At 34.1% G+C, this 72089-nt stretch overlaps 7 protein-coding genes and 1 pseudogene across 13 annotated transcripts in view; 3 read left to right on the top strand and 5 right to left on the bottom strand.

Moving 5' to 3' along the window:
• The window catches only part of LOC129303945 (probable cinnamyl alcohol dehydrogenase 6), a 2016-nt gene extending 969 nt beyond the window's left edge, over window positions 1-1047 (top strand). Inside the window, exons 3-4 of the mRNA XM_054943539.1 lie at window positions 1-10; window positions 100-1047. The exon at window positions 1-10 is cut by the window's left edge and continues 218 nt beyond it. Coding sequence (XP_054799514.1) covers window positions 1-10; window positions 100-748 — 659 coding nt within the window. The 3' untranslated portion in view covers window positions 749-1047. The remainder of the gene's footprint in view (window positions 11-99) is intronic.
• Window positions 1048-4205: 3158 nt separating this feature from the next.
• On the bottom strand, window positions 4206-6111 carry LOC129301713 (peroxidase 64-like; annotated as a pseudogene).
• A 1570-nt stretch (window positions 6112-7681) lies between these two features.
• Window positions 7682-13450, bottom strand: LOC129303092 (probable 26S proteasome non-ATPase regulatory subunit 3). Of its 5 annotated transcripts, none has more exons than XM_054942128.1 (9): window positions 13294-13450; window positions 13034-13173; window positions 12731-12952; window positions 9771-9908; window positions 9546-9682; window positions 9352-9406; window positions 9172-9282; window positions 8753-8992; window positions 7682-8383 (listed from the first exon to the last, which is right to left on the bottom strand). In XM_054942128.1, exons 2-9 carry the CDS (start codon window positions 13082-13084, stop codon window positions 7871-7873), a joined length of 1467 nt encoding a protein of 488 aa, XP_054798103.1. In that variant the 5' UTR covers window positions 13085-13173; window positions 13294-13450; the 3' UTR covers window positions 7682-7870. The 5 variants fall into 5 exon arrangements, with proteins under 5 accessions (XP_054798103.1, XP_054798105.1, XP_054798104.1 ...); XM_054942130.1 differs by having other exon boundaries at window positions 12731-12921; window positions 13294-13449; XM_054942129.1 differs by having other exon boundaries at window positions 13034-13181; window positions 13295-13366.
• A 14330-nt stretch (window positions 13451-27780) lies between these two features.
• On the top strand, window positions 27781-32846 carry LOC129303936 (calcium-dependent protein kinase 29). Its single transcript, XM_054943529.1, is given in 9 exon segments — window positions 27781-28070; window positions 28073-28504; window positions 30793-30936; window positions 31044-31196; window positions 31400-31515; window positions 31778-31945; window positions 32070-32197; window positions 32305-32404; window positions 32487-32846. Coding segments are annotated over 9 exon segments (1494 nt in total). The 5' UTR covers window positions 27781-27871; the 3' UTR covers window positions 32541-32846.
• Window positions 32847-37457: 4611 nt separating this feature from the next.
• On the bottom strand, window positions 37458-41234 carry LOC129304111 (probable prolyl 4-hydroxylase 3). Of its 3 annotated transcripts, none has more exons than XM_054943755.1 (8): window positions 40848-41234; window positions 40631-40715; window positions 39384-39481; window positions 39151-39248; window positions 38805-38934; window positions 38496-38683; window positions 38314-38403; window positions 37458-37830 (listed from the first exon to the last, which is right to left on the bottom strand). In XM_054943755.1, the coding sequence occupies exons 1-7, from the start codon at window positions 41033-41035 to the stop codon at window positions 38330-38332; spliced, it is 861 nt and encodes a 286-aa protein (XP_054799730.1). In that variant the 5' UTR covers window positions 41036-41234; the 3' UTR covers window positions 37458-37830; window positions 38314-38329. The 3 variants fall into 3 exon arrangements, 2 of the variants coding, with proteins under 2 accessions (XP_054799730.1, XP_054799731.1); XM_054943756.1 differs by having other exon boundaries at window positions 38496-38678; window positions 39155-39248; XR_008591596.1 differs by lacking the exon at window positions 37458-37830 and having other exon boundaries at window positions 39155-39248.
• Window positions 41235-63012: 21778 nt separating this feature from the next.
• Window positions 63013-63982, top strand: LOC129301626 (uncharacterized protein At1g76070). The gene has a single exon (XM_054940187.1). It carries the CDS (start codon window positions 63106-63108, stop codon window positions 63814-63816), a length of 711 nt encoding a protein of 236 aa, XP_054796162.1. The 5' UTR covers window positions 63013-63105; the 3' UTR covers window positions 63817-63982.
• Window positions 63983-64705: 723 nt separating this feature from the next.
• LOC129301625 (thioredoxin-like protein CDSP32, chloroplastic) lies at window positions 64706-65936 on the bottom strand. Its single transcript, XM_054940185.1, has one exon. The coding sequence runs from the start codon at window positions 65713-65715 to the stop codon at window positions 64807-64809; it is 909 nt and encodes a 302-aa protein (XP_054796160.1). The 5' UTR covers window positions 65716-65936; the 3' UTR covers window positions 64706-64806.
• A 1760-nt stretch (window positions 65937-67696) lies between these two features.
• LOC129301624 (24-methylenesterol C-methyltransferase 2) lies at window positions 67697-69208 on the bottom strand. Its single transcript, XM_054940184.1, has one exon. It carries the CDS (start codon window positions 69170-69172, stop codon window positions 67931-67933), a length of 1242 nt encoding a protein of 413 aa, XP_054796159.1. The 5' UTR covers window positions 69173-69208; the 3' UTR covers window positions 67697-67930.
• Between the last annotated feature and the right edge of the window lie 2881 nt (window positions 69209-72089).

Genomic DNA, 72089 nt, shown 5'->3' with positions numbered 1-72089 from the left:
CGGATCACAGGTAAGGCTCCCTCAGTTCCTCTCTAAATCTTGATTTTTGCCAGTTGAAGGAGTGATATCGAGAGAAGTGGTGTTGTTGAAAATGTGAAGATACGTGGTGCACGTACCGGAAAACCTGAGGATGGAAGGAGCGGCTCCGCTGCTGTGCGCGGGGATAACGGTGTTCAGTCCGATGAAAGATCACGGGCTGGTGGAGAGCGGGGGGAAGAGGATAGGGGTGGTGGGGCTGGGAGGACTGGGGCATGTGGCGGTGAAATTCGGGAAGGCATTCGGGCACCACGTGACGGTGATCAGCAGGTCGGCGGGGAAGGAGTGGGAGGCGAAGAACAGGCTGGGAGCCGACGAGTTCTTGGTAAGCAGCGACCAGGAGCAGATGGAGGCGGGGAAGAGGACGCTGGATTTCGTACTGGACACGGTGTCAGGGGAGCATTCTCTGTTACCAATCCTGGAACTGCTCAAGGTCAACGGCACACTGTTCATCGTAGGGGCTCCCAACGAGCCCCTCCAGCTGCCGGCTTTCCCTTTGATCTTCGGGAAAAGGACGGTGAAAGGAGGCATCATCGGAGGCATCAGGGAGACGCAGGAAATGCTGGACCTCTGTGGCAAGCACGACATCACGTGCGACGTGGAGTTGATAAGGCCTCATCAGATCAACCAGGCCTTGGATCGCCTCGCCTCCAACAATGTCCGTTACCGTTTCGTCATCGACATCGCTTCTGCCTCTTCCTCTCCTCTTTAATTCTCCTCTCGGAACCCCCGTCTTCCCACCCCCCCCCCCCGGGTGCCACCTCCAGGCCTCATGAATACAACATTCTCAGCAGTCAATCCGTGTAACTTTTATTACAAGGGTGGAACGGCAAGTTGCAAATAAATTACTAAATTCCTGAAACCACGCCACATGATTTTATATACTGATGATTGATGCGCATGTTCCCGCTACGTTAATTCCCGCCTTCGCACCATGTAAATCTTGAACATTACGTAAAGCAGACCTGTACAACCAGTTGGGCGAATTGCAACTCTGACCGGACACCAATCAACTGGAAAGTTGGGTACCCAAAGAATAGATTTCAACATGCAGGGTCACCTCGCACGGTTCCCATGCTCAACATCACTCGATGAGTAATTTAAACCGTTCAGATTTTTAACCCACACGGTCCAAATTTATTTATTTTTATTTTTATATTTTATTTTATATTTATTAAAATAAAAATTATAAATTTTAATAAATTTATTTTATTATCAAATTAAACAATATAAATTTAATTTAGATAGTTTAATTTAATATTAAAAATTTTTATGATTTTTATAAGTTGAATATCTAAATGTACTTTATACAGTACATATTTAAAATTTTTAAATTGTAACTTTTTCTTAATTTTTTTAAAAATAGTTTGAAGATTATCTTTATCTTTATTTTTTAATATTATATTTACTAAAATAAAAATTATAAAAAAATTTTAATGTTAAATCTAGACTGAACAAAATATATTTGAATAGTTAATTTAAAAAATTTATAAAAAATTTAATATTAAATTAAATTATTCAAATTAAATTTAATAAATTTATTAAATTTTTATAATTTTCTATAATAAATAAAAAATAAAAATCTCATTCTGGGTCTTGATGCTCATCACCGAATCCAAACGCTCAGGTCTCCATATGTATAAAATTGTCATCTGTCAAACACGCCTTTGTCTTTGTTTAATAAATAAGTCTAGATTAAGCGATTTCATTTTAAAATTAAAATTTCAAAGCTCATGCCTCGTCGCGCTAGCCTATTAGACTAGCTAGACCATCGGCCCATGGGATCTCATTTTTGGTCCCCAGTAGGAAAGGTGCACTTCCCGTCTCCGCTCCCATCAGCATTATGGAATTGGACAGTTTAAATTTGGTTTGAACGAATCAAAGCAAAGGTTTTTTACATCTAATTTTTTTGAACGATAGTTTTTGTAAAATGACGACCACAAAATTATCTTTTTTTATTCTTTATTTTTTTAAAATAAAAATTATTTAAATATAATAATTAAATTAAATCTAAACTATCAAGAAACAGACTACGTGGACATGTAGATGGATTTCCTGCATAAATATTCACACATTTTTATTTATCTATATATTTTTCATAGAGAAGAGTGACCTTTTATCACAAGATATAAATCACTTTTTAAAAGTTGTTGGCATGAGCAGACCATGCTGGTCGTTTCCAATAGAGTGAAGATGTTAAATTTAAACTTGTGATATTTCTAGAATATTCAATTGTTAGACAAAGAGATTTAACAAAATTGTCAGCTGGATTCCAAACACTACAGATAGAAGTGTCCATGCGATAAGATGGGATTAGGATACTCTTGTCCCGTGTCTCATTCCGAAAAAAAAAAATTAAAATTAAATTTTGGTCCTGTGTCCCGTTTCATCCTGAAAGTCGTTTCATCCCGTTAGAAGTTAGGATGCGAGATTGAGACATTCCGCCGTTCCAATAAATTGGATAATATTAAAAAAGATTAGGATAATAATGTTCATTAAAAATTTAAATCGTACAATTTATTAAGTTTAAAATCAAAATAACACAAGTATATAAATCACACCAATTTAAAGTCAATTATTGAATTACATTAATTATAACTACACATTATAATAGCAAATACAAGTGATCTTTAAGTTATAAGAGTAGCAATAATAGGTAAATTAAGCACAACATCAAATCATTGTTCTTCTACTTCAGTGGAGATGTACTAAATTAATTACTCTTTTGAAAATAAGTAAGAAATACGTTATAAATAAAAGTTATTAAATAGATAGATGTAAGAATAAATTATATTAATATAATTAATATATTATAAAAAAAGATATCGCTATGTTTACTCAATGTAATTAAAATTATCAATATAAAAAATGTTTGTTTTAAATAAGAATTGCAAGTATTAAAATTATAATTAATATAAGTATAAATTATATTAATATAATTAAAATAAAAAATAATAGATATAATATTCGGGATGAGACGGGATGAGATATCCTGATAGTAATCTCATGTCTCGTCCTAAACCTTTTCTTATTCTATCTCGTAAAGTCATATCTTGATTGTTTTCAGGTCGAGACAAAACCTCAAACTGAACACCCCTAGCTACAGGCTGTGCCTCGCATTTTTGATCCAGAGTGGGTGTGCTACAAGTCTTGTCACACTGTCAAGCCCAGAAAAAGGGAAAATTGGGATTTGAATTTGGCGAGGATTTTATTTTGGGCCAACAATTTGACGAGGCTATTGAAGATTTTTTTTGTGGATATAAACCATTCAATATTTTGAATATTTTATCTGTCCCAAACTAATTTAGACTCTTATAAAAAAATTTTACGGTGATAATAAGATACTGATATGATGACTTTTTTGAGACTGTATTAATTATTGTGCCTATCATCCCTTAAGTTTCAAACCTTCATCATTGTTGGCCATTGAGGATTGAGGAGACAGAAAGATGGGAAATGAGAATGGTTGGGTTTATTTGTGAGAAGAATCTAACAATGTGATGGCTGCCCGAGATCAGTCCTAAAATGCAAGGCTCCTAGGAGCCGCAGTTTCCGCCCAATTTCAAGGGCATGTTAATTTCCACACGGCTTCATTTTTTTTTAGCATTTAATTTCCACGTCACAACTTCATCTCTTCCTTCCTTTAAATCCACCGTCGGACTCATCCCATCTCAAAGCCGACAAGAAAGTCGCAATAAAGTTTTGGTCGCCCACCAAAAAATGAATAAAATCTTCTCCTTTCCTAATTATTAACATCGAAGCATGTGAATGGTTTTCGTGTTGTGCTTTCAAGCCCATGCTTGCTGGTTGCACCCCCTTCTTAGGTTACTTTAATTTTCCAAGTAACACCTTTAACGTTGTTTCATAAAACGTGGAAGATGATATTTGAGCAAATTACGCATTTAATATATAGATACAGCTAACTCCCTGTCTGGGATGGATAAAGAACCAGCTTTATGGGGAGGGCCAACATGCAAAACTATATTATAGTGAGGGGCTAAAATTAATTTTAACGTTTTTCTACAGAGAAAAACCAAGTAAATTTAGCCAATTTTTTGTACCTTGGGTGCTTCCCCCGCTGTGGATCCGTCTCTGCTCCCCGTGATACTTGAATAAATTGCCCGGCAACCATCTCACCGCTGATATTCAGTAACATAGCAATGCTAGAATTATTTAATCGAGGATCCGTTTATATATATAACCCAAACCCATTCAGGATAAATCAGTTGCCTATCAATTATGTGCGTATTTGGTTTTTCGATAGCCAAATATTAGTACGCTCGTCATCTTCTGGCAACGCACCACATAAAACAAAATCCCAATACACGGCGGCCCAATAATGTTAACAGGCACACAAACACCACCCTCGACGCTAATTAGCGTCAACGGGGAAAGCAACTCACAACCCATGTACTGCACCAAAGGCTCGGCTTAGGCCTTGAAACGTCACAACTCACAACTATTTCCTCACTGATGGACCCTCCTTTTTCATCTTCTCGTTGTTCTCCTATTTCCGGAAAATATATGGAATCATCTAATTGACAACTTTACAATCAAGCCTGATCTCTTGGCCGCCAGGGATGCTGCTCATCTTGATCATGGACTTGACGAAGGCGCATTCAAACTCCTTCCGGGAACGAGCGAACTTGGAAACCAGTGCTCTGGATTGGGGATGAGTGAGCAGGGCCTGGTCAGAAGTGAAAATGCTCTTCCCTTGAAGTAGGAGCTTGTAGTATGCGTTGTCAAAGCTGGTGGAGCTCGAATCCAAGAGAGCACCAGCGTTTCTGGTCTTGTCGTGCAGGGGACAGATGCGTCCGAGCCTGGCTGCGAAGAAGGGGCTCATGGAGGGGTCAACGTCTTGTCTGGGGCTGAAGCTGTGGATTCTGTTCTAGAAAGATGAACAGTGAGCGAACCCAAGGGTATGGCCTCCCGAGAGGGCTACAAGATCTTCCAAGGTAAGGCCTCTCTGAGAGAAGCTTCGCTCTAGTTGGAAAATATTGAACACTGGAGCTGGCAGCTGTCTGGTTTCATCTGCTTTTGATATCCTTCCATCTTTTCTTCCTTTCGGCACTCCCCACGCGGGTCCTCCTGACTGATATACCATTCACATTGCAGCAACGAAAACGTAAATTTGGACGAGTTTTTGCGTAACGAGTTTGACAGACCAAAACGATTCATGAGTTTTGACTGACCACAACTACAGGATCCCTGGCAGCTTGTGCCAAAATATCTGCACAAGAGACCACCCCGGGACATACGGCCTCCAGTGATTTCTTGGCATTGTCGATGACGTAGAACGCATGCAAAGAAATGTTGGCCGGCCCATCTTTTTCGGCTTTCTTCTTTCCCTTTGATTGCAGCAGAACCGACGCGTCAGAACCCTTACAAGACACCAAAAATGAGTGCCGGTTAACATCAGATTCATTTTAAGCTACACGTACGTCATTCGAGAATCTGGGAGCAATCATGAAAAGTGGCATCTTCATGTTCATACATACCCTTATGAAGCAATCATGAAAGTGCATCCGAAGCAGAGCAGCTGGGACTGTTTTATCGTTCAGGGTTGCTTTATGTACAGCACCTGCCACATTGTACTCCACCTGAGGGCATGTGCGATCGTAGTAGTCAACACTTAGAGCACTTCGGACGCTAGTCACGGACAACATTGTGAGCATCACTGTTCCGATGGCTGCCTTGTTTCTTACTTCATCGTGAGACCTGCAACAGGGGAACGGTATTTATACGGGTTGGTGTATAGGCATTGGCGACCCAATGGAGTCGTTAGGAGGGCATGGTTGTTAATATAATTGGTGATCAGCCGCCCAGTCAGTGGAGTGGTGTTTTTGAAGCATCTTCTGTCGCAAACTGCATTTGGTACTTTCCTTTTAAAAGCCAACGCCCATTCATTTTGGTACTTTGATCTTAAAAGAAGTACAACAATTACCTCGAGTAGCATCTATAAGTAAGATATGGTTGAGTCAAGACTTGATGCCGACTGGATTGTGATAGAAAAGCTAGATCAGAAGTAAAACGTAACATTGATACAGCAGAAACGACTGGCTGGCCCGAATTCATGTGAGTCTTGTTATAGTCGGAGGCTTCTTTATTGTGAATACATCAGCTTATTGTACTTGTTACTGAATCCACTACAGTTTGGAATCCGATAGAATTGATTGACAGAGACAACAAGACAAAACAACTCTGATTATTTAAACCTAAACCCGTGTTATAAAGTATAAACTAACGGAAAGGTTAGGCATCGGGGCTCAAACAATACAGCACTCCTGGTAACCTTAGTAGCTTCCTCTTTCGGGTTCAAATTTTTCTATGGACAATTGGCAAGTTAAGTTGTGGTAAAAATCAATATGCCGAGCTTCACCGTCGCTGACTCATCATGCTAAGGATGCCTGATGTACATAAAACCAAAACCCTGAAACATTATCACTCTCACGAAAACGCAGTCTTAAATTAGCAGAAAGAAAACGGCAAATTTATAATTAAATTGCTTTTTCAAAAAAAGGGGCAAAATTTTGCTTTCATTTCTCGTCAGATATTGATGTTAAAGTTGCTATGACAGACAAGACCCCAGACTTGTACGAGGGGGTAGCATTTTGGCTTAGCAGCCAATTTCGTGTCTCATGGATACGGATGCAGTGCAGTAGAAATGGTGCAGTTGCTTTTTGATAATTAAATTATAAAAAAATTTAATAAACCTAATTACACGCTTTCCTGATGAGAAGCATTTTCATGCACCTCCCCCCCCCCCCACCCCAAGCAATTAGATAAAATAGACAGTAAGGATTGTTTCACTTCCCAGCCACTACACCATTTCTACTACTCGGGATCCGTATCTCTTCACTTCCACTAGTGTGATTGATGAATTTTTTGCACCTCATGGAATTTTTCTGGTTTTATGAAAATGAAAGATGGGCAAAACTGAATCAAAACAAAAAATCAAATCAAACCAAATCAAATTTTATTTATTTAATTCGATCTATTTAATTTTTCAATTTAATTTAATTTTTTTTAAAAATAATTTCAGTTGATCAATTCAATCTGATCTGAAGATTTTAAAATTAAATAAATTGAATTGATTGAATTATTTATATTTTTCTTTTTATATTTTTAAAAAAATGCAAATAAATTTTTATCTAGACAAGTGAGAAACATATTTTTACTACTTGCAATAGTAGTATTTTTTGTTTTGTTTAATATGATGCTCTAATTATTGCAATAGTAGTGACATGAGGCTGCGCCCGATGCATAGCACCTTGAACTGCTCCATCCCGGAGCGATCTGACATTCGACCTTCCAAAATTTTTCGTTGCTTCGCTTTTGACAAATTTCGTTCTTTCCATAAATACTTGTTTGGTAAACCAGACAACATTTCCAAGAGCGCCTTGAGTACAGTACAAACATTCATGTTTATAAATCAAACAAAAAACAATTCCAAATCTAGGAAGGAAATTGTCAAAAAAAAAAAAGTAATTTCTTTTACCATTTTGATAATTTCCCTTCCACTCCCCACATCCAAACTTACCATCCTAGAGGATAAAGGCATAGCCCCCAAGGTCGAAATTGGATCTGTGTGTGTTTGTTGGGGGGGGGGGGGTGGGATCCGGATACTTCAATTCATTATCATCAATGAAGGAAAGAAATAGTAATGATTTCAATGTCAATAAGTCAAAGCACATCAAGAGATATTCCACGTACAAAATAAATGATTTCACTTTCATGAAACAGCCGTAATTATAAAACTTCTCCAAAAGGAAATCAAGAGCAAAAGTAGTATATAGAGATTCTGCCAGCAACTGAGATGAAAAATAAACATTTTTCAGAAATCATCATCATCTTCCTCTGCTATGTGCTTGGCCAGTTCTTGCTCTTGCTGTTGCCTCTCTCTCCTTTTCTCAGCACTTTCCCTTTCCTTGTGTGTATTCGGTGGGAAACGTAGTGCCTTAATAGCCTCATTGTGCATGTTAAGACAGAAGGCAATGCGAGAATTAAAAGCCAATTGAGGTTCATTTGTGGAGTAAATATCTCCAGTTTCCTTGGATACCATCCACCCATTAGTATGATCTAATGTAGCATCAATTGCCCCATCACGGATGGCCTTGGCTACAATACTCTCAGCATCTGCAACAGGGTTAGCAGAGTTCAACCTCAGTTTTCGAGCTACATCAGCAAGTGAGATGCGAGAATAAGACACGCTGATGTTGCGTAAACCAGTTCGGATAACATTGTGTCGCAGCCGAACAATCAAATTATGAGTTCCATCGGTATTAAAGGTGGTGGCAAACTTTTCTGCAACATTCCTAAACAGCTCCAAATCACCAATGCGCACCGCCTGAAATTCCACAATAATAAAAAAAAAAAAAAACCTACATGACATGATCTAGGAAAAAGAAGAGACGGGTCACTACGGTAAATAAAAAATTGAAATTGTACTCGTAATTGGAAGAAAGTCCTCAAAATCAGTTAGCACATCAAATAAGTTTCTAAAGATTAATGATCATAGATCAGACAAGTGTTATGGATGCATCTGTGCTTGTGAATGATTAAAGCTAGAAACAGAGAAACAGAGAATTGACCAATAAACAACCAACCAAACGCAAAAATGAAAGGAGTCAGTAAAGTAGAACCAATAAAAAGTGACCTAGAGAACCTGAACCAATTATAATATTATAACTAACTGCAGCTAACAATATCTACTCACATTTGTAAGCTCGAAGTAAGGCCTCAAAGCTTTCTCCGCTCCTCTTTGCATAAAGATAGTCCTTTCAGGTATTTCTCCCAACAGCAAGCGCACAATTACTGCCCACTTATTACATTGAATTCGAAAGCCTCGTGCTGCAACTGGAGCTTTTCTGGCAGCCTGCAGGAGTGACTCTTTTGCATCGGTATACTCCAACTGTATGGTCCGAATCTTCCCCAGATAGAAGAGATAACGACAGAACTGGATAAAAATACAATAGAAGATGCCAAGGAAAAGATAAGGAAAAAAACAAATGAATTTTACCAGCTACGGTTTAGATACTAAATAATTGAAGAGGGTACAAAAGGCATATCCAAGTAGCACATTCCATTAGTTATTGACAAGAAAACTCCTTATTTGATGCCCAAAAACTACCACACCTGCTGGTTTGAGTGTGCTTCAAATCGTGGTGCCTTAGACCTTAACTTCTCTGCTTGGTCATATAGGTTGTAGTGGAGGTAATTACGAAGTAACAGATTAAGAAGTGTTTCCTGCATCCAATCACAATGTTAGTGCATGTTCCAAGCATATATATGAAAAATAATTCAGATGAAACAAACCTGACCCAGCTCATCATGGCGGAGAGTGGCAATACGGTGCAATGCAAGGAGGTTGCTGAGGATATTCAATCAGGAATGAGTTAGGTCAAATTCTTCTTGTTTTTTTTTTTTTAACAAATAAGTATCTAACATAAAGCAAGCCATGCACTTCAGAACTTTTATGCATGTATTACATAGATTAGCACCTAACTCACCCCCGAATTTCAGCAAGATCCCCTGTAAGTTCATAGCTATATGAGTAATAGAAGTATAGTCTGGAAGCAATGACATCAACAGTTCTTCTGTTCAGATTCTTCAGTCGACCAATACTTGCCGAGGAACAGGTTTTGGCCTAAAATGAAGAACCAAACCACCTTTAACATATAATCAGCTGTCAATCGCTTGACAGATTGTTGAATTTTAAGCAAGACAGCACCAACCTCATTGTATCTTTTCTGATCAATAAGAAACAGCAGTACAAGCAAGTAGCAGTAGATCTCTAGCTCAGGCAGTAGGTGTTTAGATGGGATTTGAACAGCAGATGTTGCAGTGTCCACTTCCATCTCGTGCTCGTCCTCCTATAGATATACCCAGCAACAACAAAAAGGGCTCAGACAATGGCATCCATTAATAAGTTAGCAGGAAATGGTGCAAATTTTCTTCATATTCTTCATACAGTTCTCTTGTTGACCAAAAAATAAATCAAAGTTATTTAAAGTTTTAGCCACAAGTGACTGAGAAACATATACACATAATGGCTCTTGCTATATTGAAACAGATTACAGATAGCCTCCTGCAGGAAAACTGACTTTTAGAAGGAAATCATTCATATCAATTCAGCTAAATAGTTGAATCAGCTATGAACAAAGTAATGCATATCATTTGAACTTGGAAATGTAAGAAGAATTAAGTAGATAATCAAAATCTTGAGGGAGATATAATGAAGAAAATGCCTCAAATTCAACCTTGAAAATGAGTAAATTAAAAAAAAAAAAAAAACTGACTTGGATCGTCACTTAGATGTAAAAAGAGAAATGCTGCTTGTTTGCACCCAAATTGTGAATTTAGAAGCTCAGGCTCAATCAATTTAATTGACCTTAAAATAATTAAAAAAAATATTTATGAAGCCTTAACCACTGATTCAAAACCATCCACACTCCGCTCATGATGAACAACCACGATGGAAGAAGTGATTCCTAAGTAAAGAAAACTAGCGATCATAGGACTTGGATACCAAGTTAGGATCATCTATAAATAGAGAAGCTCTCTCTTAACAAGGATCATCATTAACATCAACAAACTACTAATCTCAAACTCCGCGTCTACTACTTTATTTTATTTTTCCTTTTATCAGGTAGTCTTAGTCTTTATTTTTCCGTTGTACAGCCGACATAACCCATCATTTCTTTCTTTAATTAATGTATCTCTACTTCCCAACATCTACATTAATTTTTTTCACTTCGCATTCTCAAATCTGGGTGAATTGTGGTAAAAGAACCCAAATTCCCCGCGTTTGATTAGAAGTCAGGTTCTTTCATCCTTTTGAGACCCCGCATCTCTAGCATGCCTCGCGACACCCCCTTTTTATTTTTATCTAACAATTTTTTGCACGCCTGATGGGACCCATATAAATAGAATGCCTAAAACATGTAAAGATCAATATATTGTTAGAAAGAATAGACTTGAATCTTACGACTCAAAGAACGTGACTGCACATGCAAAATGTGAAGTATGAGTTAACGAGAAGCAAAAAGCTCTATTGCAAACTCTGAAGAACGGGCTAAGGAACATCTTCGTTATGCTATCTAGGCTATCGCAGGAGCAAGCTCCAATTGGCTTGCATGTTCAAATAATAGACAAACTCAAGAGGCAGTCTCCCAACATGCCCTTCGACCAGAAGATCAACAATGAAGACCGTCATAACATCCCTCAAAGGATAAACGACGAGTCTAATTTAATAGCAGGCCCGCTTGCCCACAAGTGCCGGAGCCACAAGGGCCATGGTGCAGAGCCACAAGGGCCAATCCCAAAGGAGTTGGAGCTAGAGCCACAAGAGCCAAAACCACAGGGATTGAAGTCAGAGGGGCCATAACCACAAACATCAACACCACAAGGGTTGCAGCCATAGGGGCCAATACCATAAGGGTAGGAGCCACAAGGGCTAAAGTCAAAAGAGTGAGTTTTGCCGGGGTCCTTTACACAAGAGCTCTCTCCCAAAGGGCTCTCCATAGGGGTGAAAGTCACAAAGTCAAACCTCGCAACAACTAGATTTTACAGAACCAATCCTTAAACTCCAAAAACTTGGAAGGGCCAATTCCAAAACCATCCTTTGAGGTTCAAAACTTTGAGAAACTTGATCCTACGCTAGACCACATGGTCCTTAATCTTCAACCACAAGAGTGTCATTTAAGTAAAGGACTAGATCAACCATCAATTAGAATGAGAATGAGCCAGTCCTCCAAGACAGACTACTCACGCAACGCTTGAAAATGGGTCAATGAAAATATCCATATAAAATTGGCTTACAAAGAGTCCGACCAATTTATATGCGGGAGGCATTATTTGCACCCAAATTGTAAATTTGAAAAGCACAAGCTCAAGTCAACTTAATTGACTTTAAAATAATAAGAAGAAAATATTTATGAAGTCTTAGTCATTAAGCCAAGGTCATCCATACCCCACCCAAGATGAATAACCATGATAGAGGAAGTAGTTCCTAAATTTAAGGAAACTAACGATTATGGGGTTTAAGAACTAAATCAAAATCATCTATAAAAAGAAGAGCCCTCTCTCAACAAGGATCATCATTAACATCAACAAATTATCAATTTCAAACTCCGTGTCCGCTACTTTATTTTGCTTTTCCTTTTATCATGTAATTCTAGTCTTTATTTTTCCACTGTACGGCCGACATAGCCTGCCATCTCTTTCTTTAATTAATGTATCTCTACTTCTATGCATCCACATCAATTTTTTTTTCTTTGCATTCTCACATCCAAATAAACTGTGATAAGAGAGCTCAAGTTCCTCACGTTTGATTAAAAGTCAAGTTCTTTCATTCTTTTAAACTCCGCGTCTTTGACATGTCTCGTGACACCCCTCTTTTATTTTTGCCTAACACTGCTAAACAAATAACCATGAGGATGCAGAACTCCCAGCTACAACACAATCCGTTAATAACTTCAAATAATAGAGGTTTTTGACAGAACTGCATTTATATTGAACCAAAAATTATGTACCAACTCATAATGTAGTTCGAGAGGGGGAAAAAAGAATTAAAACATAACATCCTGAACAGCGAGCAAAACATGATTAAATGGAAAGTAAAACCCTTCTTCAACAGGCACAATCACTGGATTTATCAGTAAACTTCAAAACAACCAGAAGATCACAAATTTACCTTGGGAACATAGGCAGACAATCTCGCGTGAGCCTCAGAACCCGGAGTAAGAACGTGATCGAGAAACGATGAGAGCACCGCTGCTGTCAATTTCCGCCTCAAAGCAATTGTAAGGCGAATAGCACGAGCAATTCTACGAACTTCCTTTGAATAGGAACCGGTCTCAATAAGGGATGCTATTTCCTTCAAATCTGCAAGGTCAATTACCAAAAACAGAAAAATCTAAATGATTTATTTTAGAAGTTAAGAAAATATATGCAATATGAAATCGCCGCAGAAGTAAATTCGTGAATCGGTGATTACTCTGCAAAGTAGATGGAACAGCTGAAGAAACAGAATGCGAAGGAGTAGCATGATCTTTCATTTCCACGTCTTGAGTCATTTTGAAGATATTCTACAAAAATCGTCTCTTCCCAGTTTCTAGCCCTAGAGTTTATCGAGCACTAAACCCGAAACAGAGCATCGAACAAAAAAAATTAAAATTTAAAATCAAAAACCAGCAAACTAGCCACTAGGTGAGCGCTGCAAATCAATTTGAGAAGCCAAAGGTTTGGCAAGTACACCTCACGAATGCGGATCGAGTCCGCCTTCAAGACGCTTGTAGGGTTTTCAGCGAACCCAGTGACTTTCTCCTCAAAGTTGAGCTTGCAACCAAAATGACAAAATAATTATTTACGTGTTATTTGTTATCTGATTATCTAAGAGTAGCGTCTTCTAAGTTAATTTTTTTAACAAGATTTATGTATTTAATTTTACATATTTAATATATTTATATCAAATTAAATTATGATGTGTAAATCCTTATATATTAATTTAATTAATATCAAGAAATTGTTATAGAAAAATAGTTTATAAAAAATTTATATATTTTAATTTAATTAAATATAAATACTTTAAATATATAAACGTAGGTATATAAATTTTCTTCCCTTTTTAGCAGCGTCTTTTATTTCTTTTTGTAAGCATCTTTTAATTCAATGAACAGGGCGGAGATGATGTTCGAAAGTTTATTACGCGTCATTGTGGAGCATTGCATTTGAGTTTCATGCTTCCTGGTTCTCATCCTCATTTCCTTTTCCGCTTGCTTTTGGTTTGTTTGACAACATGTTTTAGAAACAGTTTTTTATTTTTTTAAATAAAAATATATTTAATAATAAATTTTTAAAAAATATTTAAAAATAAAATATTATTTTAAAAAAAAAAACAAAAATATTTTTTAAATGTTCTAAAATTATTATTTTAAAAAATAAAAAATAAAAATAATATTCATTTTTATTATTTTAAAATATTTTATAAAGTATCAATCCTCACAGCAATAAAAAAAACAATTTCAAAAAGTCATTTTTAGAGTTTTTTGGTTTTTTTTTTTCATCTGCAAGCTATCACACCATACTACAAGTACACTGCACGCTCTTGGACTTAGATTTGTGACGTATGCACATGTGAGCTAGCTTTTTAAACAAGAGACTCAACTTTTGTCATTCGTGGAGCCACGTAGTCACAATCATCCTATGATGTGGTGCCACTTCAGCGTCACCACCCCAGAATAAAAAAGGAAAAAATTGAAAGAAAAGGCTTTATTGGGAGGGAAATTATTCTTAATGACCAAGATAAATTAAAGGACCAAAGTGTATTAAAATAATTATAAAAAGATGGAGTGAATAGATGAAAATGCCCCTAAGTATTAATTAACAAAATTAAATAATGTATAAAATTCATTTGTTGTAGCTCTAATCATAAGTGCTCTAGCCCCTCTGCTATTAGGCGATAATGCATTGATTGGAGCTCTAACTAGCCAATCGATGAAGAGTCACTAGTAATAAACTAAGTTCATGATATGCACTTAAAAGATCATGCAAAATAATCACCTAAAGGTGTTGTGTTTCATGTTTTTTCATGATATGTTATTAACATTTCTTAAAAAATAACCACTCCAGCAATCAAGACATTTTGTTCAATGTTCTTTCATGATATGATAAAACATATCTTGGAAATGTACACTTGCACATGAAGCCTATTGCTTTGCACACTCACCAAGCCCATCACTCTGCACACCCCCGAAGCCCATTATCTTGCACACTAAGCTCGTTACCTTTCACATTAAATATATCACCTTATTATATCTTGAGCTATCATCTTGCACATTAGGCCTATCATCTTGCACACTCACCGAGTCTATTATTTTGCACACCAAGTTTATCATCTTGTGCATCATGCCCATCACTTTTTACACTAAATCTATCACCTTTTACACTAAGCCCACTACCTTGCACCTTAAATCTATCATCTTGTATACAAAGTCTATCATCTTACATGCTTGCCAAGCCCATTACTTTACACATGTAGTCTATATCACCTTGCATGCCATATCCAGTATCTTGCACATAAAGCCTATTACCTTACATACTCATTAAGCCCATTACCTTGCATGCCATCTCCATCACCTTGCATGCTACACCTATCACCTTACACACTCACTAAGCTTATTGCATTGCACACCAAGCACATTACCTTACACTGCAAGCCTATCATCTTGTATACTGGGCCTATTACCTTACACGCTCACCAAGTCCTTTACGTGATTGCTTTTCAGGATATGTCAATCATATATTATGGAAAAAAGCTTAATTGAAATATTTGTTTTCTACTAGGCAAATAGTTTTTAGGATATTTAAATCATGTATCATGAAAAAACATCAAATATAAAGCTTTGTTGTGCACTAGATGGATAGTTTCTAGGCTATGAAACTCTTGTATCATGAATGAACATGAAGCTTACATATTTTGTTTTCCACCTACTAGTTACTTTTCATGATATGAAAATTGTATATCATGAAAAAAAAAAACTCAAACAATATAGTGATGGTAACTATTGAGCAAACAAGTTTCAATAATTTTTTCTAACATTTCATGTAAAACATATTATATTGATAAACACATTAAAATCATAGTTAATACTAGTCATTTTACATTTACAAACTACCTAGACAACATTGATGACTATAACTTGTCTTCATATAAATGACAAATTAATAAGTTACATCTTCACGAACACCATTGGGTTTGATGAAGGCAATAATGGATAGGCCATTGAAGAAACCAGCTTTATGGGTGCTCATATGAAAGATGAAAAAATAATAATAAAATTTTTCAAATTATATAAATGATAATTTGGTCATTCGAAATATCATAATATCAATGAAATCCTTAAAAACCTCTTTGTCAATGACTTTTTTTTAAAAAAAGATTATTTTATCTTTATTGAAAATAACAAGACCTGATTACAATTTTTATTTAAGGAATTATAATTTTTGGTTTGTAACTCGTGAGAGTTGAACAGTAAATCACAACTTGTCAAGTGTAATTTTTGTTATTGAAAAACAAGACTTAATTACAAACTTTTATTTAAGGAATAACAACTTTTATTTTATAAATTGCAAGAGTTGAATAAAAAATTATAAATTGTCAAGTATAATTTTTATTATTGAAAAAAGCTCTCAAAATAACAAACTTTATTCACAATTTTTGTTTAAAAAATTACAACTTTCCTTTAAAGAATCACAAAAATTGAATAAGAAATTATAATTTATTAATAAAGATAAAATTATCTTTTTTAAAAAAATTATTGACAAAGAGGTTTTTAGAGAATTCATTGATATTATGACATTTTGAATGACTAAATTATTATTTATATATTTAAAAAAATTATTATCATTTTTTCATGAAAGATTTCCTTCCTGCACGCATAAAACCCGCATGAAGTAGTTAGAATTTCATCTAAAAAACTCTTACAGTCTTAAGTTCCACATCACTAGAGGATAATTCAAATGGAGCGTAAGAGGATATCTTGTAAAGAAAGACCACACATGGCACGAAGTCAAACCTTTAGAGATTATATTTTTGGGCATTCGAGTGACAAGCTGGTGAAACGTCATGGGGATCTGCAAGACATAAATAGCTTGAAAAAACATAAAGAAGATTGTGGAAGAACTTTTAGGATTTGCTATTCGGTTCTCCAATAAAAATGCCACAAATGAATATTTCATATAGCTCAACAATATTACATGATGAGGTTTTTTGGGGAAAAGTTTGGGCACATGTTATATTGTGATATGAGAGCTGGATAATAAACACCTAAAGAACTTTGGGCAAGGCTTTTCCTAGCATAAATTACATACGGGGAAGAAGGCAGAAAAAGACAAAATCAAATAATGAGTTGATTTGTGAGACAACTGATGTACCTGAAACATTAATCTTGTTTTTCTCCGGGAAATTCCTAAGGCAGATAATAGTGTCAAATTATTGTGTAAAAATGAAATATATGCTACAAATCATATTTGGAGATATATCCATAATATCATCAAGACTAAAATCCATATAAAGACTTTACATAAAAGGCTGCAAACAAGTTCCATGTGAGAACTCATTTATTACACACTTTATATGTTAATTAGAATTATTTATCATTAGTTGTTAGATTAAAGAGCACATATATTGCATTGGAATTGAAAATTTATTTAAGTATTTAAATTTTATGCATTAGGGGTATTTTAATCCAAAAATTATACTTTGTGAAAATCTATGAGAAAAACTAACAAAATGTATTTTAAGTGTAGAAGAAGAGTGGTTAAATTAAATTTTATAAATTCATTTTAATTTTGAAGTAATTACATAAAAGTCAATAATGTTCATTGACTTTCTCAAGTGTAATTTTTTTCATCTAGTTTTTGGTTTGTATTTGTATACAAATTGTGTATAACTTTGTAAATGCCCCAAGAGGGGGGTGAATTGGGTTAATTAAAAAATTATAATAGTTTTTGAGTGACAATCAAAGTAATGGAAGAACGAAATCACCAATCACGAGAGGTAGAAGAAGAGAACTTGACACAAGTGATTTATCCTGATTCAACTCTTATCACTTGAGTATACGTTTAGTTCTCAGGAACCTCCCGAGATTTTTAATTATATTACCATAATTAATTCAAGCTCTTAGTTGCCTCAGTACATCAACAGACTTTATAATAAGTCTGAAACTCTTTTCCTTACAAAGGTAATGACAAATTCCCTTAAGCTCTTCGAGCTTAAGTTCCTCTATTTTGAAAATGAAAAATAGAGGTAAAGAGAGTAAGTTTAAAAATGAACTACTATTTTTTTAAACTCTTTTTAAGAGTAGGATGTCTCTTAGCACAGGAGAATTCCATAGGGCATGAGTAGGCTATATATTACTTGAGTTGGTTCTTGACTCCTACGGAGATTAGATAGACTCCCATTTAGAAGTTATGCCTTACCTTGTTCTTGCTTGTACTAAGTTAAGGCATTATGTGATTTGACATGTAGTGTATGTAGTGTCTTAAACAGATCTTGTTAAATATATGTTGAATCGACCATTGATCTCTGGAAAGATTGGTAAATGGAGCTTAACACTGACAGAATTCACTTTCATTTATTATCCACAAAAAGTCCGTGAAAGGCCAAGCCTTAGCGGATTTTGTAGTAGATCATGATTGTAACACACCAATTTTTTTTTAATAATTTAACTTAATCATAGTTGGGTTACAGCCACCCAACACATTTTATATCAATAATTTTGATATAAAAATATTTTATAATTGGCTTTAACTAACATAATACAACATTTCAGCTAAATTTTTAACCTCCTATTAGGCTAAATGCCATTAGTAAACTAAATCACATTTGTCCATCCTTATACTCCAACAAGTAAAATAACTAATTTAGTCAATTTTCAAAATAAGCCAGTTATTTAGCTTGATAATCATGCCATTTTAATCAATCTAAAGTAAATCAAATATTAAAATTACAGCCATTCAAAGTGTACCAAAAATAAAAATAGTTTGAAAGGCATGATTACATTTATATATTCATATAATTGTCAATAAACAAAAAGCCCTAATATTGACAATATAAAATATTATAAATCATAAATCAAATATCTAAAAGAGACAGTGGATCTATGCCACTAAGCCTCTGGGAGTCCTCCATGTGTCACTCGTGGCTCTTTCCTGAAAATTGTTAACCACATAATGAGACTTAAAAGTTCCAGTAACCAAAGCCAATTTATGATAGTGTATACAAACAGTTAAGTGTGTGCTTATTAAGTGAAAATAAAAAATAATATAATTCTAACAAATATAAGAAATATTACAATACACACAAATAACCATCCTTATATCCCTCCATTAACCTCGAGTCGTAACCCTCACTCGGTGCTAAATTACCTGACTAAAAGTAGATTAGCCCGAGCCCTTACAAGCCACCTATTGAGCTCCAATAGGGACGTGGCACATAAATACAACAACAATAGCAAGTCTCCCAACACCTCCCACAATAATCAAACAAATTCATAATAATATTGCACAATTATACAATATTACAAAACTCATAATTTTCTCAATAATCACCCAATTAATATGAAGTAACACTAATCACAAATTAAAAACATGGTTACCTCATGGCTTTTTTAATAAATTATTCTTTACAATCTCTCTCCCACCACAATCTTCACTAACAACACAATCTATAAATAACATATTATTTATAAATATTAGCTTCAATTATTGAAACTAATAAAATAATTCTAATAATAGAATGAAAAATATAACATAATTCCTAATCTCAATCTTAATACAAATCTAGAGTTAATATTATTAAGTAAAATTTTTAACTCCTCTTTTACTCATCAATAAACATTAATAATCTAAAAATCAACTTCTAAACTAATTTCTATCATCAAATTTTTTTATTTCATAAATTCGCACATAAAATACCCAAAAATTAAAAATTGAGTCTCAAGTTTAGAATCATAATCCTATAGCCATAATAATTCATTTTTCATCCTAAATAATCATCTAAACCTCAATAATTCAACATATATTTTCAAATTTAATAAAAATCTAGTATAGAATTTGATCCTTAAGCCACAAATTCAAAGATCATCAATAAATTTATACTCTAGAATATTTATTATACTACTAACAACCTCAAAAACATATTTATTCAACATAAATTCATCCCTCTTCCAAATCCTAAATTTTCTACCACCACAAACTCAGAAACCAAAGAGGAAGGATGGCTAAGAATAAATTTTAGATCACTTACTTAGTCTTAAAAAGCTTGAAATCACACCCTAAATATCCTATTAAAAACTCTTACCTTAAAAATTTAGATCTTTCGTACCGGCGACTCACGCTTACAGACGCTCTCTCTGATCGCACACGAAAGAGGAAGGAAATGAAGGAAAATGAGAAGAGAACGGTGGCTTTTTAAAAATGAATGTGGGTCCCACAATTTTTTATTATTATTTCCTCTTCTTTCCTCTCTCTTCTTTCCTTTTTTTTTTAATTATTTTATATGTAATCATTATGCGGACGCGCCGAAAGCAATTTTGTTGTTCTTCTTCTTCTTCCTTTTTTTATACCTTTTCCTTTTTTAATAATAATAATAATAATTTAATAATAATTTTTTTAATTAATTAATTTTAATTAATTTTTTTAAATTTTAATTTAGAATTATATCCTAAGTTAGATTTAATAATCATCTCCTACTAATTTGTTTACTTCTAAATATTTTTTAAAATTTTTATTAACCTAAATTAACTATTAAAATTTAAATTGGGATGTTATAATCATGATATAGATGTGTTGCAGAAAATAGAGACCGAGCTACCCGTGTATCAAGTGGTAGAAGAGCTTAAGGAGGGCTTGGGAGCTGAGATCATCTATGATCAATGAAGCTCTTAAATAATAAATGATACACAAGGTAAACTTTAATGCTCAAGCAATCACTGAAATTTTCTCATTAGCTTGCATTATTCATCCTTCTATCAGGTTTCATAAATGAGTGTATTTATAATTGAGGATCATAAATGATCTATTAGATTTATGGATTTTTTCATTGAAGGTTACTTGTAATATGTTTCCTTCTTTCCTTCGTGTTTTCTTTAGATATTCAAGCTTGATTGAGGTTCTTCAGTAGATGAGGCAATGAAACAGTACTTTATGGTGGAGACTTCTTCTTTTGCATAATAACAGCTACTAACATTTAACACTTCTAATAAAAGTGGATAAGGCTTTTACATTTTGGTATAATAGATGGCAAACTCGATAAATTAAGGAAAGATAAGCAAACTGAATAACTTCAAGGAAATCATTATGTTTAAAAGGATTTAGAGGGAACACAATTGATTACAGATGAAAAGAAAGATTGAGAGATGAGTTTCGACAAGATTAAAAAACGTCACGAAAAATAGAGCATGAAAAGGCAAGTTAGTACTAGTTTTATAAAGTCCCAGCACCGATGCTAATGTGATGAAATAGAATTGTTAGACAAGCTTAGCACAAGTATTGTTCAGATAGTACCAGTGTTATTTACCTTTGTAAAAGATGAAGATTTTTAACAACATTGAGTGAATAAAGGATAGTTTTGAAAAGATAGCTTAGCACTGGTGTTAGTGAAATAACATCGAAATTACATGATCAACAGACATCCTTGAAAGAGAATAGAAGAGACAGTATTGGTGTCATATAATTAACACCGGTGTTACAGATAAAGTTCATATTTCAGTACAGGTGCTATTATATAGCACATGTGTTATCTTAACTCAGATAAAGACCTAGTAGAAGAACAAGACCGATGTTATATAAAAAGTACCAGTGCAAAAAAGAGCATTCAAACAATAGAAAATCACTTGCACAGATATAAAGAGGTAGCATTGGTGTTAGAACAGGTAGGACCGATGTTAGATGGAAATTGAAACAAGAATTAGAGTAAAGAAATAATTCAAGTAGCATCAGTACTAAGGTTAACACCTTAACGACACTTAGAAATAATTTTTAAAACGAGCTTGTATCATGATGCATCAAGTATATAGAATATAGTTAAGTCAAATATTTAACTATCATGGAGGTATATAGATATATGAATTTTTGTTATACAAATAAACTCATACCTAGTTAGTTTAGGTTACTGTTAAGCCAAACAACTTTAGTCATAATTAAATAATCTGTAACGCACAAACTTCTCTTTTTTTGTAATCATCAAAATCAAGATTCAACAAATTTTATGCACCCAACAACTTAGATATTTTAGTAAATTTTTCCTTCTAAATATGAATTCAAAGTTGCATTTTAATTAAATTTTTAATGTCACATTTTATTAAATTGAATTTTGTGTATTTTGTGTAAGTAAAATGTGTATATGTGCATCAAAATGGGCAAAGGTTCAATGAGGAAAAATCTAAACCTGAATAGTATGTAAATGCTCTCATTTATTGGAGTAGATCTAATTAAAATGTGAATGAAGCATGAGATTAATTTGACATACTTTAGAATCATTTACAAACTAATAGAAACATGCCACCTTACAAGTCTTTTCCATGTAACTTAGACCTACTTGCATTTTATTTTCATTTTCTTTTATTTTTATTAATGACAGTTGAGGCAAAGTTGAATCTGCATGCATATAACACCTATTTTCATATTAAAACAATCTGTAATATTTGCCGTGACATTACCAAACACATAAGACACCCAATACAAGATGTCGTTATGATAACCAAGATTCAAGAAAAAGAGATACCAAGAAAAACCATTTTTAAAAGTTTGTTTGAGTTCAAACTATAGTTTAAAATCAATTAAATAAGATAACGAAAGCATTAGAAACATCATATAAAGATATTAATCACTCTAGAAAAGTTTTTCAAAAATGGCACAATGTGCCACAAAAGAAGTGCTCTGTCCACTGTAATGGATTGCATAAAAGGAAACGTCCCTCTTTGTGCCTGCGATGCTCGCATATAGTCATGATAGCACTCTAGGCCAACTTCTGGAGGGCACCATTTCACTGTCCGATTCGAGTGTCCACACATAACTTTTTAAGAGTGGTCATGCACCCAAATACTAAACTAAATGAGATTTGGACACCCATACCTAAAATGATACATTTTCTTTTTAAAGCCACTACCAAGGTGTCCAAAGTTACATACTAAGTACTACTAACTACAGAACTATCAGAACTAACTCAAATAGACCATAGATAAACTATACATGCATTTAAACCACAACAACCACATTCCATACAAGATTTAGGCCACTAGAACCTCATGTTTAACATAAATCTCCTAAGGGGTAAAACATACATTCATATTTTAAATGATCAGACAAATATTACATTAACATAAAACTAACACATGTTCTAGTATCTCGACCTTTCACAACTAATGCAACACAAATACAACATTTCAAGCTATGATACCCACAATTTACAACAAAAATCATGCAAGTATGTCACAAAATATATATGGTTCCTAAGTTGGTATATGCATATACAATTCATTATAAAATCAAAATAAATGAGAAGGAATATACAATTACTGGCTAGTCCCCTCGATGATCGGTAACATCTTCCTTTCCTTGCCTTTATTGGAGCCTTTTCCTGTAAAATATAACCATATGGTGAGCCAAAGACTCAGTAATCAAATAGTCTAATCAAATTACACGTGTATGAAAACAGATAGTGCGTATGTGATGTGACATTATAAATATATATTAAGTCATATATCCGCACATATGGTTATGATATGATTTGCATGATCAACATACCACCTTATATTCTCCTTGTGTCTTCCGACTGAATTTATGGGCTAACAATTCGATAGGACTAAGTTCATATAACTGGATTAGCCTAAGCTCACTATTAGTAAGAGGTAACCTTGGCCAAAGGTGCTTTCACCCATTATAGATCACAAATTTTTCTTGTCCATGAATACTAGGGGTGTCGATGCCCAATCTACCTCATATAGTATTGGACTTCCAAACAATATAATATTGTGTACTGGAGCCTCCACGATGTCAGTATACTATATGAATTTTCAAACAACATCCTTAATCATACACTAAGATGAACTCCCACATTCTCACAATGATTATGCCAAACACATGCTCAATGAATCCATACATCATCATAACATATAATTTTCTACAAGTTTTCATTTCTACTTTAATATAGTTTTGCAAATAATTACACTTAAAAATAGCATTTTGCCTTCGAAAACTACAACACTAAAAATATAACTTTTCATTTTACTTAATATAGGGTCTTTAAACCATAATCATTTCATAATAACACTATACTAGTACAAAATAAGATCATTAGCTTCACAAGTAAACATATAACCATCCAAACACTCAAATAGAAATATTAGATAATTTGGTTACCCCAACCCTTTTATCACTAAAAGGATTACCGTGGTCAGACAACAGCATGTATCCACTAGCACACAACGCTTAAACAATAGCTAATCTACAAGATTAAATTCTAAATCATCAATCCACATAATAATTATCCTATTTATAACACAAATTTGGGTACCCATCAGACCTAAAACCTAGAGCATAAAAATTCTCCTAACACACTTCATTAATTCTATTCAATACCCTAATACTTAAACAATATCATTTTATTACCCATGTTGCTCTAAATCTCTCAATTTCAATTTAGGGTTTGTCCAAACCGTAATTAAAAATTTCAAATCACTATGTAATTTATAAATATAGGTTTAGAGGTTTAATTTAACTCTCTAAAACCTTAACTAAGCCAATGGGTTCAGTCATTGCCTAAGAACAATTGAAATCTCATCCTAAAATACCTCCAAACTCTTAGAAATTCAAGTGTAAGGAGAATGAGAGGTGTAGGAAGCTTACCCAAGGATAAATCTTACCCCAAAAGCTTTCCAAATTAGCCTAGAGGTTATGCCCTAGTAGTCAATGGTCATTTCCCATTGCCTCCTCACAATTTCTCTTATCCCACTTTTGATTTTTGATCTGATTTGTGAGTATGATAAATGTTGATTTTGCAAGTACTCCGTAGTGCATGGCACAGAAAGCCTTCTTCACTATTTAAATTTTTCTCCTTGCCATGGCTCGCTCAAATTCAATTAAGCTCTCTTTTAAGGCTGTCTAATGAGCCATTAATTACATTATCTCTTAAAAATATCATCAATCAAAAATTCACTTAATTTTACCATTATACTCTCTAAAACACTAAAAATTCCCAAACTTAAAACCTAGAATGTTACACAATCATTCAAGCCATCCTCTTCTATTCTCTCACCTTCTCTTACTAGTTCTTCCATTATTCTTTATTGACCAACCCAGATAGGGACTACGTTTTGGGCCACCTGGGCTTCCAGCAGGTATACAATTTAACCTTCAAAATAATGTGCATGTATAGTGTAGAGCGAGCTTGCATGTGATCCATGTAGTTTGACCTGAAACAAGCAAAACAAATAGAGTTAGGTGGTAAGCATTTGAATTCAATAGCGGAGCCATGCACAACCCCTCACATGGAGAAAATTGCACATGTAGTATGAGAAATTTATAACCTTACACCCTATATTTTTAACCTTTTGAACTCTTCAAGCTCTATAAAAAATATTTGGGGATCTAAATTTAAACTCCACATCAACCTTCTCAGCATATTTTTGGTAAAAAAAATCTCAATATATTTTGCCCAAATAAAAATATGTATAATTTTACTTATGTTATTATATTTTTTGCCTAATGTAATTAATTTTAAAAATTAAAATATTTTTTTAATTATTTATTTTTAAATTGTATTGTTTTGCACCCCTGACTTGGGGTCTTGGCCACGCCATTGTTTGCATTGTATCTGGGAAATTGACGTGTATGGGGTAGGATGGATAGGCAGCAGTTGCATGTTTAGTGGGCAAAATAATACGGCTATACTTCTCGGCCTAGTGGTGCATGCCAGGGCAGAGCTTCATTCCTAAACTCATAGGCACATGCTACAAGATCAAGCAAACATTGGTAGAAAAAGGAGAGGAAGACTTTGAGATTGTGCTGATATCGAATGATAGAGATGAGGCATCGTTCAAGTCATATTTTGGAAGCATGCCATGGTTGGTGTTTCCATATGGAGAAGCAAAGATGAAGAAGCTGGTGAGGCACTTGGACGTGTAAGGAATATCATCCATAGTGATAATAGGTTCAGATGAAAAGACGATAACGAAACACGACAAGAAGATGATGAACTTGTATGGAGAGAACGTGTACCCATTCACGCATGTGAGAGTAGAGTCGCTGGAGAAACATGTAGAGCAAGAGTCAAGGGGGCTTCCCAGATAGGTGAGTCATGAGAGCCATCATCACCATCCGAGTTTGGTGTCTGACGACACTGCATGAGGGCCCTTCAAATGTTGTGCGTGCAAGAAAAATTTGGATTCAATGACTACAAATATTGAGTGCCTTTATTATCTAAACTATTAAAATTCATATCAACAATTCATATAAATTCCTTCATTTATTAATTTCAAGTGAAATATGAATTTAGAATTGTTGATATAGATATTAATAATTTAAATTATACAAGCACTTAATCTTTATATTAAATTCAACCATTAAATAAGGCTCCAGCTAGGCCTACCATCCTCCAGTGTGGCATCCGAGTGCATCCAAAGCACATTACGCTCCGCATCACTAGCCACTTGCTCTACCCATCATTCATCCCTTCATGCAATTCCCTTTCATTGTAAACTTCAGACATCCAGGTATCTACTTTCGTTAATGATCGTCTAGTTGCTAATCAAATGTGGGATTTTAAAAAATAACTTTAAAATTAAGAATATGTACTTTTTTTGAATTTGAGAAAGATATATTTTCCATGCATTGTACAAATTAAAAAAAATTTAAACGACTGCATATATTTAGGCATTTAGCGATGTTGATGACAGGCAGAGAAAAGAATAAGAATAATGAAAAAAAATCTATACAATTTTCTCATTTTTCCGTTGCTCTTTCACTATATATATAGTTATATTATTATAAAAAATCATTTAATATCCACCTATATGTCCTAAGAATAATTCACGAACTTCTAACGTGAAAAGCATATTTAATACTAGCTGAATTTTCTTTTATTTTTTTTGACCACTAATACTAGATGAATTTTTAAACCAAGGAATGATGATATGTATTAAGAGAAATAACATTCAAAGACCGTCGAGGAAAATTAATATCAATCAAAGATCAGTTGATTTAAAATTGTACTGCAGTCCCTTAATCCTTGACTGATATTAATTTTTAAAGTTAAAAGTTTAAAATATCCCTTAGGTTAAAAAACAAAACAAAAAAAGAAACTCGACCACCGCCGGCGCTCATTATAGAAATAAAAACAGCATAATAAACTGAGCTTATCTAACTTGTTTATATATATATGTGTGGTTAAAATACATAAAGCTTTTTTAAATTTTGAAGCTGTTACATATGACTCTTATCACTTTTAAAAGTTTAAAATTAACCCCTTTAAATTTTAATTATTTTTTTCAAAGCCCCTACCATTAATTATATTATTTTTTCATAAAATTTAACATGTTATTTAACTAAAAAATGTTATGAAAAAATATTATATTGTAGAACTATAATATATAATATCTTGTTTAATAAAATTTTAGTTAAATGATATTTTAACCCTTATAAAAAATAATATAATTAACTGTAAGAGGCTTTGAAAAATAAAATTAAAAATTAGGAGGATTAATTTTAAATGTTTAAAGGTGAGAAAGGTTACATGAAACTATTTTAAAATTCAAGAGATTTTATATATTTTAACCTATATATATATATATAAATATGAATAAGTTAGATAAACTTAGTTTATTACGCGGTATTAATTTCTATGATCGGATGTCCCCGAAGGGACGATTTTATTTCCATAATCAATGGATCGAAGTTTTGTAAATTCATGAAAGAAATGTCATTAAAGGAAGCGTAGGAAAAATAAAAAGAGAAAATAAAAGAAAAGAAGCGGAGGGTTTGAGCAAGATAAGGCGGAGATGCAAAGCGTGGATGGCAATATAATGTAAAAGGAAGGACTGGCAGACGATTTTGAATCAGATGCATGGCTTCCCGCTCCACTCATACCAATGCACAGCGAGGACTCCTGGAATCGGATTTCTTCTTGAGCGCAAAGCCATGTAGTTATTCTCTTTAATTTGGCCGCTCACCAAAGGGAATTGAACAAGAAATGCGCCCCGTGCATCTAAATATAAGCTCCAATTAATGGGAGCGAAAAGGCAACAAGATTAAGCTGAGAAATTAAGTACGAGCCATGGGACTTGGTTTCTTCAAGGCGCTTTGCTGCAGCAACTCGCGCCACGAAATTCCCATCCACTCATCCGACTCCCCTCCGCCAGGGGAATCCAGGCGGAGGAAGCCAACGACAACTTACGCGGTGGGGCCGGTGCTGGGGAAACCGTACGTGGACATAGGGAAGATGTACGAGCTGGAGAAGGAACTGGGGAGGGGGCAGTCGGGGTGACGTATCTGTGCACAGAGAAGGCGACGGGGAGAAAGTACGCGTGCAAAAGCATAGCGAGGGGGAAGCTGACGAGGAAGGAGGAAATAGATGACGTGCGGAGAGAGATACAGATACTGCAGCATCTGTCGGGGCAGCCCAACATAGTGGAATTCAGGGGCGCCTACGAGGACTGGCAGAACGTGTACTTGGTCATGGAACTCTGCACCGGCGGCGAGCTGTTTGACCGCATCATCGCCAAAGGCAATTATTCCGAGAAGGAGGCTGCGGCGCTGTGCCGCCAGATCGTCACGGTGGTTCACGTCTGCCATTTCATGGGAGTCATGCACAGGGACCTGAAGCCCGAGAATTTCTTGTTGGCCGGCCCCCACGATGATGCCCCCATCAAGGCCACCGATTTTGGACTCTCCGTCTTCATCGAGCCCGGTTTGTCCTCTCTCCCCTCCTTCTCTGTCCTTTCTTCAGCCCAACCCCATACGCTGTTGGGCTTTACTGCTCATGACTAATGGGTAAACTTAATTGGGATGGCCTGGGTAGAAATAGAACACAACATCGGTCCGGTGGGGCCGAGGGGCATCGGGCATAGTATAACCGTCAAGTAGAGCGTAGTAAAACAAGAGGACACGTAATTAGAGGAGCGAAACGCATGGTTGAGTAACGTAGTGTTAACATAAAGGGAACGATGCTGAGGAGGACCATGGCGGGGGACAAAGCGAAGCATCGCGTTCGCGGCACTCTCCTTCGCAAGATGCTCTTCCATTCCCGACTTGTTCAACAGTAGTGCTCCCCATCTCTTTTAAAAAAGAAATAAACAGAATGGGGTCATGCTTTAGCAAATCCTCCTCCGATTCCCCAATCCATCGTCACTACCGCCAACTTCCCAAGAGAAACCACCATCCTCCTCATCCATCCGCCCCCTCTTCCTCTCACCCTGAAGTCGGTCCCGTTCTGGGCGGACCATATTTTGACATCAAAACTCTCTACACTCTGGACAGAGAATTGGGAAGAGGCCAGTTTGGCATCACTCATCTCTGCACCGAAAAGCTCACCGGCCTCAGGTACGCCTGCAAGTCCATTTCCAGGAGAAAGCTGACCAGCAGGAAGGGAATTGAGGTTGTGAAGAGGGAAATTATGATCCTGCAGCACCTCACGGGGCAGCCCAACGTGGTGGAATTCAAGGGAGCTTACGAGGACTGGCATCACGTGCATTTGGTTATGGAGTTGTGTTCCGGTGGGGAGCTTTTCGATCGGATTATTGCCAAAGGGGTTTACTCCGAGGACGAAGCTGCCATCATATTTAGGCAAGTCGTCAACGTGGTTCACGTTTGTCATTTCATGGGGGTGATGCACAGGGACCTTAAGCCCGAGAATTTCTTGTTGGCCACGAGGGACCCCAATTCTCCCCTCAAGGCCATGGATTTTGGCCTCTCTGTCTTCATTGAGCCAGGTTTGCTCCCCCATGCGTTTTCCCAATTTCTGCGATTCCTCTCCTTCCCCTCTCTTGCATTTTCTTCCGTATTCCTTTTCATTACCTTTCATTATTTAAAAGAATTTAGACTTCCAACTATTATTCTTCTCTCTTAAATTTCAATCCATCTGTGAATTACGCGATGAGACGAGCAATGAAACCATGGACTGAGACACCTTTTGTACTGTCCACTGAACAGCATTTCTTATGAAGGGTAAAATGTTTGGGCCATAACCTTTAAAGCATTTCCTGGATATATATATATTTTCTGTTTCCATCTCTATCTTCCTTCCGTGTACACGGAATCTAATAACCTGTTGCATTTATAATACGATCAAAATAATCTTAAGAATGTTCACGGAAAAGAAAAAAAATCTTGAGAATAAAATAATTTTTTAATCAAAAAGACGTATTTTTAAAAATTATATTAAAATTTTCTATTTTGATACTGAATTTACAAAACCAGTTATTTTTATATTAATGAATAACGAAATTATATATACTATATACTTAGCTTTTGTTGTATATTTATATAAATAATGACATAATAATTATAACACTGTTGTAATTAAAATAAGTGTCATTATATATATATATCTGTGTGTGTGTGAATTTATTTTTTCAAAGTCAATGCATCTTAACATGAGAGAGTGCATGTCTTTAAAATGAAAGGAAAGTATGCTCTGTGTTGGGCATAATTGAGAGTGAAATTTAAGCCGATAAATTTCAAGGACTTGTGTCAGGATGGGGGATTCACCAGGTCGTCGATTAAAAGCAAAACGAGTAGTCAACCTAGTAAACGGTCTTCTGTACGAAAGTGACAAGTAAACGGAGTAAACTGGTTCACATTTAGGGGGGGACAAAAGAGGGGGTGGGGGGGAGCAGAGGGCTGATTTCAAAACCACAAATTAGTGGGACCATCGTGGTCACTTGTTATTTTCTGGGACCATGCCTTAATTTAATAATGACACTTGGAAAATATGCAACACGATCAATAACTTCGGGAAGCGAGCAAGGTTAAAACATGATATCAAGGACATTCTGAAATGGAATATCGAGCTGGCCCCTCTAGATACTGATCAAGAAACACGTTATCTACTTTTGATGGTGCCAGCAGCAGCAAAATGCCTCAGGACAAGAGTTCAGTAGAGAAAGCATCAGCTAGGAATTTCAATTCGTTTCTTTCCTAGCAAGTTTTTATAAATCTATTTTTCTAGTGTACTAATGATCAAAAGATTTGATGCAGATAAACAGTATAAGGAAGTTGTAGGAAGTGCGTACTATGTAGCCCCAGAGGTTCTAAAACGGAGTTATGGGAAGGAGATAGATGTGTGGAGTGCAGGAGTCATTTTATACATCCTCCTTAGTGGGTCGCCTCCATTTTGGGCTGGTAAGTGCAATGCCTGAGCTCCGCAATTATGCAATGTCTGTTTCACTCTTTTGTTCCTTAGCCATTTGTTGTGTTCAGTTTTATATCTTTGTTTTAACAAATTTTAGAGAACGAGAAAGGCATATTTGATGCTATTCTGGAAGGCAAACTGGATTTTGAAACCGGACCATGGCCTTCTATTTCAGCTTCTGCCAAGGATCTGATCAGTAAGATGTTGGAATACGATCCAAAGAAACGCATCACAGCTGCTGATGCCCTTGGTAAGCACGTTTTGTGTTTAAACACATAATCTTCCATGTTATAGACAGTTTCGCCGAGAACTTTATCCTGATGATTTTAGATGTAAGATACGTGAAGTCGGCACCGCTGTGTAGACCCCTACAAAAATAAGTTGTCGTGTTTAATACATAAACCAGCTTTTTAGCACAGAAAAATTATAATTATTATGATGCATTTGAAATAGAACATCCATGGATGAAGGTGGGCGGTCAAGCATCTGACAAGCCTATAGACAGTGCCGTTTTGATTAGGATGAAGCAGTTCAGAGCAATGAACAAAATGAAGAAACTTGCCCTGAAGGTAACTTTAAGCTTTCTTTTTTGACAGTGAATTACAAATAGTTTATTTCTGGATTTGGAGCTAGAGTCAAATTCTTCAGTCTTCCTAAGAAAGCCCAAATTTCAATGCCACCGGAAAGAATGCATGTCCATTTCCCACAGAATGTCATCTGTTTGATTCGCGGAACACTTGGATATAAAAGATCGTGTCAGGAAAAGTGATTTTAGTTTACCTCTTGCTTCCCCCTTTGGCCCATAGTAATCGAATGCTGGATTTTTGGAAGGTAATAGCAGAAAACCTCTCTGAGGAAGAAATCAAGGGCTTGAAACAAATGTTCAACAACATGGATACAGATAACAGTGGTACAATCACACTGGAAGAACTCAGAGTTGGACTGTCCAAATTGGGATCCAAACTTAATGAATCTGAAATACGGCAGCTGATGGATGCTGTAAGTTCTGTTTCGGTGGAATTAATGGGGAAAACAAAGTTATTTAATTGATAAATATTTTGAGCCTCTTCTAATAATGTTGTAAGGGATGATGCATATTTTTTGGTGGTTGTGGTGTTTTCAGGCCGATGTTGACAAGAATGGAACTATTGATTATTATGAATTCATAAGTGCTACCATGCATCGGCACAGACTTGAGAAGGAAGAGAACTTGTTCAATGCCTTCCGATACTTCGACAAGGATAGCAGTGGGTCAGTATACATGGAAATGCATATGCTTAAATGGACCACCTTGGCTGTTAAATAAACAAGTTACTGTGTTACTGAGTGTTGTTTTTCAATTGGGCGATGTTGATCAGATTTATTACAAGAGAGGAGCTCAGGCAGGCTTTGACTGAACATGGAATGGGGGATGAAGCTGCAATAGATGAAGTGATTGACGACGTGGACACTGATAAAGTAAGTTGCATTGCATTGGTTTCTTGGTTATACTGCATTTTGCAAGATTTGATGAGCCTGGAGCATTCATTTCTGAGTGCAGGATGGCAGAATCAATTACGAAGAGTTTGCGGCCATGATGAAGAGCGCGGGATAAGACGAGTGAGCTGGAGAGAATGAATGAGTCAATAAGCCAAAGGCATGACGGATTTCGATTGCTATTACTCATCATCCCATGTGCTCCCTCACAGTTCATTGTACGTTGCCATTTCCACTCTCAATCGCTTCTATCACTATTCTCTCATGCTCTGAATAAACTTCCTATGCCGTGTTTCCCAGATGTTCAGTAATTTGTTATGCTGCGAATCTGTCTTTTTATCTTTCTATTAAACCCACCCCATGCATTACATATGGGACACAAACTTAAAATTAATTATGAGTAAATACACTTAATTTCCCTATAGTTCGTGCAAATAATGAGGACTGTCAACAAAGCTTAAATGGAAGCAAATAATTGGAAGGAATTTCATTGGTTTGACGGATCAAAATATCGTTGACGAAACAACATTGACGCCCCTTTTGGTTCATCAAACAAAAGCACGCTCAAAACACAACAAAATATTAAGATTGGACAAATTTGTGCTTAGTCTTGATATTTTGAAATTAGAAATTTGTAAATTTCTTTTAAGCTTGCTTAGGGAAAGCTTAAAAATGAAGTAAGTAAAGCACTAAATAATCTCATTTTCTCTCACATTCTTTCTATGTAAAAGCATTTTATTGTTATTCCAAAAAAAAAAATTAAATTTGATCTAACTAACATTTAAATCATAAAACTAATAGAAATAATATACAACGCACAGCATCATCAATGTGAGTAGATTTATAAAGAAAAGGAATTGGAGGATTATTACCCTTCTTTAGATATCCCCAATGGAGTTGGCTTCCCTCTTCTTATCAATCCCTCCTTCTCCTCTCCCAATTTCTCCACTGTTGGATTTCAATTTCAATGATTGAAATTCGTTTGTATTATAAAATTATTATTATGTTAAATAATAAATTTTTATAAGAGTAATGTTAAATAATATATTATAAAATTTAACAATTTAAATTTATTGAATTATTTGTTATTTAATATTATTATTATAATAGTTTTATAATACAATAAATCTCAACCATTTAAATTTAAAATCCACCTCCCCAAAAGTTAAGAGGAGAGGAGGAGGAAGGGAGTTGGCTCCCATTACGAAACTTCATGACAATTAATGCTTTATGGATATTGGATAGGCTTTGATTCATGGTTTTTGGATATATTTTCTTCGATTCTTATAAAATATTTTTTAAAAAGTATAGATGTTTTTAAATATAATACATTAGGTAGGATATTAATTACATTTTTTTAACATAACTTTTATTTATTGAAACTCATTATAACTATTTGAGGAAATGTAATGTAGATTTGAAATTTTTTTTCATTTAAATATGGGTATAATTGAAAGTTCATTTATTTTTGATAAAGTTAATAACTTAATTTGTTTCTTTTTAATCTCAATGAGATGGTTAGAAATACTTTATAATAAAGATCGGGGTGTACGTTATTGTTTTTAGATATGTTAATGAGACATATGTTTCCTTGACATACAATATAGTAAATAAAAGAACAAGATAAAATGAGAAATTCTTGCATGGACTAGTACACTACATTATTTATACTCTATCCAATAAAATTATATCATTTCAATCAAATAAAATTTTATATATCATTATTTTTAATTTTTTTTGAATAAAGAGTCACTTTAATTTTTTTTGATTTTTCTCTCTACACTATCCATAATAGCATAATCACTTTATATTTATAGTTATCTGACATTGTATATTTTTATTTGATAATCTACAAGTAATGTGGTACATTGAGTCTATATGAAAATTTCTCAAATAAGATACAATAAGTTAAAAAGGTGAGAGACTTTGCTTTTGAAAATTAAAAATTGTGTTAAATTTTGTTACCATAGTGAAGACACAATGCAAATGGCCTTATAATCTAGTGACAATTGAGTATTGACATGTATGCTTTCTTATAAATAGAAAGTTATGAGTTTGATTCTACTTGTAATTTCAAGCCATTAATGCTTGCCTCTCTAATTCAAAAAAGAAGAAGATATAATTGACTAATAAAATATATAAAATAAACATATTTAGTGTACACATTGAGTGTTAATTAATATTTTTTTATGCATATGAATGCATATTACTCCTCTAGTTTTAGTTAATAGGACACAGGGAAAAGATTAATTTAGTTCTTATTTATAGGATGTTTCACTATTTTTTTATATTTATCTTTACATTTCCATTCTAATTATTAAATGCCAGAAGAAATTATTAAAAATAATAGTTCTTATATTTATTAGTGAATAGAAGTGAAACTTGTTAAATTTTAAAATAGAGTTAATAAAATTTAAATTTTTTTAATTCTAATAAAATGTGTTAAAAATAAGTTATAAATAAAAACAGAGGAAATAGAATAGATGAGTGGGAGCATTGCAGTCGAAAGAACTACACAATGAAATACTAAAATATGCGAAGGTTAATCGTTGCGGCTGCACTCGGTCTGGCCAGCGTTTCATAGGAAGAAATAGAATTTCAGTGAGAAGGATCCATGGGCATGCACGTGCGTTCCTTCATAGATAAACGTAGACCTCTCTAATTACTTGCTTACGCTGGCTGCGTATTAATGCAAGCTTCTCCTAATACGCTATTAATTACTAGTATTACTCCTACTGTCTTACATTACATGACTGTTAATAACCTAAGATAAATTAGGTAAGGTAGATTGAAGAAAAAAAATGAAAATTATTCTATTCTTATTTTTAAAAATAAGAACGTAAAATAATCTTATATTTAATAATTATAAACTGCCGCAACTTCTCTACCACTGCTCCGCTGTTAAACATCTATTGCTAATTACCAACAACAATCACTGACAATCTCCACCAATTATCACTATTGGCAAGAGCTTTTGACTGCCACTATCATCAGTTGCGGTCCTATTCAGTGATCATCAAAATGAAGAGCATCGTGTAACAGCCCTTTGGGTCACCTCGCCTCCTCGAGATCTTTTCCCAACGCTAGACACTCTCCCCTTAGGCCCCACAACAAGGGCGACCCCACCCCTTACGGTGAGCGTTAGGAGACAAAGGCTTCTCGCAGTAGTATGCGGATTATTCCCCTTGTGGAGAGCCTCCCCAAACTCGAACCCACAACCTCCTACATAGCAAATGTTGAGGCAGAGTCTGGTACTATTGAGTAAGGAAAGCTTTGTCTCCTGATACTCACCGTAAGAGGTGGGGTCGCCATTGCTGTGGGGCTTGGGGGGAGAGTGTCTAGCGCTGGGAAAAGACCTCGGGGAGGCGGGGTGACCTAAAGGGCTGTTACACACCGCATGCTCATCAGCCATTCATTTTATCTCAAAATGAATTTTGCCGCTCGTTTTAAATAAATTTTTGGCATTTTTATCATTTTATTGATTAAAATAAAAATTTATATAAATTATTAAAAAATTAATAATAAATATATATTGTTCAAAGTATACCTAAATAATTACTTTATAAAAATTATAAAAAATTTAATATTGAATTAAATCACCTAAATTATATCTTTACCAATCAAAGTATACATGGATAATCAGTTTGTAAAATTAAAAAAAATTAATATTAAATTAGTCAATCCAAACTAAATTTGTACTAGCCAAGCAAATGATGAGCAGGTGTTTATTAAAAAAAATAAAAGGGAAAAAGATAATAAAGTCCCATCAAAATATGTAAATGACAATCAAGTCCCTCGAAATGACATAATTCTTCTAAAGCCCCTAGGCACCTTCATGATATTAATGATTTTACATTAAATAACTAAATTATTCCTTATTTAAAATTAAAAAAATAACAAGTTCACATTGAGAAGTTGTAATTTATTACTCAATTCTTACAATTCACACAATAAAAAATTATAACATTTTAAGAAATCTAATTGTCATTTATATATTTCGATAGGATTTTATTGTCATTTTTTCAAAATAAAAATAAAAAGCTTTTAAGTTTGAATGATCCAGATCTCATCATAGATGATATGTAACTCGATGCTCATCCTTGTTGACTGTCAAAGACAATCTAGATTTAATATTAATTTTTTTTCTAATTTTTATAAATATAATATTAAAAATACCTAAAATCTATTTTAAAATGAATGACAAAGATCATTTTGAGATAACATAGATAGCCTAAATCAACCAAATAGTTGATGAGCATGCTGTGCTCATCATGTAGATGAGCACCAAATGCAAACATGTCATAAATTACCACCAATTAACCATTATTAGTTAATGTGAATCACTACTAACACTTATCATTACCCATCACCATTGTTTGCCATAGTTCATTAAGAGTGAAAATAAGTTAAACTTTTATATAACAACTTATAACCTAACCTAGCTTGTTTATCTAAACCTTTTTAACTAAATAGGCTATTTTTAAAACCCGCATGCTTACAAGTCAAGCCTTGCTTATTTAGGCCCTTTTATTTAATATTACACACACACACAATACATTTTATTTATAAATTTAATTTATATTATTATATTTTAATTTACATTCTTTTGGTTGAATGATTAGGCCTTGATGATTTAAGTAAGGTTAAAATTTAATGAAGGTTCTTCAAAGCCTGTTTCTTGAACATTTTTAAAGACCTACTTAATAAGTGGGCTATTAGAAAAGTTTCAAATTCAGTCAAGCTTATAACAGGCTTAAAACAGATTATATACAAACTCAGGCCTTAAGCCTTTGTCACAGGCTTAGGCCTATTTTAAGCAAAACCTAACATGACCTAGCTGATTCCCATCCATACCGTTCACTACCACCAACCAATTACTATCACAAACCACCATCATTAATCATTGTTGACCACCATTATTGGTTAATATTTTTATCTTTAGAATTATTTTCAAATTAACATAGTTAAATAAAATAATATTGAAAATAAAAAGTGAGAATAAAATCAAACAAATCCCCAATAAACTCCATCCAAATATTGTTCGAAAAATATGGCAAAACCATTGACAGGCTGGTTTAGGATTTTATAACTTATTCACGCGTGCTTTCAGGCGGTTTGCAAGGGTAATCATATCCTAGGTTTAAAGATAAAAATCTCGCACCATAGGAAAAATGACACCAATGTATTACTCTGCAGTTTGATTTACACTCACTCAAATATAACTCACAAAACTCGGTGCTAAAAAGCCCTCATTGTCTGCTCCAAGGGGCAAACGACAACGCCAAGATCATACCAGGCACAGTAATCCCCAAGCATTATTTTTCTTCTGTACAGGTGAAAACGAACACGGAAGCACCTCAGAAGACGAAAATGTCAATAGCCAGTCCGGCAAGTAAAATATGTTAATCCTGCAATATGAAATTACCAAGTAATGAAAAGGTAAACCGCCATGGAGAACTTATATTACATCAGTAATGTGTCAATATAAAATATAAAAGTGTGAAGAGCTGCTTTGCTCATAAACTATGAATATTATAACAAGAAGTCTTACATTAGTAGGTAGAGTCTCATAAATTAAAAATAATGCCATCTATTTTGGACTCCATGCAAATGTAAGAGGCCTGCTTTAGTTATATCAATATATTATTAACTGTACGAAATCCATACTACTGACCCACCAGTTAAGTGTTTCTAATATTTATTTACTATTTACTGATGACTGATTTATGAATTATTGATGAGAAATCAGTATCAATGCTTCAATGTAAATCATGCAACTTAATCCTTCAGCTTGGTAGACCATCCTACGCCCCACTTAATTAAATAAGAACAGGAATGGAAACACATGCATTGACTGCACTCCTAATTTCCTATTAGTCTCAAAGATGTACCTGTACAGGTAATGTCTTACACCTTGTACTCCTCCAGATGCAGCCATTTCGTTGAAGACCACTTGTTTCCACTAATAACGGGACAACCACCTGGAAGCATAGATCAATTAACTAAATTTACAAATCCCAGTAATCTTAAAGTTAAAATTGTTTACAGAACAATATCTTGGGCAGTTACTAACCATGTAAACTTGCAGGATCAAGTGACGCATGTGGTCTCATGCTCCAGAAGAGCAGGGCATCACCCATTTTGGGTTTTACAGAGAGACCCTTTTTACCGCATTCAGACAATTCATTCCACCAAGGGACAGAACTAAAATTAGCCTTGGCAGCAGGAAAGACAGTCTCACCACCTTCTTCAACATCTGACCTGAGCCAGAAGCAGAAAGAAAATGAGAGAATAAGAAGTGGGCAACTAAGGGTATGCACAAACTCACCAGAAAAAAGAAAGAAAGAAGCAAAACTGTTATTCGAAAAGAGAACAAGCTTACAGATACATAAGAACAGTAGCAACACGTTGGCCACCATTCTTAGTGTTGAGCTCATCGAGAAAGTAATCATAGTGAGGCTCATATTTCTGCCCAACTTCATAGTGGAGAACCTGAAGCCCTTCTCCATTCTCTGAATAATTTACAGTTAATGAGTAGTCATATCGATCTAGAGCATAGTAAGTAGTATTAATCTATTATACTAGAGAACATAAAATCTCTCAACAAATCAAACAAGAACTAAAGTTACTTAAGCAGTAAACCAGAATGCACCAATAAAGGAAGAAATAAGTTCCACAGAAAGAATGTGATATGCAGTTTTACACAGGTAGCATGCAAGAACTCATACCTACAGGTATGAAGGTAAAGTCAGCTATTCTTTTTTCAATATTTCGGATAATTCTATCCCGTCCTCTCTTCAGAAACATTCCTGAACTAGTCCGCACCCTGCAAGCAGGGATATCGAGAATCTAGCATTACCACTGAAGTACTGATGCCTCATATGCAAGAATATAAACAAAAAAAAAAAAAAAATACAATCACAGTTTTTAGGAACTTCTTAAAAGAGAAGCAATTGTAAACCTGCTGTCTTTACTCTGACCGGTTTGGCTATCAACAACAGTTGATTTTGCCATAAAAGGTTTGGCAAGACTAATCAGGTATTCACATTCTTCTTTTGACTGTTCCAAATGATAATCAAATCAAAATTCTCATAAAATACAGATTTCAACAGCCTTCAACCATGAGAATATAAGAAGTAGAATTTAAGAAGTAAAAGATGGACCACCTACGCAGCCCCTTCTAGAGGCAGAAGATTAGAACATTGAAGGGGCTGGAAAAAAAAAGTAGATGAGGATTATAAAGGGGAAAAATAAGACTGCCAAATAAGCATCACTTAATTTGAGGATTTGTAGGATTTTGGGAACATGTTCCCCACCCCAAAAGGACCCAATGTTGGAGCCCCTCTCCACTTTTCAAACAAGTTAACTTAAACTCATTCATCGTGCATAGCTGCAGGTGATGGTTATACAAATAGGACAAAGAGAACAAGAGAAAGAGGAAAAGATGATGTCAAAGAAAATAGAAAGCAGCAGAGCATAACTCATTCATAATGAAAGTATTTACGAAATTATACCATTTGACAATATATATCATTAATATCTAAAAAGTGTAACCATTTTGTTGTTTGAAAGCCAACATTATTATGGAAAGTTACAAGGAGATTTTAATTATAAGGTTTATTGCTAATTGGTACATTAAACCAAGATACGTGTTCACCAAATACAGACTACCATCCCAGAAATATGCCAAAGAATGCTACATGAAATTAAGCAAATGGCGTAGCACACATTCCTCTATCACACACCTGTAGGTCAACCTGCCACTTGCCTACAAACAGATTTCGTGTTTGATAATATACTGCCTAAATATCTTCAAATTCCGTTCCCCTTTCTGCTTCCTAGCATAAACTGATTTCCTACCTGCTTGATGCTTTACCCCATAGAGACTGACTTACAAGTGCCAAGCAGAAGGTTAACCCCCTCTCCACTAGTAATAGTAACGTGGCGAACGGTATATTACAAACTTAATCCTCCTCCACTAATAAATTACTCAAGAAAAAAAATCCCAAGGAAAATAGCTGAATTCTAAAAAGATAAGAATATCACTAACTAGGACCACCTTATCGCAAGAACCAACGTCCAAAATGGCAAATTGAAAGATGCATCATAACTTGACATGTCCAAAATTTAAAAAATACAGAAAAGAACCAAATGACAGAAAAGCAAAGCACGGAAACCAGAGTTGTGATCGAGTATTGAAAAACGGACCAGGAAATTGTGATAAATGAAAGCTCTAGGCTCCCATGAGAGAACTTCAGTCCACTGCTGCCCTCTTTCTCCCAAGCCGTCACCTCTTCAGAAAGCAACATGTGTGTGTGTGTGTGTATGCATATATAAAGATGCATTTTAGTAAGAGAAAGCACGAGAGTGAATAGAAACAAGTTCCAGGTAATGATATAAAAGTAAGGCAGATAGAGGATAATACCTTTCAGAGATCTTGCGCCTGAAAGCACTGAGGTCAGTAGGCAGAGAATCGTCAGTGATCGGAAGAGAAACGATTCCGAGAGCGAGTAGCATGAGAAGGACAGTGGAGAGCATGAAAAGCATGAAGAAAACCAGGGTGAAGATAGACCATTTCTTGCCCTGTGACCTTGCAAACTTTCCCCTCGCCATGACCGAATCGACCCAAAACCCTAGAACAAAGAACGACTAACTCAAACAAGCCACACAAGAAGCATTCCACTCCCAGGCCATACAAGAATGCAATTCAAGCTTGTTATTCTGAGGTTGGCAGAGGTAGGTACTTATCCCTCAGCTAAATTCGCGCAATCAGTGTCAGAATGGAAGTTTTCTCGCAGGACTTGTGCCTTGCAAAAACTAAAAGCAGTACATAGCCATTTAATGATCTGCGCTTGTTTGTAAAGCTGTTTTGAGAATAATTTTTTATTTTTTAAAAATAATAATAATAATAAAATAAAAATAATAATAATAATAATCCTTTAAAATATATAAATCATAATTTAATCTCTTAAAATATTATAATTTTTTAAAATTTTTTAAAAATTTTTCTATCAATAATAAATTTATATAAATTATTAAATTATTTTTATTAAAAATAAATAATTTATAAGTTTTATTTAAATATTTATAACTTCTTTTATTATATTTACAATAACGTAATAACAAATTATAACTTTACATGTTAAATTTTTTATTTACTGTTATATTATTGTGACTATAAAAAAATTATGAACATTTAAATAAATTTTTTGAATTATTTATTTTCAATAAAGGTAATTTAATAATTTATATAAATTTATTAATAAAAAAAGTCCTAAAAATTTTACTAAAATATGACATTTTGAGATATTAAATTATCATTTATATATTTTAGAAAAATTTTATTATTATTTTCTCAATTAAAAACCTCATCTGTAACATATTTTTAAAAAATATTTTAAAAAACAAAAAAATTAAATATCATTTTAAAGAAAAAATGAATTTAAATATTGTGAAATTATTATTTTATTTTTATTTTTATTTGTATTTGATTGGCGTTTTATAAGACATGTTTTGAAATAATCATAAAGCAAGTACAGGACAGAAAAATTAAACATCTTTTTCTTTCATTTTTAAAATATATTTTTTAATTTTTTAACTTTATATAAAAACTTATTTTAATTTATTATTATCATAATTAATCATTTAATCCTAAAACTAGTAATTTTGTCACAATAAATTTTTACATCAAACTTTTAAATATTAATAAAATATTTTTAATTATTAATATATTAAATTTAATTTTTAAAAATAAGAATGATTGATATAAAAAATATCATTCAAAACGAAAGGTGTTAAGGTTAGAAAATTGATATTATACTTTATAAAATTAAGAAATTAAATTAAAATATTATATAAAATAAGAAGATTAAAAATATATTTTAACTGCTTTTCATAAAAGCACAGCATTTCTTAAATCACTCTTAAACACTGTTTTAAAAATTGGACTGGATCGGACGGTTGGACCGTTGACCGATCTGATTTCCTATCTAGTTCATAGAAAAAAATTATTTTAGGAGTTGAGTCAGATTGAGCTATTTTAAACCGACGATCGGATCGGGAATTGGATCTGATTTTCAAAATCGGTCTGTTCAAAAAAAAATTTTTTTATTTTTATCAATTTTTTAAAAAAATGACTAATTTTTTTAATTGTTTGATATTATGTTGTATCATGTGGCTTCTTAAGTCATGATAAACTTAAAATATTTGATTTTTTTAAGTTAAGTAGCAATTTCATATGTATTTCTTATATTTAAATTATTATATACATATATAATTTTTTTAATTTAATTATTACATCACCAATTGGACTAATGGTCTAACCAGTTGAACCATGCGAATCGTGAACCGCTGACTTTTTCGGTTCAATGTTCGGTCCGGTTCTAAAAACATTGCTCTTTACTCCTAAATTTAGACACTTTACTTTTTTCTTTTCATACATTTATAGAAATTACTCAAATATATTTATACATGATATAAAAATTTTAACATATCAAACTCTATATAAATTACAGTAGACAAATTATTTGGATTTAAATCCTTTAAATTTAATATTTATATACTTATGTAAAGTTTTTCTTTTTTTAGTATCTTTGCTCATTTTATTATTTTTTATAATATATAATATTTTCTTTCTTTTTCTTTGAAAAAAAAAGAAAATTTTATAAAATTTATGGATTCTCAACTTGAATTTAAATCCTAAATATTATGCCCTTCTTTTCTCATTTTTAACATTAATATTAGATATTAATGGTTGAAGGATTATAGATAGAAGCATAAAGCATTATGCACCCAAATGAATAAAATATATTCCCTTATTTCCTCTTCCAATTCTTCTTGTCTTGCTATTCTTTTTTTTTTTCCTAGTCTCTTTCTCTTTATTTTATAACATGTTATCAACATAGCACTCTACCAAATTAGTTCATGGTATTTTGTTGATACTTATTGAGTTGTGTTCATTGTGTAATGACTTTTGTTACTCACCAACTCTAAACTCATCTAGTAAATAACTCTTATAAGTAAGGATCAACCATGGCAGTGATTTAGTAAATCAAACCCTTGAAGGAAATTTTTACAACTCTCGAAATCCCAAAAAATCATTTGAAAATAATATATTTATATATTATACTAGTAATAGTTGAAATCACTTTAAATTAGAGAAGAAAAAGATCATGAAAACATGAGGAATAAAAGAGAGTAAAACAAATATTTCCACAAAGCTGTGCTCATCCACCATGGCTAAGAAATCACTTGCCGTGTTAGTCATTGTGGCCAACTTCAAAATCCAATGCGATTAACCTTACACACCCCAACCGTTGTGACCATGCCTGTAACATCCCAAAACTTTAAACTTGATTAATTAGGCTAAAGAAGGATAATTAAGTAAATTAATGTGGTGTGTGGTCAAAGAGAGCTAATGAGTGTCTTAGGTTGTGGTTTCAATCTTAGATTTGAATTTGAAGTGAAGACAGTTTACTTGGACATTAAAAAAGGGGAGAAAACAAAGAAAATTTTCTCTCTACCACATGTCATGGTGCATTTAGTCAAAAACCAAGAAAGACCATCTTTGTACCATATGTTGTGACTTGTGGAAGAAATCTAATAGAAGTAAGAGTGTGATTCAGCTTGAAAAACAAAAGGAGGAAAACAGGTTTGAGTGACAGAACAAAGGAGAACGCCAAGAGTTTTGCTAGAGCTTAAAGATTCAAAGCTTTAGGAGATTTTTATAGCTTTCAATAACTTGAAGCATGTAACATCCTAGAAATCTAGCTTGGAAAGAAGCTTCAAAAGTGGTTATATTAAAGGGTAAACCTTTAACCTCTCAAAGGTTTGAGATAATTAGGAAAAACATAATTTGTATAGTTGTATGCTAATTAATTATTTATTAAAATTAATGATTTTAAGCTTGCTTAATATGTGAAAAATATTGATGTAATTTACTAATTTTAGCAATATGATAAGTTTGTGAGATAGTTTTAGAAATGAAAAACTTTATACATGTTGCATAACTGTGATTAATGATTATGATACAAATATGGTATTTGACGTATGGAATATAGTGAGTATGTAAGTGAGGATATGTGAATTCATATGAGATAAATTGTCAACTAGATTGCATAATGTGTATGTTATGTATAGCATGATCATTAACGAAAGTTCACTTAGGGAGAGGAGTAGTTTAGTAAATCTATATAGTATTGGTAGCTTATCGTTAGAATCGAAAGGTAGCTTTTATCCCATGGTTAATTCGAGACTGTCTCGCCTGTTCTATAAGGGACTTGAATATAATTAGCCTCTACCAGTTCATGAGAAGACTAGCTTAGAGGTATAACATCCCATGATTGTTAGTATTAAGAAAAACCATAGTACACAAGTAAGTGAGTTAATCCTAGCCTGGTAGCTCCTCATAAGTGAAAGGTTAGGTTAGTCTGAGTTATGGATGAAGCCACTTAATAGCCATCGGTTTCACATCAGAGGTGACAGGAAGGTATAAGGCTGGCATTTGATCATGTATTTAGCTTCAGCCACATGATTGTTATCATTATGGTCTGGTATGTTAAGGGCGTATGGTTGTTAGTTTTGTGACCCTATGTTGTGCATAATATATATATATATGTGCATGATGATATGTATTTTATACTCGATTACATGGTTGTTATTATTGTGGCTGTGGCTATATTTGTTATGCATGCGTTATACGTGTGTTTGTTGCTAATTGCATCTATTTTTAATTGATATGCAATTGTATAGATTAGGTGAACCTTAGTTACTGAGTGGTTGTATTCATCTCTCATTCTTCAATATTTTCAAGGCTTAGTTCATCAAACTGAGATCAGGAAAAAACATACTAACACTTAGGATTATAGTGTAAATCCTATTTGTATGCCTCCCTATCTTATTTATTTGTATTTATGTTATTGAATTGCCAACTAGGATTCATTCATCAATTTTTATGCTACTTGCATTATAATTGTGTAAATCTTGCGTATTTTGTGCCCTGGGTTAGTGAGTCATAGTTGTAAACCTTGCTTAAGTCCAAAATACTTGTGCAAGTAGTATAAAGTGTATTTTAGGATATTTTGATATGATATTGATGATTTTGTGCAAAAATTTTCTCTCCCTTGTGTTTTGTGAAATTTGGGGTTAATTGGTAAATTTACATTATATGTGTATTTGATAGATTGTGGCACGTTGCATGAGTCCTAAATGTCTTTTGAGTATGGTAAAATAGTTGGTGTAGGCTTTTGGCACTTATGTGTGACTTTAGACATCCCACTTATGTATAATAGTGAAAAGGGTTTCAATGTCTAACTTTTGATAGAAAATAAATTGAATTGTAGAACTTATGTCATTAGCTAGAGCTAGGAGAAAGTTATCTATGGATATCAAAATCACCTTAATCGGACATCAGATGAAGATTTAGAATGCCTTAAAAGTTTATCCCTATGCTGTCATTTGACAGCAAAAGTTTGCTACTATAACTCATGTAATGTGCTATGGCGCATGGCGCCTCACGCTGTGGTACATGGCACAGAGACATGCACACCTCGACTCATGTGCCATTTTTGGCATTATTTCACTGATTTAATTTATTATGTGAATGGTTTGGTTTTTCTTAATTCCCAAGCTTCCACATTATTTTAAAGCTGATTTAAGATTGTTAAAAGTGTATAGGAGTATTTTAAATGTTGAAAGTCTTGGGATCCCATTGCAATTGTTTAAAATTGTTTCTTCCATTTGCAAATTGTTAAAGCTTGATTATCCTAAATGGTGTAACTTATCAAATTTATTAATCACATTGATTTAGCAGAGATTGGGGAGGATTAGTAAAGGTACCCTTACTGGTTTGACCTAGAGGTTACAAGGCAAATTTCTTAAGCCCTAATCTTCCTTTCCTCTTATTGATAGTTTTAAAAGTTAGGGCTAAATATCAGAGGTGATTTTTGGGTATTAAAGGCTACGGGTCTAGATCCATTAACTTAAATAAAGTTAATATAAGTTGTTTAGGTTGTTTAAACCTAACATTTATGATTATACGTGTCCTTGAGCTTGAGCTCATAATAGGGGATAAAAATGTAGGTTGTAAAGTCATAAATATAGTTATTAGAGAGTAAGACAACTATGAATGGTCCTAAAAGGGTTTAATGAGTTTGGTGAGAGTTGTAGAGAGTCAATATACCTAATGGTTATGAGTATTTATGAATATTGGAGAAATTAGGGTTAGTTAAGTATTGATTTTGAGTATGGAAGTATGCTTATGGTGTGATTAACTATGATTGACATGATTAATTGTAGAGAAATCATTTTGCATACCATTTTGAACTTCTGTCAAGCTTTAGAAACATTTGTTGAGGGGTAAACATTTGATTACCAACAATATATGAAATTGCTTATTGGTTAACATGTAGCATGTTTTGAAAAATATAAACAAGGCTATGATGAGTTTTAAACCATAATATGAGAAATAAATCATCAAAATCATATGTTTAGTCATGAAAATGATTGTAATATCTATGTGTTGATTGAAGTTGTAACATGAGAATAAATAGTTATATGTGTTGTTAGGAAAGTATAATGTGTATGTGAGAAAAGTGGTAATATGTTATTTTGAGTAATGTGAAATTGTGCTATGCATCTATGCCTTTGGAAATGTATTTTTTTGAGGTGAGATAATCAATTATTACTGCTAATAAATAAGTAGGCACATTGCTATAGCTAATAACATGTTATATATAGATATGAGACATTGCATGTATGATCGTATTGGTGGGAGTTCGCTTATGAAAAAGAATAGTGATAAAATTCATGTGGTATTTATTGCTTAATATTGAAATCAAAAGGTAGTTTGGCTGCCAATTGATCCCATTATTTATCAAGTGACCATCCCATTATTTATTGAGAGACTCAAACATACCTATCTCTTCTTGTTTCTTGAGAAGACTAGCATATAGTTCAAGAGGGAGAGTAATGATCTTCAGTCAAATTGCTGCTCACAGTTAGTGAGTTTAGGTAGTCTATTCACACAGACGGGACCCTATTTGATTTATAACCCATGGTTTTAGTTAGAATGAATAAAGGAGATATATGGTGGTGTAATCATGCATATTATTTGATGTGTATGATTGTTAAGTTTGTGGAAAGTCGTGATATTTGATTGCGTCATAGTCACATAATTGTTATGATTTTAACAATGTGCATTATTATATTTGATTGGGCTATTATTACATAGTTATTGGTATTGCAGCAATGTGCCTTATGATATGAATTTTGGAAAATGAAGATATTATGATAATATGAAAATTTATACAAATATAGCATGAGACATATGTGATATCATGAGATAGGTGATTATATGTCTTACATATATTTTGTTTTTAAAACATGTCAATTAATATGTAATTGCATAAGATAGAGAAATCTTGATTACTAAGTGGTTATACACACCCCTCTCTATTAACATTTTTTAGGCTTTAACTTGAGAGTCAAAGGGAAAAAACCTTAAAGATTTAGAAATTAGTTATTCCTATTATAAATCCTCCTTCTTTATGTTAATGTATGTGTAATGAGTACAATATTGCCAACTAAGATCATGTTTTGATCTTTACTTGCATTTTGTGATTTTCATGATTAATTTATTGTATTTGGAGCCCTGAAATTATTTATAAGTTTGAGTAAACTTTGTCTAAGGCCAAAATCCTAATGCAAGTGTTTAAATGAATTAAAATTGCTATTTGAGGATGAATATCATGTTTTAAACAATATTGGATCTTCCCCGTTTGTTTTGATATGAAGAGGTAGAGACTTGAAAGTGATATATGTGAGTTATGTTGTACATGTGGTATGTTGCATAGGTATTCCTATGTCTATTATGTATATTTTAAGTATTGGTTGTAGCTTTTGGTATAAATGTTGGGCTTTAGACACCCTATATATTGTAGAAAGTGTGAAAATGGGTTTAGGTATTTAACTCCTTTATGTGAAATTATTTAAGAGTAAAACCTGGGCTACTAACTAATATATGAAAAGAGATTTCTATAGATGCCTAGATTATTTCAATCAGATGTCGAATAAAAAAATGGAGCACAATGAAAGTTTACCTCTATGCTGTCAATTTGACAGTATAATTGCTATCAAACTATGCAATATAATGTGCTACAGTGCATGACACTTGCTATAATGACCTTCTTGACATTACTAAACTGTACCCTACATAGCATGATATAATAGTAATTTGGAGTCTTCAACTCCTAAATTACCACAAATCACAAATCTCGAAATATAGAAAAGTAATTAATAGTTGGAATCCTAAAAAACTTTTGAAAACATATTAAAACACCCAAAATCATTAATACCTATATAATTGAATTCATAATCCTTTGTCTTAACACTTTCAAACATACCCGTTGAGTTTAATAGCTCCCATTAATGATATCAAACACCTCTAACAATCACTCATTTATAGTTATTTTCAGCCATTAATGGCCTTCCAACTACTAAAAATCATAAATCCATAAATGTAAGGTTTAAATAACTTAAACAATATTCATTAACTCTATTTAAGTCAATAGGTTTGGATCCATAGCCATTATGGACAAAATATCATCATCCCAATGTAACCTTAACTTTCAAAATGGCCTATAAAGGAAGAGAAGATGTGGGTAAAGACTTACCAAGATGTTATCAAGCTCAAATCTTCCAAAATCCTTTAAAAATGGTGTGCTCAAGCAGACTAAGACACAAGCTCCTCGTTCCTACTCACTTAAACTCTATTTCTCCTTCTATTTTTGAATGTAAAATCATGTAACTATGTAAATTTTTGACCATGCGCTGTAGCACACGCAGAATGTGCTGTGGCATATGGCACAAAGAGGTCAATCCTTCATGATATGCTACTTGTGTTCCGCGACAAATGTGTTGCATACTACTGTTTATGGCATATAATCATTTTTCTCTAATTTTCTCCCTTTTTCGAATGTCCAGGTGGTCTAATTTGCTTCGACCCAAAATTTAGGGATTAAATCACAATCGAAAAAACATTTTTTACGTAACATCTTGAATTCTTAATCTAGAAACTAATTTCTAATCAAATGATCAATTAGTAACTAATTGATTAATTAGGATTTTGGATGGTAAACTGGTGTTTTGGCTTGTTCTGTTGTTGAATGGATAGGATTGGGTGAAAGAATAAAGGTTCAGAGTGAAGCGTGCGAGTAAAAATGAGATTTTTCTTACTATGCCATGGTCAAGTGGCATATACTGTATGTGCCATGACATATGGCATAAAATTTTTAATAACCTAACATGAGTCAACTCATGAAATCATAAGGAAAGGGAGAAAAGGGAAGGAGGGAAGGAGGAGACAAGTCTTTGCTAGGGCTTGCAATTTTGGAGAACTAGAGATATGTTCGACCAGTTGCTTACTAGGTAAATTTCATACCGCCCTAAACTCCTATTCAACTTTAATTTCTCTTAGTTTGAAATATAGAGAAATTAAATCAAAAAATTTTAAGGGGTTGTTTTTTTACTCTTTGGTAATAAGAAGATTCTTCGAAGTTAAACTAAATTTTTGCAACTAGTTAGGGAATTAACAACTAAGCTTTGAGGTTATAGGCTTGATTTAGCCTAATTTTATAGGTTGGAAAAGGGTGAAAATGTTCACATGGGCAGTGTTTAAGCTAGTAAAAGTGGTAGAAGATTTAAAGAAAATAGTATAAACCTAAATAAGGTAAGTGTAAGTGTTTGGGAGGTTAATCACGATCAATTATGATGATTAGTTTTTTTGGTCAATTTGACAATCGACTTATAGTACTAAATTGTGTAGATTAATGTGAGTTTTACATTGGCATATTGAAAAAGGGAGCTAAGGGTTTAAAAGTGCCACCCGTGATTACCATTTTTACAAGTTCCAACATTAAAAGTAATAGAGGGAGAGAGCTAGGCCAAGAGTAATGGGACTATAATATCCCATTAGAGTTGGCGTAATAAATTTAACTATTTACAAATGTTATGATGTGTATAAGTTACCTTAGAATTGCATATCCCTATAATATTTTATGCACTTATACAATTGTGTGTGTAACTTAACCCTAGAATGTATCATTGTATGGCATGTGATGAATCTTGTGGGAGAGGGATAAGATAATATTCTAGGTGTATAACTGCATGTTTGAATGTGATAAGTGTATAGAGTTTAGTTAAAAGTGTGTTTTTTATGTAAATGTGAATTTGCCTTATTATGTGTGTTAAAGGGCAATATGATGGTCAAACTTATATGTGCATATGGTTTTGATTTGATAATTGCTCAATCAAGTGATAGATGTCCCATTGGGTGTGGTCAATATGCTAAAAGCAACCAATGACATTCAGTTTGGTTTTAGAATACTTGGAAATGTGAAAATGACATAAAATGATCATCTGTATTTGGGTGTTTACTTTTCAAAAGAAAAATCAAATTGATATAAAATTAGTGTTGTTAGTTAGATTTGAAAACAAGTTTTGTGTAGGTGCTTGAATCATTCGAATTAGATTTCGTATGCAGAAACAATGCACATTAAAATTTCATATTAGCTAAGCTATTTTGATAGCGAAAGCTGATAAGTACACCATGGTGCATGGTATAGAGTGAGGGCTTGTAGTTCTGCACCACATGCTGTGACATATGGCCCAGTTTGCTGACAATTACTATTAGCACCTAATTTCTTATGTCGTGTTATCTATGCAATTTGTATCCGCCGAGCTTTGATACTTACTTTTAAATGATTTTGAATGTTTTTTAATAGATTTTAGGGACCCCAACTTTCTTTTAAGTTATTTGAAATTCTAATTTTAATTAAATTGATTTCAGTAATTTTGTAGTTAGAAGTCTCCTGGCTATAGTAGGGCGTATTATGAATGTACAGTTTGGTAATATCTGAAAGGACATTATAGGTTATACCTCTTTGATCATACACCATACTAATTTACTAAATTATCCTAATTTAACTTAGTTAATTAGGGTTAAATTTTTTGGATATTATAACACACTTATCACAACTTATAAACAACATAATTCATAATGATTCAACACTTCGTAATCACTTAATCAATGCATAGCCAATCTAGGCTCAATGATTTCTAACTATGTGATCATTTGATAATTATACACAATTAATCACCAAGTGTAATTATTATAAAAAGTCATACCTCATCACTATGTATCAAATTCAAAGCTAAACAATTTTAGCATCATGCTTTTAATTGCTTATGCAAACTATCAATACCACTAATACAATTTTGTAAACTTAATGATATACTCTAATTAAAGTTTTGGTTACCTCTATTTTTTGGTTACTAGCTCAAAAGTCTAATTTGGATTTCCCACTAGAGCTTCTTTGAACATAAGCTCCGAGCACAATCAACATATAATAATAATCTAAAATAACATTAAAAACTAATCATCATTAATTAACCCTTAGTCATGATTAAGGTCTAAACCTCTCATTAAGCTTGATTAACCCTAAAACTTACTTCCATTAGTTTATTTAACTTTCATTAAGGCTAATAAACATCGTTGACTACTCTCATTAGCATGGATTTAACTATTTAGCATTAAGGTTATTATCAAACCCCTCATAAATGGCATTTAATGCTTCCAATAATTGAGACCTAAGGTTAAGAACATTTATTAACATCCATAGGCTTCATTAAAGTCATAAGAATAGCTAGAACCTAGCCACAATTTTGGATATCACTTCCCTACCCCCAGAGATAATAGAAAATGCACCTAAAGAGGTGGAAGGAGAGTGGATAAGACTTACCCAATGATCTAGAGGCTCTAAAAACACCCTAAATGTGAACCACAATTAAACCCTAGTAAAGCACCATTACTTTTACGCATCTTTACACTCAAAAATCCTTTCTAATTATGATTTCATCAAGTGGATTTAAGATTTAAAATTTCATCTCGTTCCCTACAGTGAACTATACCATTCACTATGACAAAATGCCCTTTAATTTGGGCCTAAGACAGCCCAAAACCCTCTTAAACTATATTTTAACCCTTTTAGGAGATTCAATAGGCTAAAAAGGTTGCCCAAACTCCAATATTAACTCTTAATTATTATGATTAACTAATTAAATTTTTTAATTAATTAATATAACCCTTGAATTAAAATTTGAAATGTTACACATTGTATAAAGATATTTTAATCCAAATGACATTGTAAAGTTTTTCCAATTTATCTAGAGGGAATAGTGGCCTTACAATTCCTAAGAAGGTATTTATTTTGTTGATTAATAGGCAATTGAATATTCATATTCATCAAATTGAGGTATAATAATTGACCTTTAATCCTTACTTTATGTTGTGCTTATATTTTATCTTATGTTTATATTTTTACATTTATCATTAATTAACGGCTAAAGTTTTATTCTTTCATGTCTAAAATATTTGATTGGATATCTATTGATATTTTATTTCATTGAATAGTCAGCAACCATAATACTCCTGAATTTGTGATAAATGAGCAAATGTTAAACCACTTTTGTAATAGTTCTTTTATAAAAGAAAACTTTATGAGTCCAATGCCAATAAATGGCATGGCAAGAAAAAATCTGTTGCTATAAACACTATAGCTATGATTCAAAAATTTCATGGGACCAGAGAAAAAGCTTTGATAGCATTGAAAAATGTAACATTCTCACTTCATTAAACCCAATTAACCCATAAAACTCATGATAATTAAAAGATTAATTCAAAGAATGATTATCAAGGTTTAGTTCAAAAGTAAGGGATCCTAAGTTTTTTAAATGATTGACTTTAAATCCATCAAAATTCTTTATATCAAAGTAAAAATAAGTTTCAAAAACATGGGATACCTTAGAGGGTAAAAGAAGTCAAAAACAAGTGAAAAACAACTCACTCAAGGTGTGACAAAGTAGTGCGCCGTGGCTCGTGCACACTGCCCCATAGCATGTTGCTCTCTATGCCACATGTCGTGGCTCAGCGCCATATGTTACAGCATGTTGCACAAAAATTCAACTGATTATGCTGTTGTTTGATAGTAGAATCGAGGGAACTTTTGACGCACTCCAATTCTCCGTTCAACATTTGAATGACGTGATCTAGGTATCTATGAAAAACTCTTTATATGAACTAGCTAATGATATGGGTTTCACTCTCAAAACAAGTTACACTAGGAAGATGGATATTCAAACACATTTTTAACGGCTTTTTACCACTTTAACACAAAATAGGTGTCTAGAACCCCCATCATGTGCCAAAAGCCTTTTCTAACACTTAGACCATATCCATTAGACCTGAAACTACCAATACAACACATCACAAACACTACATTAATAGTATAATAAAATTTCACTCCTCAACCCCATTTTACCAAAAACAAAGGGGGAGCTAAATTGTCATTGTATTTCGCCCAAATCATTTAAAACATGTTCAAATCTTTATTTCTATACTTGAACTAGTATTTTAGCCCTATATCATATATATCTCAACATACATAAAGATTTAGGCCTAAAATACAAATCTAATATTTCCAACAACAAAATAATGCAAGTGTGATAACATGCATCCTAGAATTGGCAAACATATGCTATTATACAAAATAAACTAAGCTAGAGGCATACAAAAAGGAATATGCTAATTCTTAGCCTCTTTAGCCTTCTCCTTCTCAACACTAGAGCTAGAGCTTAAAAAATGTTAAATGAAAGGAGTGAGTCTAGCCACTCAGTTTTATATCAATTATAAACCAAGTACATGCATAAGGAACCAAGTATGTAAAACAAACTCACATATATCATAAATTGTCATTTATCATTAAATAACTTTTTTATCTCTCATAAACTAGGTGCATTGTCACCATATTTTTATATATGTCACATGACTTATTATTCACGCGACTTGCCACCACTTAACACGTGTGACATGTTATATATTTACTTAGACAATGATCAACCAACCTTATATCCTCCTTATTTTCTCAGACTGAAATCGTGGGCTATAATATTGATTAGGACTCTGTCCGTGTGACTGGACAACCTAAACTCACCAATCGTAAGGTGTGACTTGGCCAAAGATCACATGACTCACTCTCAAACCACAGCTTCCCCTATTCTCAAATCCTTAAGTTGTCTCATACCCTAGGCTATTCTCATCATTAAACTAGTGGAGATAGTTAAGTTCTAATCCCTCGACAAACTATAAGATAGTCCCTCGACAAACTATGAGATAGTCCCTCGACAAACTGTAGGACAAGGTTATACCCTCATACACTGGAAGGCAACCTAATTACCATATGGATTTGTCTCTACTCTCAATCTCTAGACAAACTCTCGCTACTGATCATGCCATAATCAATTACTCATTGTTTTCATTTTTTTTCATTTTTATTTACTCATTATTATAACAATCACATTAGGCTCATGACCATACGCTACCAAAGTATGTATTCTCATCATTTTCTCAAAGTCCATTTCTCATTAATACACATCTATCTCACATAATCATCACATTCATTTTTCTGAAGACATATGCATGTTCATATTCAAAAACATTTTAATTAGGCATTTACATTTCAAGCCACAATAACCTTATGCATATTTAATTTTTCATATACTCATCGAAACTAACACATGCTTTTCACATTAAAAATAAACTCATGCATGTAACATTCACAATTCACGTTCAACAATCAATTAACATATAACTACTCAAAGTAGGGTTTCCTCGCTTGCCTCAAACTTTTAAGAGGTTAAAGGTTTATCCCTAAATCTACTAGCTTTCAAGCTTAAATTTTCCAATCCAATAGGTGACCAAGAGCTAAAATTACAATCAATCAAGTTGAATTTCATCAATATTACCAATTCAAGCATTTAAATCCTCAATCTCCACTTTTAAATTGCCTAACATTCACTCCACAAAAATTTAAGTCTATCCCTTAGGTTTAATAACTACCTTTAGTCTCCAGTAATATTAATGAGCCATTAAATCCCTATTAATGACATCACAATCTTCTAACCACCCATAATAAATGAGATTTTTTAATATTAATGGTGTCTAACAACCCAAGACACCAAAACTCATTATACTTAGGTTTAGATACTATACTCTACTCTCATTAACTTTATTTGAGTCAATAAATTTGGACCCATAACCTATATGGATCGAAATTTTCACTTCCACTATCAAACCCTAATCATAAACTCATAAATGTGGAAGAAATTAGGAGATTAATGAGTGTGATACCTACCTTAAGTGTTGTAGCCTTCAAAATACTCTTGATGTCGTCTACTAGCAAACCCTAACAGACCTTAGCACGCCTCTTCCAGTTTCTCTTTTCTTGCTCTCTATTCCTGTCTCATTTTTGTATCTAATAAACTGTAAAAAATGGCCATGCACCACGACGAATGCATAATGCGCTGTGATGCATGGCACAAAGAGGTCTTCCTCACATCTAAAATGTTTGTGCACTATAGCAGATGATCTTCACACTGTGGCATGTGGCACAACAACATCACTCTTCATTTTTCTTCTCCTTTTAATGCCTGTGTGGCCCACTTTGATATCAGATTCATAATTAGGGCTGAAATATAATCAAATATGATTATTAGACCTCTCTGGCCACAAACCATTTCAATTTACTTAATTATCCTAATTAAGTTTAATTAATCAGGGGATTAAAACTCAAGATGTTATAAAAAAATATTTGTGTAATAATCTTGAAGACTAATAGCTTATAAAGGATCATATAACTGAAAAGAAATAGTCCTTTTCATAGACGTTGGTCTGTTAATTTAACTTTGTATTTAGAAAGGACAATAGGATGGCCGACTTCATGGCTAAGTCAACTCATAATTCTATTTTTGATGTATGCTTTTTTGATGCCCCATGCAATATTTTAAGTTTTTCAATTAGTAATTATCAGTTTTTTCAAGGGTAATTTGGTCAATTATTAATTTAGCAAGATTTATGAGAAATTAATATAGTTTTTGAATTCTTAGACAATCTTAAAAGAGGTTTAGGGCTATGTTTGAGCGGGCCATAGCATGAAAGGGAGTTTAAAATTTTATAGGACTTTCTGTGCCATGTGCTGTGACGAGCGTGTCAATGAGCCGTGGTGCATGTGCAAAATCTACACTTATCAAATTGTGAATCAAACTCAAAAAATAGAAGAGAGAAAGAAGGAACTCGAGAGCAACGATAAAAAGAGACTTGTGGCTACTAGAGATTGCTTTCAATATAATTTTGGAGGCCTTTCAAGCTCATATACATTATGTAAGCTTTCCTTTCTTCTCCCTCTCCCTCATTACGTAAAAATCTGGATATTTGGGGCAATGGAGGTTTTAATTTTAGTTTCCTTAGGTTTAGACCAAACCCATTAGATTATTTAAGGTCTTGGAGAGTTAAATCAAGCCTTTAACCCTAAGTTTATGAGTTTTATGGTTATTGAAAATTTTTGACAAGAGTTTAGATGAACTCTAGGTATAATTTAAAGATTTTAAGACAATATAAGATATTGATTAGTGATTTTAGTGTGTTGGGATGCTTAATAGGATGGTTAGAGTATTTGGGAATGGTTAATATTATTAGAATAGGAATTTGAGTATTTTAAATACTTAGAACCTAGTGAATACAGAGTTATCCGAAGTGATAATTGATGATAGTTACTTGATTGTGTAGATTGAGTATTGCTCGAGCTATATTGTGTGTATAGAACGTGTGGAGCTAACGTTGAGCCACAGTGACCCTTTTGTGTGACAAAAGGGTTGAGGTAACGGAATGACTATTTGATTATATTACTTAATTGTATATGAGTATATATGTTAAATCTACTACTTGAGATTTGATAACCTTGCATATTGCAAAATGTGATTTTGTGCATGAAAAATCTATTTGCAAATGATGAGGATGATGAAAGTTATATATGAATGGATTGAAAAATTTAAAATGTATATGTGATATATATATGTTAAGTGTAGGCATGATCATGTTAGGGAGTGAGAGTTCACCCGTAGGAAAGAGTAATGAAAGTCTATATGACATGTATCTCCTTAGTGTCTAGTGAGGCACGGTATTGGAGATTTTCTCCTTAGTATCCATACGGGATATGGTGTTAGAGAGTAATACTCCTTAGCATCAATGATGCGATGTTAGAGTAACGACACCTTAATTCATGTGCAATAGGGAGAAACCGTAGTCTGAAAGTGGGATAGGACACCTTTGACTGGGTGATCCTACCATTGAAGGTGAGCTCGGATCACTGTGAATATGTACTTGGTCCAAGAGCCTATGATTTTGATTGAGGTGATATGGAGGCTCGGATAGTAAAACGATCATGCTAGTGGTAAAAGATTTATACTGATGAAAAGAATATATGGTGATATGCTAAAAGTATATTTTAGAGTTTTATAATTTTACTCTCTTATAGTTGTCATGTTAATTAATAGTAGTGAATTATTTATTACTAAGATGTTTATCTTATCCCGTGATTATATTTTACAGGTGAGGGCTCCGATAGGGGCAAGGAGAAGAAATGGGCATTTGAAGAGTGAAGAGCATAGTTGTATAGCTCTTCCCTTTCCTCTTTTTAGGTATTATAATGAATATTGTCAATATATAATGCCAACTTAGGAATATGACATTGTTGTGATTATCCTTTGATATGAATTTGTGATAAGGGTATGTTTATCATGGTCCAAGGTTGATATTGTAGATTAAGTGCATGTGCTTGGCCAGGTTACACTTACATGTGATATATTTAAAGAGATGGATGTACCAAAATGACCAAGTTGATATGTGTGTTAGATTTTATCTACCCCTTTATGTTGTTGTGAATTGGGGTTTTAATGGTCATTTTAACTGTACATGCTTAACTGTATGTTATAATTGAATTGTCATATTGTGTGTGGTCTATTTGAGGTGGTCAAAGTGTCTTTGGGGCTAATGGCAATTGGCATTGTGAGTTGGACACCTTTATGTGTATTTTGATATGAAAACAAACCATTTTGGGTTCAAGTGTTCATCTTTTAAACGGATAATTGTTTGATTATGAAACCGGTGTCATCAGCTAGAAGGCTTAAAGATCTTTATATGGACATTTAAATCGCCCAAATCGAATATCGGATGGCAAAATGACATACTTTAGAAGTTCAGAGGGCTGTCATGACAGTAATCTGTTGTCATAATAGTAGGTGCGCGTCGTCGCACAAGGGGCCTTCGAGGGACTCATCCCTCTATGCCATACGCTGTGGCTTATGCCACAGTAGAAGGACCATAATTGTTGAAAAGTGGCTTGTTTTAACCTAATTGGATGTGGTTTGATTTTCAGGTTTCCGTATTTGTTCTAAATTGATTTTTAACCATAGTTTGAGCTCAAACAATATTTTAAAAAGGGTTTTCTTATAATCTCAATATTTTAAACTTATTATCTTTAAACCCTTGGGTTGTGATAATTTCTTTTTGAGATTTTATTTAATTTTAATTATCACAACGGCGTGTATGAGTGTTATCTTGATAATGTTGAGGTGGACATTACACCCTACCCTTTTAGTTAGTTTTCCGTTGAGTGGTTGGCTTGATTTATTTTGTTTTTCTTTGGTGTCTACGTTTGTAGTTCTGCATATATCCTTATTCTGTTGAATGTTAGCTTTCCTTGATATTCAAAAAAAAAAAGCAATAGTCTTGAAAACTAATTAAATTTGTGGCACTTTGATCGTTGGATTGGTTGTAGATATCAAAGCCCTAAAGGCTATTCATTCAAACATCAAATGGCATAAAAGAGCTTGTAGTTTTGAGAAATTTGTTGGCATGGTCCTGAAAACTAATATATGGAGAAATTGATTATGCACTATTAAAAGCACGAGATATACATGTTAGAGTAATAATGACTATGATCACATTGTATTGTAGAAGTTGACAATTGAAAGCCAAAAATATGTTGTCATGGCTATTGAAAAAACAATGGTCTTGCCATAATTGTGGAAATAGTAATATATCCATGGTGATTAAAATTGTGAGCGAATGTTGCCAAAAGCCATATATACAAATATATGTCATTTCTTTGAAAGTAAATGCCAAAATTGATTATCAAGCCCAAAAAAAAAACATTATATATTATAAAAAAAAACACCAATAGTAATCATGATGCCCAAGGCCATAAGTTTGGAGAAAGATGCCAAAAGTTATCGTAAAGCCAAAAGATGTAATTATAAGTCCAGGAGATTATATGCTTGGAAGGCTATATTATTTTTAATTTTCATCGGTATTTAAATTTATTTTGATCAACTTGTGTGAGAGAAATTATTGTAAACATTTGATATAATGATATTAATAAGTTTTCAAAGAGTGATATGAAACCAAATAAACCAAAAAATCATTACTGGTTTTAGACATTAATAATGATATATATGTGTGTGTGTGTGTGTGTGTGTGTGTCTCTGTGTGTGTTGGAATTAAATTCATTTTATGTGTCTTTTGAAGCAAAGAAAAATATATATTTATTCCAAATTTAAATTTGAGAATGATTTCTTAGTTTGAATTAATAGCGTTAATTCTATACATGAAAAATTTATTATAAATGATTGATATTAATTTTGACAATCATTTTTGTAATATGCGCACAATATACATTATAGAAAGTAAAATTCATGAGTGCTTAAATAGTTGGGATATTTGAAAGTAAGTTATAAATCTCAGATTTATTATTCTATATTATAATGTTAATGATCTATATATTAAATCTTATTTTCAAAAATGATGAATTTGTCTTCACATTCCTCTCTAGTTTTCTCATTTCATTTCACCCCCAAAACATCTTAAATCTTTATACTTTGGTATTTATGTATTTTAATTTTAATTCTTATAGATCTATTCAAATTCTTCTTAAATTTCTTTATAAATTCAATGGATAAGTTTTGGGATGTTACAAAATACATGTAAATGAAGTAATGTTTTTCCTCAAATCAAGAGATATTTTGAGAAAATAGGTGGCAGCAAATTTTGAATGTTTCATATCTCATACTTAGAGCATGCATTAAAGAAGCCAATTGAAGTATGTCATTAACCAGTAATGAAAATATGTGTTTGTGTGTGTGTAAGCGATTAATATATAAAAGTTCTTAAAAAATTGTCCATAGTTCCTGAAGACCTAATATGAATTTTTTCAAAAAAAAATTGATAATGAAAATTATAAGTTTTAGTTCCATAAATTTATTTGGTTCGCTGAGGGTCTGAAGGTAATAGTCTAATTAAATTGAAATCCACAATTCTTTGTGAAATAGAAAGCACTTGAGTTTTTAAGTGAATTGTATGCTATTGGGTTACTATATTCGCTCATTGCCATCTTTGAAATACGAGAATAAAAGATGAGTAATTTTGTGTGACTCGCATTAGAGAAGGAGATTAGTGGAATACGATTGTGAGTTAACATGGGTAGATTTCCACTTATATACTTCCTCTTAAAGCCCAATTGGATCTCCCAAATGGATGTCATATCAAAATTTTAAACCAGTTTTAAGTTATAAAAAATTTGATAAGTTTATTATTGATTAAGAGTAAACCAAAAGTTTGCTTATCCAAATAGATGCATTGTTGGCATGACTTGCTTGATATCCTAGACTACATATATGATTCAACAAAAGATTGAAATTATGTATTGACATTCATTGAAAAATCAAAATATTCTTCATGAATAGCCAACATATTATATGATTCAAGATTTAATATGTGTTGTTTATTCTCAAAGAAATTGATTATAAGATCAACAATTATGATTTGGAATGGATATGGATCTCCACATTTCTAGAAACATAGCAAACTCACATATATGGGCCTATCTAGATAGCATATAAACAACACAAATATTCAATAAATTTGACAGATGCACCTATAAAGTGGTTACATGTGGGATTATTATTAGTATGCAACCTGAAATTTCCAACATTATTTAAATAAGTCATTATATTGAGTAAGAAATTTCAAGACTATCCAATTCAAACAATTCCTATTGAAAACTCTGGTGAATTTAAATCTCACAATTTCATTGACTATTATACACTTATCAAAAGCAATTAAAAAGTCTATATTACAGGGAGATCAAGCAAAATCATCTATTAAAACCTCCATAAGTAGCTAGATCAATATATGATAACAAAATTCCCATTTTCAACTTGAGACAACGGATTTGATGTGTCACAACACTATATGCAATAAGCCAACAAAGTGTTATGGATTCTCCCTCGGCAAAATGGCTTTTGGTCAGGAGTTGAAAATTTTCCATCTTAGAATTATGAATATGCAATATTGATTCTTATTGTTCCACGACTATGCGCATACATGGATATACCAAAATAGCTAGGAATAAATGTCGGCTAAAGTACTCCTCCTTGTTTGTCTCTAATAGAAACAAATGGATTTTGGAAACATGTACTGATGATTAGTTGATTGTCATTTGACAAAATATATTACACAAGAATCATCAAGGGAAGTAAATATTATGTTGTAATCTTTTTCCTCAACCAAAATTTTATCAAATTGGGTTTTCCTAATAGGAGTTTTAATGAGGCAACTTCAATATATAATGTGTACTCTCTTTTTTTTTACTGAATTTTTGTCCCATTGAGTTTTTTCTAGTAAGATTTTAATGAAACATAATATTTGCTATGGATATTCAAGGGGAGTATTATATAAATATTATATGATTATATGAGTAGGTGCCCATAACTCTTAATGCTTATAATTCTTCATCTCTCATAATCTTATAATGAATGACCTAGATGGAGTTTCTCATAGTTAATGTCTTATAATCTCTTAAATTTATATATTATATTATTATGTCCTTCTTTATTCCTTTGTAACATTGAAGGCATAGAAATAGAGGTAATAAACAAACTACTATACATCCAAGTGAATAAAATATATTTCCTTGTTTCCTCTCTTGTCTTACCATTCTCTTTTCCTACTTTCTTTCCCTTTATTTTCATAACACTAAATTATTTATTATACTTTGTGCAACGACTCCCTCTTTTGTTTTTATGCCAAAAAGATGAGGTTGATCGCTAATCCTTAATTACATGAATTATGAGCAGTTGAGATTGAAAACATTAGAGTTAAAGCAGAAGCCACTCCATCTGGGGTGGTTATAACTTGGGACGCCGCTAATTGCTATCGTGTGGTGATTTTAAAATTTTAAGTTAATTAGCAGGACTGACCTAACTGGAGAAGGACCATTCTTTGGTCATCATCTTCTTTTATGTTGGAGGTCACGTGGCGTCTTAATGATATGATCAAAAGTTAACCAGTCGGGACACCGGACACGGGCAGAGCCAGTCGCGCGAAGGGTTTAATAATGCTCTGCATTCAAATATTTAGTCTTTGAATAAATCTGCGGAATTTTAAAAATAATAATATGAGTGCACAAATGCGACTTTTGAAGTTTTGTCTTTTATTACCCAAAAAACCAAAGACCCCAGCTGTTTCATTTCATAAAAGATTTGATTAATGGATAGTAGAGCGTTTGCCAAATCACACCAATTTTATTTGACCAAATCCCGTCACCGTCTCCCACCTTTCTTGACAAAATCAAACACATACTACCATGTCATGGTTGAACATGCTGACCTTGTTCATTATTATGTTTAAAGATGAGAGAGTAGAACCCATTCTTCCAACAATATTTGGCTTCTGAGCGATGGAGAAACAGCACAAGCTGAAGAACAAGATCTTGAAGATACTGCCAAAAGCAGTCCCGTTTCAAAACCCTCCTTTCAGTCCAGGCAGGGATCACACCAGAAGACCTAAGAATGCATCCAGGTGGTTTAAAGCATCGATGATTCCGGATGAAGCTAGAACTAAACCCAAGGATGATGGAGGGGGCAATATTGATTCTAGAGACCCCACTTCTCCTAAAGTGTCGTGCATGGGACAGATCAAGCACATGAAGAAACAGGTCAAGAAAGCCAAGGCCAAGAGTATGTCGCTGCCTAATGACGTCGGAGAGGTCAAGGAGGATTCGTCCGTTTTCCGAAGGATATTCCACGGAGCTAAACCTCCTGCTGCGGATCATGGTATGGAGGATGCAGTTGCGGGAAGAGCACCGGTTCTGGGTGCGATGAAGCGTTTTGCGAGTGGGCGGAATGCTTTCACCGACTTTGATTGGAAGGCTCGTGCGCCGGCAGATATGGACCACGACGGTTATTTTTCTGATCAAGACAGAGAAGAGAGTGACGCAGAAGAAGAAGAAGAGGTCATAATTCCTTTCTCTGCACCTATTCTGGTAGGTGGTGGTTGTTACGCTGGAGGAGTGCCTTTACAGCCAAGGAAGGAAATTAATCTGTGGAAAAGGAGGACGATGGCACCGCCGAGGCCTCTTCAATTGAAACCGGTTCTCCGATCAAAGTGATTTTTGCAACCAAAAAAAAAAAATTTACAAATGTAAGTTTGTGTATGTGCACCTTATAATTTCTTCTGATCTTTTTATTACGCTTTTTTGGGGCTTCATGTGGCTGTAAATATATTCTATGTGATGTAAATTTTTCCCCGAGTGACCGGTGGCCGTGTATTACCTACATATGATTATAAATTTCGAAGACATAACAAAAATTGAACCTTTTTCTTCCGTTTAAATTAAACATCGTCTCCACATTCCTATTATACAAACCGACCCGGCCAGCTATATATGAACAAGTTAGGAATGAAACTGAATTTGGTTTGATAATTACTTTCAATATGTTTGGCACATGAAATCTACATATATAAAACGATTCTAGTAGCGGTAATAGTAGATACGTGAATTTTGATGAAGATGAGCAGCCGTTATCAAGCCTTGTGCAACAAATAATTAGAATTGGGCGTGTTGCAATGGAAATAGTGTGTTGAAACGCAGGTTTCCCAGCAGCTGCAAATCTTGTTGTGAGGTCATTGGTTTTCTAGTCGTGAATGAATAAAAGGATCCTCTGTGCAATTACCGTGCCACTTTCTCCCCAAATTGCTAATTGCTGAGTGCTAGCTAACCAAGGAAGGCCAGCCTCAGATTATAACTAATGTAGGTATAACTAGTAAAGTTATGTAGTCTACGCTCATTTAAATTAAACAAACATGATGGTTATTAAATTAAACAAGCGAAACAGGGAAAAAGGTATCCACAATCAGAAGCAAGAGTTCCCCACTTTCCCCTGGATGGTAGATGCAGCGCCTCGATGAATTTACGAAGGGATGCGCGGAAGCATGTATATGTATGTATGTATACATATATACATATATATATATATATATGTTATATTCCACAAACATGGTTATCAAGTCTCAGGATTCAAGAATAATGCAGTACCTCCACTATTTGGTGGATGTATAATGACATTTATCAGGACATGGCAGAAGTCGAGCCAGACATCTAATAAGTGACGCGTACCCCTTGGTACCTCAGAATTTCCCCGATAAGTTCACCTTTTCCAGAACCCACGTACCTTCCACTAATCTTACCGTCTCTGATGAACAAAAACGTAGGCACCTCCACCACGTCCATGTCTCTCAGAAACCGCATGCAGCTGTCGTTCTCGTCCCCGTTCATCCTGGCGAACACCACCGAGTCAGCCATTTGCCTGGACAGCTTGAGCACCGTGGGATACACCTTCACGCAGGGCCCGCAGTGCTTGAGCCCCACGTCCAGAACGATCAGCTTGTGGTCGGCCTTGTGATCCTCTATCAGCTTCTCCACATCATCCCTGCTATGCAGCTGTACCACTCCAGAGTGGTTGTCCCCGTAGTATAGCACGTCACCCATCAGCTGATCCGGACCGATCCCTTCCTCTTCGTGTATCTTCTCCATGCTCTTGTAGAAGCTGAAGTGAGGCACTTTTTCCACCTTTTCTCTCCTGCACAGCTCTTTCGTCTTTTCTGATTCGTCGCTCATTACCAGAATGAAGTCGACGTCGCTGCACGATCGGCTCAGTTCCACCATGAAAGGGTATATTTTGCTGCTCTCGTAGCTGGTCCTGCTCGCGTATTCGACCACCACCAGTCTGTCTTTGGCCGATCGAAGTGCTTGGTCGAATTCTTCGATGCTGTGAACTTTTTGGACTCTCTCGTCGCTTTCAATCTTCTTGGCGCCAGGGGCAGCGGTGGCCCTTGTGATTAAGCGGGTGTGGTGAGGAGTTTTGACTTTGAGTGCTGCTGGCGGGCAAGAAGTGTGTGGCGTCAGAAAAGGTGAAGAAGAAGAACGGGAATGAAAGGGGATGAGCCTGGAGCAGTGGGCGGAGAGGGAGAAGGGTGATTTGACTGCGAAATTGGAGATGGAAGCCATAGAAGCAGGGATTCGGATATCGTAGGAAAGGCTAATCACTTGGCCTTTCAACTATAACCTGCGTCAAGAAATAGCAATGGAAGGAGTGAGGGCGCTGCCATCTTGCCCCGGCTCAAAAATCATATCCGCTGCCCAGGCGTGTGGTTCCCATTGTTCACACTTCACACGCCCTCCCTCTTCTCCGATTTTTTTTTTTTTTCTCTTTCCGTTTTCTCTATTTTCTGGGTTATCTTTCCAACTTTTTCTCCTCCATAATACAGGGGGCTGGGCTATGAGCTTGCTATGTTCTTTGGGCCGCAGCTCCGAGTTGATTTTGTCAAACTATAGAACTCCTTCGGAAATTTTTGTGGACGGACCTCTTTTCTCCGAGATATTTTTGGTTGACATGGGTTAAAAATTCGTTCCTTTTTCCTGCTTTTAATAACTTCGAAAATCGGATATAATAATTAATAAACATTTTTGTTTAATAAGATGCCCAAGTCACAATCGTGAGAAAAAAATTTAATAATAAAGGGTCTCACTTGTCCATGATCAAGACAACTAGAATTAAAACTAGTTTATAAAAGTTTATTGACACCTCAATTTTCTAAAGCAAGTTAACTTGAATGCTAGAATGCTCGATACTAGTGTTCGTAATGCAACAATAGAGCGAATTCCCTTTATATACATGTAATTGATTTTATATATATATATATATAGAGCAATCTTTCTTCTCTCCTGTCTATAGGAAGATTTTTTCCATGCAACTGCCTGACTTGAGATCCAATACCTTCCAAAAAATATAACGGCGCAAATTGTAATCTGACTGTTTATGCAAGCCTCCCTCCACCCTTCATTCGTAATTTTGTTCAAAACATAGTAAACATGTAGATGCATGCCTACACGATGTTTGCATTGTTTACCTTTATTAAATATATAATTTTTAAAAAATGCTCTCTCACGTGTAACCTCTTACTCTAATACAAACAAATAAAAGGGGAAAAAATTATCGACCCACTTTTTTAATGCAAAATTACTCATAAAAGAGGCCATTAATGTTGTTTTTCCAAAAAGTTGGTGTTGAATCCGAGGAGTTAGTTAAAGAAGGAATGATGGTATGGCGGGCAAGAATCATTTTTGGGAATAAGTATATTCGGGGTTCTTGAATCTCGGCGTGGTAATTTAACACCGGTAAGCGTCACAGTGAATGTAGGGTATCCAAACCGACCTACCTACTGTAACATCAGCTGAAACGGAAAAGGCCGGAATGTGGGAACACGTGATCTGGCATCGCGTCTGATGAAAGCACAAAGGAAGAGATCTTTTCGATACGGGACTCCGTTAATCCACACAAGAAAAGAAGAAGAAGAAGAAGAAGAAGAAAGTGGGTGGCTGCGGATTATTTGGGGAAAAGATGCGATTAGGCGAGCACGGGTCACGGGGAACATGACAAGAGAAACGAGCATTGCCAGATCCAAAGCTAGCAGAGCGAGGGTGGGGGACACGAGGGGCGTGCCATCCATAGCAAGATATTTTATATCAAAACACAATGATGATAATAGTAAGATTAGATTCAGGGGCGTCCCAAGCCCTGAATCTGAATTCTGAAAGCCCCGAGCAGAATCAAGCGGTTGTTAGTGGTTGCCACCTAAGCCCTCTCACCCGCCAAGATCCATCACGTCTGTCAGTCATGTGCGCCCCCTTCTACCAACTCTCCTCTCTTCCCTTCTCTCTCTTTTCACCGGCGTCGCCAGATCCAGCCACTGCCTTTGCCTTTCATTATACCACCACGTTCAATTTCCACCGCATCCCTGATCTCTCTTTCTTTCTCTCCAGCCACTCTCACTATTCATTAAAAACTACGATCTCTCGCGCGCGCCCACGCAACACCCATACAATCGCCAAACAGAAAAACGAAATTCCTTACGCAATTCCTTACGCCGGAGAATCAATCAGCCTACAACATAGAGATGGGCGCTTTTAGATCGCCCGCCCGGCCGTGGAAAACAAATTTCGGACTCCATTTATGAGTGCCAACAACATCCTTTCTTTCTGCTAACTAGGACCGGATAACAGATATTGCAGTTAAAACTATACCGCTTGAGCAGAAAATTTCAGAATCTAAAGTACAAATCTCAAGAACAAAATTACACCGAGTTCATAGTAATAATAAATTAAAATTAAAGTGAAAAAGACGAAAAGCTAGAATACGCCTTGGAGGTGTGAGGGTTTTACCTCAAGACTGGGAGGCAGCGGACGGGGGCTTTCTGCAGAGGACCATGTGCATAGGGGAAAAAATTCCGGTCTCGCCGCCTCTGGTCAAATAGTCGGCCGTCTTGAATAGCATCTCATGAACGTCCACAGTCCCTTGGGGTGCTATTCCCAATGCGGCCAGCAGCGTGATGACAATGTGGTTCCTCCAGTACGCGATCCTCCCCATCTTCAGCCTCGTCCACCACGGCTGAGCCGGCGGCTTCGCTAGATCCCGCTCCTTCACCACCTCGAATCCCACCTTACGCGCCGTCTCCGCGATATCGGCGTAGCTTCTCAGCCCCGGCAGAGCGTCCCCTCTTTCAATCCCTTGGATTATCTCAACGTGTTCCGGGTTCTCCGCTCTGTACTTGGCCGTCGTCACCCATTCGTAGGAGACATACAGAGCCCCCGGCTTCAGTACCCGATAGATTTCTGCGTACACCTCCTCCAGCTTCGGCGCGTGACATGTTGCCTCGATAGAGTACGCGCCGTCGAAGCTGTTATCGGCGAAGGGCATCTCCAGGAAATTGCCGCACACGACCTCGCAGAGAGAGTCCAATCCCGCCTTCTTGTTATGCAACCTGGCACGATTCACTTGGTACTCGTTGATGGTGATGCCAACGACTTTGGCACGCGAGTGCGCGGCGATAGCGCGCATGGGCCCGCCCACACCGCATCCAACGTCCAGAATTCGATCGCCGGGTTTGACATCGATGAGATCGACGGCCATCTGTTCGTGAAGTCGCGTGGCATCGCGATGGGATTTACCGGGGATGGAGGGAGAGAAGTGGAAGGACTGGCCCCAGCCCCACTCGTAAATGTCGGTGACTAAATTGTAGAAAGTATCGACAAAGTCAGGGACTTTGTCGGCTGTTTCGATCTCCTTGGGGCGGCGGAAGAAGGACCAGTACTGTTTATATTTGTCTTGGACTTTCTCGGCGGAGATGGAGCCACCGGACAGATCAACGGCGCGTTTACCCTTTTGTTCGGCAGGGCCGAGAATGCAGACGAACCAGTAGAGGCCGCCGGCGAGGAGAGCGCCGGTACAGAAGAGGGCAAGAGAGTCCATGGAGGGAGAGTGGAGAAGGCGGAGATTTGGGGTTAGGAAGTGGTGTTGGTGTGGAGAGAGAGGGTTTGTAGGAGTAGAAGTACTGGCCGATGGCTGTGCACGTGCATCCCGCGTGAATCGGCCTCTCTTGATCCCTTGATTCTCTCTCTCTCTCATAAACAGCTCAGACCCCACGCCCTATCCCATATTACGGTTTTCCTGCGTCACGGCACCATCCGTTTGTTCAGGTACTATTTACTTTTTCTTTGGGCCTTGATTCGGCCATTTCTCTCAGGCCGAAAAATGATTCAGCTACTTGTCTTCGCTTGATTTTCTTTCCTCAATTACGGCTTGCTTCCGATTTCTTTTACACAAGATAGCCATTAAATTAAATTATTATACATATCAAACCACGATATTTATGAGAATAAGTAAAATAAATCACGATATGAAAGAGACGCGTTCAAAAAATCGAGATAACCGGAAAATAATAATACATTACTAGATAATGTAGAAGACAACTTCCCATGAAATTTGAAACAATCCATGCTATTTATGATGTATCAATAACGCAACTTGTAAACTTTATATTACACATTGATAATTGAAAATATTTCAGGTATAAAAATTACTCGCCCAAAATGCTAGTATAATAAGGAAGTAATCAAAACAAATTTTGAAAAATTTGTTTATGTTCAGTATAAAATAAAATTAGAGTAATTAATATTTTTTAACTTTATCACCTCTTTATTTGTTATGGTTTGAATTCCTAAACAATAATAATTTGTTCTGGTTATTAATTGTAAAGAAAAGCAAAATTAGAGAGTCGCATATTTTTTAACAATGTTAAGGATATAATTATTATTTATTAACAAGATGAAGTTAGTTAAATTTGTTTTATACACTCTCCAATCCTATTTGCAAATTACTTTTAATTACTTTATCAGGCCTAAGGAAAACTAGCTGAGTTATTGATGTTGTCTTAGAAAAGAAATAAATTTTCTAAGTTGTTATTATTAAATACACCATCTTTGAAGATACATTTCTCCTGTTAAATTAGAATGAAGTAATTATATATAGAACTAGATGAAGTATTAAATGACTTATTAAAAACTATTAAAAATATGACTTAATATAAGACTGAAGGGAATATTGAGGACTAGACGGATTAGTTCTTGTTTGGTTTCTGCTTGTGGCGGATTCTTATCTCTGTTGTTGTTGTTGTTTTTTTTTTTTTTTTCAATAAACGTGGGGGCAAAGCCCAAGTAAATAAAATTAGATTAAGTCAGCCATTTAAATCCCATACGATCCTTTAAGAGCAAGTCCCTTAAAAATAAAGGAACTGAATCAAATAGAGATGAGTTAAAAATTTCAGCCTTTGATTCATATCTCTGTTGTTTTTCGTTTGCTTTTGTTTGGATTTTAATTTGTGTTGGTGGGGTTGTTTTTGTTTTTTGTTTTTCGTTTGGGGGATGGGGGGACACGTGTACTGTTTCGGGATTCTTGTTCTAATTAATGATGCAACAATCTCTCATTCTTTCCGAAAAATCCAAATAGATTTCAAAATTCGTTAAGCACAGCGCTCCTTAAAATTTAAACAGGATTTTTAGAAACATGTAATTTATTTTGGATTAAGCAATGCCAAATTTCAAAAATATAATACAATGTGCACTTTCATAAAAGACATAAAACATTTAAAAGTATGAAATATATCAACTCTTATAACTCATCCTGTCTTTAAATTATTAATCATTCTTTATCACATAAGAAGCAATTTATACTTTTATATACCTGGAGGATGACAAATAGAAGCCATGGAATAAAATTAGGGCCTGTTTAGCTTTATTCTCATTTTTTTTATTTTTAAAAAACTGTTAGATAATATAGTTTTCAAATTATTTTTCAAAAAAAAAAAATAAAAACTCGTTTGGTTATGTCAATTAAAAAATAGTTTTAAAAATTAAAAATGAACTGATAATGATGATTATAGATAGTTAATGATGATAATTAATAATAAAAATTTCTCAGGATAACTATAATTTTTAGTAATCAAATGTAGTATATTATAAAAATAAGAAAATAAAACAAAAAAAACTTGAATTTGTTTCTTTTTTTTGTTTTAAAAAAATCATTTTAAAAATAATTAAATGAAAACTTATCCAAACTAGTTTTAAAGTTTTTATGTTTTCAAAAACAGAAAATAAGGACCTATTTGATTTTTATTTTCATTTTTTGTTTTTAAAATTTGTTTTGTAGTATAATTTTCAAAATTATTTTTTAAAAAATAAAATGAAAATTTATTTGCTTATGTTAATTTACAAATAATTTTAAAATTAAAAAATAGATTAATAGTGATAATTATAGACAGTTGATGGTAAAAATTTATTATAAAAATTGGTTAAGGTAACTGTAATTTCTTATAATCAAATATAGTTATTTTAAAAATAAGAAAAATAAAATAAAATAATTGTTAGTATGTGATATGTTAACATAATCATATTGACGGCAAGAGTTTGAATTAGTGGAGAATAGTGATTTTTTTCGCAAGGATTACACTAACATTGCAAGACTTCAATGCTTGGTTCTTTACTCTACTCTTAAACCTTATATATGAAAGTAGTAACAGGGCTTACTCTTAAACCTCAACCAGTGAAGTTGATAATAGAAATTTATGACACCCTTATGTTTGAGATAGAGGAATTCATGGTCTAAGAATAAGTGTAGGGTCTTAGCCAGGTCACATCTTGTGATTGAAGAGCTTGGACTGACCTAATCTCATGGACGTAGCTCATAATTATTTTTTAACTCAGATTCAGTTAGTAGCGATAGAGGATTAAAGGAGATTATTGATCATGTATTGCATTGTGTAATTGTGATTAATGATGATATGTTTTTTCTATTATGGCCTATTTTGCATGCCCATGGTTATTTGATTTGTATGTGCATGTTTTAGATTTTTTTAATTATCAAGTTATTATACTCACATCCTCTATTAATATTTTACAGGTATTATTGTTGTAGGAGCAAAAAGGAGGCTACAAAGGCCAGTGACTAACTATCCTTCCTATAATGCCATCATTTTGTTGTTCGATAT

This window comes from Prosopis cineraria, unplaced genomic scaffold (assembly GCF_029017545.1).
Source record: "Prosopis cineraria cultivar Desert tree isolate PC_DT_omini unplaced genomic scaffold, ASM2901754v1 PC2, whole genome shotgun sequence".
NCBI classification, from domain to species: domain Eukaryota; kingdom Viridiplantae; phylum Streptophyta; class Magnoliopsida; order Fabales; family Fabaceae; genus Prosopis; species Prosopis cineraria.
Note: the sequence above shows the minus strand (reverse complement) of the source record. Positions and strands in the feature narration are given on the sequence as shown.

Bases quoted from the DNA above. Each gene is read 5' to 3' on its own strand.
- LOC129301624 (XM_054940184.1), bottom strand. From the start codon at position 69,172: ATGAGAGAGAGAGAGAATCAAGGGATCAAGAGAGGCCGATTCACGCGG.
- LOC129303092 (XM_054942128.1), bottom strand. From the start codon at position 13,084: ATGCTACTCCTTCGCATTCTGTTTCTTCAGCTGTTCCATCTACTTTGC. The intron at 9,909-12,730 runs GTAAATTTGTGA...GTATATCTATAG, and splicing joins TGTCTGCCTATGTTCCCAAG to GAGGACGAGCACGAGATGGA. The intron at 9,683-9,770 runs GTTGGTGCTGTC...TCTTCATTTTAG, and splicing joins ATCAGAAAAGATACAATGAG to GCCAAAACCTGTTCCTCGGC.
- LOC129301625 (XM_054940185.1), bottom strand. From the start codon at position 65,715: ATGGCTTCCATCTCCAATTTCGCAGTCAAATCACCCTTCTCCCTCTCC.
- LOC129304111 (XM_054943755.1), bottom strand. From the start codon at position 41,035: ATGGCGAGGGGAAAGTTTGCAAGGTCACAGGGCAAGAAATGGTCTATC. The intron at 39,249-39,383 runs GTTTACAATTGC...CCCTGCTTGCAG, and splicing joins GGTCAGAGTAAAGACAGCAG to GGTGCGGACTAGTTCAGGAA. The intron at 38,404-38,495 runs GTTAGTAACTGC...CTATGCTTCCAG, and splicing joins TGATCCTGCAAGTTTACATG to GTGGTTGTCCCGTTATTAGT.
- LOC129301626 (XM_054940187.1), top strand. From the start codon at position 63,106: ATGGAGAAACAGCACAAGCTGAAGAACAAGATCTTGAAGATACTGCCA.